Genomic DNA, 72,089 nt, shown 5'->3' on the forward strand with positions numbered 1-72,089 from the left:
TCTAGACACCCCCGGCATGGGGATGCCCAATAAACAGGAGAACAGGTGATGAGGTTGTCACGGGTGACACTACCGTTCTGGTACCCCCCAGCATGAACATCGGCGGGGAAATAATTGAGCCACAGACAATGATAGAGCACCGCAGGACCACAGGAACGGTCAGGGCCTGGAGTAACTTCAGCAGTACACAAGGCACAGATTACAATTATCAGAAGTGCAGGAATTAGATAAGCTAGAGCAACTCCACAAGGCAGACCAAGACTTCAGGACGCCTGTGTGTGACTAAATAAAGATGCATACCTCCACTCAGCAGGACCCAGGCTGCAGGACGCTGGAGTATGAACAATCAAAGTAGAGAACCTCCACCTGGCGGTCCCAGACTACAGGACGCTCGGATGTGTAACAATTAGAAATGAGTACCTCTGCACTAGGCCTTGGAAGAATGCGCTCACTTACTGCTCACTCTCTCTTCATAGAAGCAGGCACTCTGGGAAATCTCTCCTCCTCTTCAACATGCGAGGGCTGAAGGTGCCCTTATGTGCCTCTGTGCTTTGCTCTATCAGATGGAACTCAAGATGGATACCGATGAAAGCCCTTTCCCGCTCTCAAGCATTCACATTTATACCTTCACTCATACCACATGACAGGACATGAATTGATACATTGACAGTCAGCTCACACTTTGCAGTCATTAACCCATCATTTGCTGCAGCTGTGCAATACACATAACAGAATGACAAGACACTTTTGCACAGAGCATCTACATAAGACATACACTGGGCCAGGAAAGCATACACGGAACCACTACACCTGCATAATAGTATTAGCAGACGCAGATGAAGCATATAAAGCAGACCCATGCTTATCTTTCTCAATTACAGAGCAATAATAATAATAATCTTTATTTGTAAAGCGCCAACTTAAGCCCCATTTAGATGGGACGAATATCAGGCAAACGATGCCCGACGCTCGTACTCGCAGCAGGAAGGCTGCAGGAGATTTCTCTCCTCGCTCTCCCCCGCCCCTCTCCATTGACTTAAAGGGGTTGTCTCACGGCAGCAAGTGGAGTTATACACTTCTGTATGGCCATATTAATGCACTTTGTAATATGCATCGTGCATTAAATATGAGCCATAGAGAAGTTATTCACTTACCTGCTCCGTTGCTGGCGTCCCTGTCTCTATGGATCCGTCTAATTCTGATGTTTTCTTGCTTTTTTAGACGCGCTTGCGCTGTGCAGTCTTCTCCCCTTCTGCTCTGTCCGGCATGAGCGGCGTTCTAGCTCCGCCCCTTCTACGCGTCATAGCGTAGCTCCGCCCCGTCACGTGTGCCGATTCCAGCCAATCAGGAGGCTGGAATCGGCAATGGACCACACAGAGCCCACGGTGCACCATGGGAAAGGACCCGCGGTGCATCGTGGGTGAAGATCCCGGCGGCCATCTTGGTGAAGGAAGAAGAAGGAAGACGTCGCAGAGCGGGGATTCGGGTAAGTAATATGTTTGTTTTTTTAACACATCCTTTGGGTGTGTCCTGCGCCGAACGGGGGGCCTATGGAAAAAAAAAAAAACCGTTTCGGCGCAAGACAACCCCTTTAACATAGCGGCCGTTCAATACTGAACGGCTGCTATTTACACTGAAGGCTCATCGTTCAGCTCATCGTCCATTGTTTCTTCAGCATAAACGATGGACGATGAACTGAACGCTGATCGCTCAGTGTAAATAGCAGCTGTTCAGTACTGAACAACTGCTATTTACACTGAGCGATCAGCGTTAAGTCAACGGAGAGGGGCGGGGGAGAGTGAGAAATCTCCTGCAGCCTTCCCGCCCCCTGCTGGCCGCTCTGTGAGGAAGCCAGCTCTACTAGCTCCCGTGTGACAGCACAGGATCAAGGACTTGCGGGGCCGAGTGTCGGGCATCGTTTGCCTGACATTCGTCCCGTGTAAATGAACCCTTATTCCGCAGCGCTTTCAAGAATGGGAGAACACAGACAATACAACAATTGCATGTGATATTCAATAAGTTTGAAACAAACGGGGTGGGGGTGATACAGGAGGTATGGGGGGGGGGGTGGAGATAAGGCACGGGGGAACACAGGCAGTACGGGAATTACATGTGGAAATCAGTTATTAGGAGGTAAACGGGGTGGGGTGGTAAGGAGGTACAGGGGTAGAGGTCCTATGCAATAAGCAGGGTGGAAGGTGTGGGGAGCCGTGGCGAGGGGCAAGGGGACTACGTCAGAGTGAGAAAACATATTAAAAGTCCATCAGAGCAGGCAAGTACAACTGTAGACGTTTCATGAGCTTTTCTTACCAGGGTTACATGTGGAGTTAAATTAGCAAATTCCACCAGCCTGTTTGCCACATTGTAAGGCCGGCAGCATGTGTATAGGTCGGATACTGCATGCAGGAGCCCGCAGCAGAATCTGACCCTGACAGCAGCCAGTGTCTGCGCGTACCTGTCTTTCTTCTTTTCTCTGTACTGTGGATGGTCGTGGTGGGTCGCCGTCAGACATGCGCAGTATAGATTTTTTTAACGCTTATCTTTCCCGCGTTGTTGCTATGTGATGACGCATAATCCGCGACCTGTCTGCAATGTGAATTACGGACGGGCTGCGGGTCAAGCGGTTTCCATTGACTTTAATGGAAGCCGTCCATGAGGACACCACATGAAAATAGAGCATGCTGAGAGTTTTCCTCCGCTTGCAGAAACCGCAATTAATTTCCACGCGTGTGCAGCAAGAATTGATTTCCCATAGCATGATATGCACGGCATTTGCTGTGGATCCATGGTGCAGATGCCGACCACAGATTCTGCAATGCACATCTGTTCGTGTGCAGGTGGCCTCAAGTGATCAGAATGGTCAAACCATTCCGTGCATTCCGAACAATATTCATTATTGCCTCTATTGTTGCACAGGCAGCCTCACGGTGCAAAGTATTCGCAGTAGCATTCACAGATTCCTGCGCCTAGGCTCCATCCTAAAGTGCACATGCACCAACGGCTTCTTTCCTCCTCATCATCGCAACTTGGTTATACAACACACAAGCCTCAGCTATCACTGCTCCCCTCAATAGGAACCGGGTGCAGCTAAACCAAAGGCCCAGAGACCAGCCAGGCAGCCAACACAGCGGGGTTAAAGACATTGGCTCAGGACAAAAACAAGCTAGTATAGGTGGGAGCTCTCCTGGTGCGTCTTCACCGTTACATCACCGTTGGCCCCACCTCAGATGGCCATGGCAGCACAAAAATAAAAAGTTATGGCTCTTGGAAGGGGAAGATGAAAAAAGCAAATGGAAATTGGCTTCAAGGGGTTAAAGAACTGTGAGCTTTGTGTATGTAATATTTAGAGATGGCTTTTTTAGTGCACAAGAATCCGCTCTTTTCTCACTGTAGACGAGCTGAAAACGCTTATTGTTGCCCTCATCCACTCACGGCTCGATTATTGCAACTTGGACGCCTCTGCCCTGTGCCGGTCACTGCACTGGCTGCCTGTTAAATACAGAATTCAATTTAAACTTACCATCTTAATCCACAAAGCCCTCCACAGCACAGCGCCCCCCTATATTGTATCCCTCATCTCAATCCATCACCCAGCCCGGGCTCTCCGCTCTGCAAACGAAACTAGAGCGCACTCCTCTAATTCGAACTTCTCATTCCCACCTCCATGACTTCTCCAGAGCAGCCAAAGGCTACCCGGGCAATCCAGGACTCGAAAAACTTCAGGCGTGCTCTTAAAACGCACCTCTTCAGGGAGGCATACCGCATTCCCTAAACAAACCCCTCTGTACTCCGTCTGATAACATGCTCCCTGACCTACTGACTGCAATCCCTGCTAGCCGTCATAAACTGCTCCTGCAGTCATACCGATTCTGCCATCACACGGCTAAATGTCTGATTATTGTCTGTATATAACATCCCTCACTCTCCACCGCACGATACTGGTCACACCTCCAGCCATTTTACCTTCTGTATCACCCCATTACTTGTAGTATGTAAGCACGATTGTAACCGTGGTTCTGTAATTTTTCTACTTTTGTCTTTCTGTATTCCCCCTGTCTATGTAAGCGCTGCGGAATATGTTGGCGCTATACAAATAAAGATTATTATTAGTGCACAATGTATATATCAAGTAAAGAAGCACAGCTGGAATAGTTTTTATTGAACACATCGGTGCAGATAACAAGTCTACATCATTCTAAATGTATGTAAAGACCTATCAGTCACTCCAACTACGTAAGAAGTCTGTAAATTTGGTCTAGAAAGGCCTCAAATCCGGCATCCTTAGGAATACGGGCGGCCAATGATCCCTGAAAAAGAGAAGGGGGGGGGGGATTACATTGTGACAGTGAAGAGTCAGCAGGATACAGACATTGGAAGTACAATTAGGTTCTGGTTTATCAAGGCGTTTCTGACAGTTTTCTTGTGCTCAATGGTCACAAATTTTGGTGCAACATTTTTAGATTTTTACACCAAACTTGCCACTTTTCGAAAAGGTGGGTGTGGCTTCCTACAGTCCAATGTACTTGCATTCCAAACAGGGGAGGAACAGAAGCGCTACAGATAAGAGCTATATAAATCTAAGTGAACGTGCGAACTGAGTGTGCGCGGCTGTACTCTAACTGCTCTGTGTTGTAAGTGTGTTGTCTTACGTGTGTCACTTAGAATTAGTGGCTTTGGTTTCAGGGACTTTGGAAAAGTAACTTATTTAATTACTGATTATTTAAAATTTTTGCATATACATTTTTTTTCATCTATCGGTACGATCCCCATTTAGAATGAGCTCCATGGCTGACAGTGACGTCCAGGGTACATCTTGTGCCGTGTATGCGGTCCTTGACCAGCTGGCTGCATACTGCTGTAGGAGATGTGAGCGTGTTACACATTTGGAAGCCCAGATCCTGGATCTAAATGAGTCGCCTGTAACACTGAGATCCATTAGCACCATAGAAAGGAGTTTGCTGTTCACTGAGCCCTGCAGACACTTGCTGGGGTAGATGTGGGGTGAATGATATCCAGGCTAGTCCTGAACTGACAGAACACAACAAGTTTACAAAGTTGGTGGATAAGGGAATGCCATTACAGGATTAGCACTGCTACATGCCCTCTGACCACCAGGGGGTGTATGCTCCAGTAAGAAGGGGAGCGCAGGGCAGGCTAGACAGGCCTTGGTGGGGGAAGACTCAATTATTAGGGGGACATACAGGGTAATCTACTACAAAGATGGGGATCATCAAATGGTGTGTTCTCTTCTTGGTGCTCGAGTTCGAAATATCACTGGAAGGGTTGGTGATTCACGGCCCGATATTGCGATTGCCCGTTTGGAGTTAGCATTAGTGTTTTTACTTTAAGTGTTAACTGCTTAATTAGAGCCATTTGCCCTTGATCTAAACACACAGCGCCTATAAAAATAGATGTAGTCTTGGGGTGGCATGGGTGTCAGGGCTGGCAGGAGCCATTTGATGGCGAAGTTGCGCTGCAGTAAAACATGGCAGTTAAGACAGGAACCAGGTAAGCTACATAAGCTATTGTAGCACACTGCATTTCAGTACAATTACTATTACTTCTGCTTGTTTTCTTGTTCAGCTTTCTGTTTGCCATCCATCCACAGCAGCCCCTGTCTCTTTCCCTCGCCCATGTACAGTTCACACAATCTTCACTTATGTAAACTGCCTCAAATCGTCTAACTCCACTGTGAAACATAATAGTTGCTCCTGTAAATCTCTCGAACATCTCCTCACCCTCTCTATCATCCGGCTACTAGTTGCAGGGAACTTCTCTTCTTACCCCAGCCCACCTTCTATTTCCACTAGCTATAACTGATCTGCCCACTAAGAAACCCCTAAATCATAGGCGTAGCATCAGGGGCATGGCGACCCGGCCCCTGCGCTCAGGGGGCCCCGAGGCCGCCCTCCGCCATCCATATATGCACATTTAGTGCATTATTGGCTGGCCGCTGCCTGCAGCACGGCTCCGATCACACTGCAGGCAGAACGGCCAGCCTAAGAGGAAGCAGGGGGAGGAGGAGAGAGGCAGTCACATGGGCCGGCAGGGACTGATCATGTGCTGCCCCTCCCTCCTGCTGAACGGAAGCTGCAATGTCTGCAACATGGAGGAGAAATGGTCCGGGTCCAAGGGTATGTGTATTTAAGTGTGTGTGTATCTATCTATCTCATATCTATCTATGTATCTTATATCTCATATCTATCTATCTCTCTATTTCATATCTATCTATCTCATATCCATCTATATATCTCATATCTCTCTATCTCATATCTATCTATCTATCTAATATCTACCGGTATCTATCTATCTCATATCTATCTATCTCATATCTATCTATCTCTCACATCTATTATCTATCTATCTATCTCATATCTATCTATCTATCTCATATCTATCTATCTATCTCATATCTATCTATCTATCTATCTATCTATCTATCTATCTATCTCATATCTCTCATATCTATCTATCTATCTATCTATCTATCTATCTATCTCATATCTATCTATCTATCCATCCCATATCTATCTATCCATCCCATATCTATCTATCCATCCATCCATCCATCCATCTCTCTATCTATCCATCGCTATCTATCGCTGGTACAAGGTATACATCTCCCTGGATTTACTGGATTTATTTTCACCCTTTAGGCCCCCTGTCCACGGGCGTTGCGAAGTCCCGCAGCAGATAGGCTGACTGCGGAGAATTGGGGCAATTCCCAGCATGCTGCGAATTGCCCGCTGCGAGCGGAGAATCGCAATGATTCTCTGCTCGTGGACAGGGGCCGGCATTTTCCATAGCAATGCTATGAAAAGCGTCGGCCGGCGTGATTTGCTGGCGGTAGCGTCCGTGGACAGGGGGCCTTACACACAATTAAAAAACGCATAAAAACCAGATGCAGTTTTTGATTCTGTCTGCAGCTCCTTAATACCGTACGCGGTCTTTAAATACTGCATGCAGGTTTTTTATGTGTTTCTCTTAATTGTGGTTTTAAGTACAACAAAAACATGAACCACCCTAAGGCCGCTCTCACACGTGTTCAGAAAACGCAGCTTGAAATCGTGGCATTTTTACCGGAATTTCAAGCAGCATTTTTGAACACAGGTTACAGCGTTTGACAGCGCTTTTTAACCCTTTGCAATCCAATTTTGTATTCAGGGTTTCCTAGGGGTTTTTCTCTTTCTGTCATTATACAATGGCGCCATCTGCTGGCTAGAGCCAGTAATGCGTATGTGACATGCTGGAGAGGCCCCCGACAACAGAGCGACCAGTAATCTACAGTAAGACTACCCTGCCGGACGTCTTCCAACATCGGAGCTCTACAGCCTTCAATCAGAATGTCTTTAGACGTCAGACAGTGGATTGGAAAGGGTTAATGCACCCCATCATTGTGATGGGTGAGGAGGTGAGTTAAAAACCCCGAAAAAGCACATAAATAGAATAGACAGCTCTTGAAAATCACGGTGTTAGGAACGCCGCATTCGAGTGCAGCTTTGAGTAACCCTGCGGTTAGTAGGGCGCTCGGGACACCGTGCTAATAGCAGTCAAAAGCAGTGTGAGTGAGAGCGACCTGCGGGACTACAAACAAATTTTCATGTAGTGCAGGAAATGTGTCGTGTTTGGAAAGATTATACCAAGGGGCAGATCATGTATGCAGCATGATCTAGGTATGGGTACGGGGGAGTGTGGGGTGGAGGCCCGGGGGGCCCTGAGCTGAACCTTTGCACCTGGACTCCTGAGCCTTTGGGTACGCCCTTGCCCTAAATCTTATTAATATTCGCTACATTCCTTCTTCTGTCTCCTGCTAAGTGAGCGCTCTGGCATGTCAGTTTCAGTGCGGCTTGGCCACAGCATGTGGCGAAATTTTTGCAAAATCTCGGGATTAGGAGCCGACATTCTGCACAGCAATTCTGCGGCAATTCCGTCCCGTGTGAACGAAGCCTAAAGGGAGCGTATGGTCAGAAAATAACCTATTGTTCAAATCCCGTCTTTGTGAAACTTTTTTTTTTAAATAGCGTTTGGTCAAATTTTTCAGTCACCATCTATATTTTAATACTGAAATCTGAAAGCTGCCGATACAAGATCACTTCCTGCTTATGGGATTCATAAATCCCGCCTCCAGGAAGTGATGGCTCTGATTGGTTCTTCGAGTGCTGTTCAGCCAATCAATGCAGCGCTTGATGAACCAATCACAGCCATCACATTGGCTGAGCAGCGCTCCAAAAAAACAGTCAGAGACATCGCTTCCTGGATGCAGGATTTATGAATCCTGTAGCCAAAAAGTGATCTTGTATTGGCCGCCAAGGACTGCGCGAACCGCGCCGGAGCTCAGGAGAGCAGCGGAAGGGACCTCGACCGAGCCTGCTAGGTAATGTATTCCTTTTTTTTTCATTGTATGTAATGCCGCTAGGGCTTATATTTCAAGCCTTCCCAAAAATCCTGAAAAATCAGGCTAGGGCTTATTTTCGGGGAAACATGGTAGCTGCCATGGCATACTGATGGGTATTTTCATCTTAGCTATGATTCACTAAAACGGGAATTCCCCTTAATTGCAGCCAATTTACTGATTCAGTCCATAGTCCACTGGTCCGTAGGCTGGAGAGTGTGAGCTCCTGTTGGGTGGTTATTAGTGCACACCTTTAGTTACATTGTACAGTTACAGGGACAGACATGTGTAGCACAGTAAATGAAGGCCAATACGAGAATGGGGCGCAGTAGTGATTGTTGAGAAGTGAGCTAGTTTAGTGAGACCAGTGGATGGCATGCGTGCATTATACAATATTACGTGTGTTGGTAGTTGTATTTTAGATGGTGGACATGATGAAACTGAAGTTACATGATGTGTGTGGTGACGTGGATGTAGAGGATCTGATATGGATTCTTACCTTTATTTTGTCTAAGAAGGTATTCTCTTCATTCCATATGTCCTGTAATGTAATCTGGTCAGGTGCTCCTTTATAGAACTCGACCAGCAGAGCCTGTGAAAGATGAAGAGTGACTGGAAGAACACTTCTGCTTTGTCGTACGGAGCACTAGCAGCACTTCTGGAATACTTGACACAATATCAATTCTACAAATGCCATGACTAACTGTGAAGCACTTTTCAGTATCTGTCTGTAAGTCAATGATGTCCGTACGGCACTGTCAGGGATTTAGTACTTTTCTTGTTCTTCCAAAGTGCATTAGAGAATTAAAAGCCAACATCTGTTCTTACTGCCCTCAGCATCAACGACATAAAACCAATCAGCTGAGCTCTAGGACCTTCAACCAGAAGGCCACCCTAACTACCATTATGTCTACCAGTACTGTTGGAACACAACGCTCTTTAAAACTGTATTAAGCATTCTGCACAGGGCCCGCTTCAATATTGATGAGCTATCCTTCAGTTCCAGTATCAGAGCTCAGGGGGTTCAACTCCCCTTTCATTTCTTACGAGTGCTTTAAGAAGTGAAAGCTGCTCTATGCTGTTTTGGTACCTATGATGGAACCACCAAACAGAATCCCACAACGTAGTGGAAAACGTTGCAGATTGAAGTCTTAGCGCTACATCCACCCAAAAGTGTAATGTTAAATGTTTCAGAGCACAGACGAGAGGGGCAGCTTGTTGGTCAGCAAAGTAGGACGTATGTGCTCCAAAGAGCCCAGCACTGTCCAGGAATACAACTAACTCTTTATTTCATCCATTAAAAGCATGTTGGCAAACATCAGGTTCCATGATAGGCTTACATGTTTCAAGCAGCAACCCTGATCTTGGTCATAGCCTGAGCACATACAAACATACAAATTAACCCTATCAAGCCTTATTGCCATCCATGAAAATTGACACATTTTTCATGCATTTTTGCTTTTTCCATGTGCATGAAAAAAAAGAAAGGTGGCCCAATCGATGTAATTTAAAGAACTTCCATTGTAATCAATAGGTGCGTAAAAATATGGAACTTGTGTGCCATGCAAGTGTGATCCTGTTTTGTTTTTCTTTAACGCGCTTATAGACTTAATGGAGAGTTCTTCTTCTCAGACCAAAATAGTATTTTATGTTGTTTTTTTTATTCAGACTGTCCTTCCGAGTAAAAGAACATTTGTGAATAGAACCACTGAAATCAATGTTCTGTTTATCCAGGGAGCTCCGGCGTCATCCAGGAGCTGGCCAATATTAAAAGTCCACAACTTTGTTCATAACTGTATTAAAAGAATGGCAACCACCACTCCACAGACCTGCTGACGCCTTTCTGACACATACCCGCAAATGAAGCCCAAGTATCGTATTTAAATACTTTAATTACAAACACATGACCTGATTGGATGGTCACATGATAACAAGACATGTGGAGTGCTGGTTGGTTGACATTCTTTTAAAACAGTTATGAAACAAAGTTGTGGACTTTTAATATCGTCAAGCCCCTGGATGACGCTGGACCTCCTTGTAAATACTGTGGATCTGTGCGGCGATCGTCTGAGGACTTGAACGGGGTGAGCTGGATCTTTTTAGCGTACATATGTGCGTCCTATTTCTGGGCAAATTCCTATTAGAAATCGGTTCACACTCGCTTGGTAAAAACACTCCTGTGAATAAGCCCTATTTTTTTAAAGCTTTATTGTATTTTGCAGTAGTAATAAATAAAGCTATGAAACAGATCAGTGTCGTCATTTGTCACAGCGGATACTACCAATATGTAGTAATTTGGTTAAAGAGAATAAAACATATAACCAAAAAACGGCCTGCTTATATACATGAACCATGAAAAGCAGACCGGTGAGGTCATTAGCATACATGGCAGGTGTAGCACCAAGGCAAGAGAAGTGACCCTCCATCACACACATACTCACCCCATTCGTACACCTGATACACTCCCATATAACCTCCCACCATACCTTGTGTAAATACGGGGCAGGACTTCTAGGATGTAGTGGCATCAAGGACCACCAAGGTCCACCTTGTCAAGTCTGTATGGGATATATTTTGCTGGCACAAAACAGTAATAACCTGAAAAAAGATTTTGCCATCTGTCCACTGAACCAACATTACTGACAGCAGAGCATCACATCAAGGTGTAGAGAATAATACAGATATCAAGAAGGTGGAACAAAACTGCCAATAACATTCTTTGACTGGTTCAGGGTTTTTAAATATGTTTGTACATACTCAATCAGTAGGCTGTGACTAAACGTGGAGTTACTGCTTGAAACGCGTAAGCTTACTATTAAACCAGATGCCTGTCAACATGTTTTTAATGGTTAAAGTTAAAAGTTAATGTACATTCATGAACACTGCTGGCCTTTTTTGGAGGATACACACCCCAAGTGTCCAGCGCTGTTGAGAAGAAGCTGCTTCTAGTGTGCTCTATTTGGGCTGACCTGCAAAGTAGCAAGACTCCCTTCTCTGCCCTTGTACAAAAAGAGGGGCTAAGGTAGTAGACATGTGTGGCTGCCACCACTGGACACATTAGATGGATGTTCTGTGAGGAAATCAAACACCAGGGGATGCTATAAGAAGGATGGAACAACCATAGCTTATCCCACTTCATTACAATTGAATAAAATATGTTTTGCGTTATCTAACAGAGATATGTAATATTGAATCCTACGACAAACCCTTTAACCGCTATCACCTAACGCAATGCTACCCTGTTTTCTGACAAGCGATGGGAAGAGGGGGACAACATGTGGGACACATTTACAGTATTTACATTTTGCACAGAGAAATAAGTATTTGATCCCTCTGGCAAACAAGACTTAATACTTGGTGGCAAACCCTTGTTGCCGAGCACAGCAGTCAGACGTTCTTTGTAGTTGATCATGAGGTTTGCGCACGTCAGAAGGAGGTCCGCTCCTCTTTGCAGATCATCTCTAAATCATTAAGATTTCGAGGTTGTCACTTGGCAACTCTGATCTTCAGCTCCCTCCATAAGTTTTCTATGAGATTAAGGTCTGGAGACTGGCTAGGCCACTCCATGACTTTATTGGGCTTCTTTTTGAGCCACTCCTTTGTTGCCTTGGCTGTATGTTTTGGGTCATTGTTGTACTGGAAGACCCAGCCATGACCCATTGTTATTGTCCTGGTGGAGGGAAGGAGTTTGTCACTCAGGATTATATGGTACATGGCTCCATCCATTCTCCCATTAATGCGGTGAAGTAGTCCAGCACCCTTAGCAGAGAAACACCCCCAAAACATAATGTTTCTACCTCCATGCTTGACAGTGGGGACGGTGTTCTTTGGGTCATAGGCAGCATTTCTCTTCCTCCAAACACAGCGAGTTGAGTTAATGCCAAAGAGCTCAATTTTTGTCTCATCTGATCACGGCACCTTCTCCCAATCACTCTCAGAATCATCCAACCTTCAGACGGGCTGCATATCTGAAGGATTTTAATCCATTATTGGGTTACCAATGGATCTTCTTTGTGACTGTGGTCCCAGCTGCCTTGAGATCATTAACAAGTTCCCCCAGTGTAGTTTTAGGCTGATCTCTCACCTTCCTCATGGTCCAGGATACCCCACGAGGAGAAATTTTGCATGGAGCCCCAGATCAATGCCGATTGACAGTCATTTTGTATGTCTTCCATTTTCTTCCTATTGCACCAACAGTTGTCTCCTTCTCACCCAGCGTCTTACTTCTGGTTTTGTAGCCCATTCCAGCCTTGTGCAAGTCTATGATCTTGTCCCTGACATCCTTAGAAAGCTCTTTGGTCTTGCCCACGTTGTAGAGGATAGAGTCTGACTGATTAATTGAGTCTGTGGACAAGAGTCTTTTATACAGGTGACCATTTAAGTCAGCTGTCTTTAATGCAGGTAACAAGTTGATTAGGAGCGTCTAACTGGTCTGGAGGAGCCTGAACTCTTAATGTTTGGTAGGGGAGCAAATACTTATTTCCCTGTGCAAAATGCAAATAAATATATATAATTTAGACAATGTGATTTTCTGGATTTACCGAATCAGCAGGGGATCAAATACTTATATTCTTCACTGTATTTTAAGCCGTTTCCTATACCGAGGAGGCAGTTTAAGTATTCCACTCCTGTCCCTGGGAAATATGGCAAATCTGTACTCAAATGGCTGATTCACCTAATAAGTGTTTATTTGTCTCAGGCAGCCGGGAATCTGGATTTTTAACCTTTAGCAAGTGAATTTAAATGTATATGTAATAAAAGTTATATTTTAGGGAACTTGGTATGGGGGTACCGGTGCTCAGGAAAGATGTTACGGTATTGGAGGGGGTTCAAAGAAAAGCGACTAAGCTAGTACATGGAATGACGGGACTGGAATACCCAGAGAGGCTATCCAAATTGGGATTATTTACTCTAGAAAAAAGAAGGTTAAGGGGCGACCAAATAGCCATGTATAAATAAGTACATGAGGGGACGACACATGGATCTCTGTCATGATCTGTTTATACCCAGGACTACGATGATAACAAGAGGGCATCCGCTACGCTTAGAAGAAAGCAGGTTTCATCACCAACATAGAAAAGGTTTCTTTACTGTTAGAGCAGTTAGACTGTGGAACTCTCTGCCTGAGGATGTGGTGATGGCAGGATCCATAGAGGAGTTTAAGAGGGGACTTGATGTCTTTCTGGAGAGGAAGGACATTATAGGTTATAAATCTTAGGTTAATTGTTATCCGTGTATACAGGCAGGTAGGAACTATTAGGGGTTGATCCAGGGAACAGTCTGATTGCCATTAGGGAGTCGGGAAGGAATTTTTTCCCCAAAAGGGCTAATTGTCTTCTGCTCTTGGTTTTTTTTTTTGCCTTCCTCTGGATCAACAAAACAGGAGGCTAACAGGCTGGACTAGATGGACATTGTCTTCATTCAGCCTTACGAACTATGTTACTATGGTTAATGCCTTTGTCACTTGCTTTCGCTTTAAAGGGGTTGTCCCGCGCCGAAACGGGTTTTTTTTTTTTTTCAATCCCCCCCCCGTTCGGCGCGAGACAACCCCGATGCAGGGACGTACAGAAAGCTTACCGGAGCGCTTACCTTAATCCCCGCGCTCCGGTGACTTCTATACTTACCTGTGAAGATGGCCGCCGGAATCCTCTTCCTCCGTGGACCGCAGCTCTTCTGTGCGGTCCATTGCCGATTCCAGCCTCCTGATTGGCTGGAATCGGCACGTGACGGGGCGGAGCTACACAGAGCCTGCATTCTGCACGAGCGGCTCCATTGAAGAGAGCAGAAGACCAGGACTGCGCAAGCGCGGCTAATTTGGCCATCGGAGGGCGAAAATTAGTCGGCTCCATGGAGACGAGGACGCTAGCAACGGAGCAGGTAAGTGAAAAACTTTTTATAACTTCTGTATGGCTCATAATTAATGCACAATGTATATTACAAAGTGCATTAATATGGCCATACAGAAGTGTATAGACCCACTTGCTGCCGCGGGACAACCCCTTTAAGTCATTTATGTCACTTTTTCTGATCAGTTGTATCTGAGCTCATCTGATTGTCCTCTAACATAAAATAGTATAAATAATAAACTAGAAGCGGTTTCCCAGGCTCCAGTACTTTTTTTGCTTATGATGCACGTGTCCATTTTACTATCTACCACAAGGTAACCTTTGCGATATTTCATATGTTGCTACTTTGCAAACTCTTTTAAGCCTAATTTCTGGTCATAACTAGAATAAAAAGATACATTCTAAACATTTCAATGTCTAAGAAATAACTGCGACCCTGATCCTTTACCATGTCATGCAAGATGTCATTGGTTAGAAAGTTGTCCTGTATATATGTCACTTCAACCTCCATGGGAATTCCATAATCATGCGGACGGTGCTGAAAGGCAAGATTTCAGAATGTATAAAAAGCACTACAAGTAACCGAGAAAACAGTGAATGTGAACCATCAGGCTGATAACTGACCTCTGCTGGAGGCATCACCCAGAATGGACAAATTGTAGACTGGGCTCCATGGTTTCCACGGAAGTATGGGCCTAAATGAAAGGAAGGACACGGCTATCAGAAGAACACAAATCGTTAAATGGGATGGAGGTGAGGCAAATGGGGGAGACTTCTCACCACATATTAATCCCAAACACGGCTGGAAGCTGTTGTCTGAGCCCTGCAGTTTAAGCTGATAATCCATCTGGGACTCAATGTCCTGCAAGGATGGCAGTGCGGGACTATAGGGATGACTGTGATACCAACCAACCAACGACAGACCCCGCAGGAAGAGACTGTGATAGATCTGATGGGAAAAAAGAACTATACTGAAGAAAAAGAGCATGGGAATGCGAAAAACGAGGTGATGTAGAAGACTGGAAATGTATACATTAATTATAAAAGACTCTTACAGGTGTCCTTACAGGGATATTCCGGGCACAGACTAAAGGCCCATTTACACCAGCCGATGATTGCTGATCGGCGATCGTTTTAGCCCATTGTGCACTTTTTGGGCACTGCTATCTGATCGTTAAATTCAAGCTAACCTAAAAATCGTCCTTCAGCCTTATCAGCAGTTCTTCAAGAGGGGGGGGGGGGCAAAGGATCTGAATGCAGATAAGAGCCCTACAGCTATTAACAGCTATTAACTGCCTTCAGTGAAGGCTTCATTTGCACACTTAATTGGTACTTCAGTAGCTGAGTAGCTACTTAAAGGGGTTGTCCCGCGCCGAAACGGGTTTTTTTTTTTTTTTAACCCCCCCCCCCCCGTTCGGCGCTAGACAACCCCGATGCAGGGGTTAAAAAAACAACCCGCACAGCGCTTACCTGAATCCCGGCGGTCCGGCGTCTTCATACTCACCTGCTGAAGATGGCCGCCGGGATCCTCTGTCTCCGTGGACCGCAGGGCTTCTGTGCGGTCCATTGCCGATTCCAGCCTCCTGATTGGCTGGAATCGCCACGTGACGGGGCGGAGCTACACGGAGCTACACGGAGCCCCATTGAAGAAAGCAGAAGACCCGGACTGCGCAAGCGCGGCTAATTTGGCCATCGGAGGGCGAAAATTAGTCGGCTCCATGGGAACGAGGACGCTAGCAACGGAGCAGGTAAGTGAAAAACTTTTTATAACTTCTGTATGGCTCATAATTAATGCACAATGTACATTACAAAGTGCATTATTATGGCCATACAGAAGTGTATAGACCCACTTGCTGCCGCGGGACAACCCCTTTAATAGTTTATGCAAGATGATCCCTCAAAACTGTCACTCAAACTGTCCTTTGAGCGATCATCTGCTGCTGTAAATGGGCCTTTACATTTCAAAATCTAATGTACCCCCAAAAATAAGACAGTGTGCCTCTTTTGCGGCAAAAATTAATATAAGACAGTGTCTTATTTTCAGGGAAACTCGGTACTTAGCTGTACCTCTAGATTTCGGCATTTTCAGAATTGCCGTTTTGTGCCTGGAAAACCCCTTTAAGGAGATTGACCACTTTATAGGAAGTTTTCCTAAAAGGCCATAAGCTGTTCAAATTGTGGCACATACAACTAAAACTGTCTTTATACCTCATTGCAGCTCTGCAGTTGAATGACCCCCGGCTGCCCATGTATGGACTATGGAAACACTGAAAACTGGTAGTCTCTGCGTCCACAGAATGTACGACGGTAGTAGTTTTACCCATCTGACTGCTTTGGCGGCGTCTGCTCCTGCACAAGCACCGACATGTCCAGGGCATGCGCAGATACAGGTAACACAATCACTTGTATCCGCACATCCAGGGGTCGCACTCAGTTACCGCACAGAAGGGGACTCCGCCAAACTCCAAAAACTGTTGCCGTAACAAAACAGATCTGCTTGTGGAAACTCAGGAACATAGAAGCAGCATCGCTGACCTCACTCCTGAATCAGAAGGACAGCGCCCCCCGGAGACGGTGGTCCCAATAAAGAAAGAAAATAGCTGAACTAATTATCCACAGAAGTATCACGTGATGGACGGTTTCCATTGACTACAATGAATGCCGGCCGCTGAGTTTTCCCGCGACAATTAGAGCATGCCGCGTTTTCTTTCACACTGCGGAATTCAATAGATCCTAATAGCTGCAGGATAACGCCGCAGATTTCCACCGCGTGAAATGCAGCAGAAATCTGTCCGTGGGCATTAACCCTAAGACTAGTAGGCAGCCTCAGGGCTTATCTACATGAGCGTATATCGGCCAGCATTTTCACGGACGGCTGATATACACTTCCATCTGAGCAGTCGCCCCTTACCCTCCCCCTCACTGGCTCCCTGCCTCTCTCCTCCACTCCGGCGTTTGCAATGGGAGAGGGCGGGATGGGGTGGAGCTAAGCTCCGCTCTTTCCCGCCCACTCCTATTGCTGGCTATAAACAAGGAGCGAGGAGGGGGTGCAAGCTTAGCTCCGCCCCATCCCACCCACTCCCATTGCAAACCGCTCGGAGGAGAGTAGAGAGGTAGAGAGTCGGTGAGGGGGAGGGAAGGGGAGGACCTGCTCAGATAGAAGCGTATGCCGGCCGGCCGTGAAAAGGTTTGCCGATATATGCTCCTGGGAATAAGCCCTTAGCCTGTGGTGGTGCACTGCGTTATCAAAACAATGCTGCCCCCAGGTGTATATTTTATGCAACTACACACTATGCCTTACATTCACTTATCACCCTCAGGGTGGACCATGCAAAAGTATCCCAGCACCACACTATTATGAAAGCTGTCTAAAAGAAAGCCTGTCTCTGTTGCCCCTAGTAACCAATCACAGCTCAGCTTTTATTTCTTATATTTCTTAGGTAAAATGAAAGCTGTGTTGTGATTGGTTGCTAAAGGCAACAAAGATCTTCTTTTAGACAGCTTTCCTAAGAGAATGTAGTGCCGGCCATAATTTCCGCGGCCCCCTGAACAAGAAACTTCATTGGAATGTTGTTTACTGGGAAATATTTTAATTAGATGCGCCAAGAATGAATAAAAAGTCTGCGGAGATTCTGATAAAATCCACCAGTGTTTACAAAAGTAGGCCAATGGGGCGACACACAAAGAGACCTCCGACACGGCCGGCCCGGGGACTTCATGCATGCAAAATAGCCAACGCCTTTCATTATCACTACTATCCTAATTGCACTCAACCTTCTGGAGCCTGGATATATATATACACTACCGTTCAAAAGTTTGGGGTCACATTGAAATGTCCTTATTTTTGAAGGAAAAGCACTGTACTTTTCAATGAAGATAACTTTAAACTAGTCCTAACCTTAAACAAATGCACTCTATACATTGCTAATGTGGTAAATGACTATTCTAGCTGCAAATGTCTGGTTTTTTGTGCAATATCTACAAAGGTGAATAGAGGCCCATTTCCAGCAACTATCACTCCAGTGTTCTAATGGTACAATGTGTTTGCTCATTGGCTCAGAAGGCTAATTGATGATTAGAAAACCCTTGTGCAATCATGTTCACACATCTGAAAACAGTCTAGCTCGTTACAGAAGCTACAAAACTGACCTTCCTGTGAGCAGATTGAGTTTCTGGAGCATCACATTTGTGGGGTCAATTAAACGCTCAAAATGGCCAGAAAAAGAGAACTTTCATCTGAAACTCGACAGTCTATTCTTGTTCTTAGAAATGAAGGCTATTCCATGCGAGAAATTGCTAAGAAATTGAAGATTTCCTACAACGGTGTGTACTACTCCCTTCAGAGGACAGCACAAACAGGCTCTAACCAGAGTAGAAAAAGAAATGGGAGGCCGCGTTGCACAACTAAGCAAGAAGATAAGCACATTAGAGTCTCTAGTTTGAGAAACAGACGGCTCACAGGTACCCAACTGGCATCTTCATTAAATAGTACCCGCAAAACACCAGTGTAAACATCTACAGTGAAGAGGCGGCTGCGGGATTTTGGGCTTCAGGGCAGAGTGGCAAAGAAAAAGCCATATCTGAGACTGGCCAATAAAAGAAAAAGATTAAGATGGGCAAAAGAACACAGACATTGGACAGAGGAAGACTGGAAAAAAGTGTTGTGGACGGATGAATCCAAGTTTGAGGTGTTTGGATCACAAAGAAGAACGTTTGTGAGACGCAGAACAAATGAAAAGATGCTGGAAGAATGCCTGACGCCATCTGTTAAGCATGGTGGAGGTAATGTGATGGTCTGGGGTTGCTTTGGTGCTGGTAAGGTGGGAGATTTGTACAGGGTAAAAGGGATTCTGAATAAGGAAGGCTATCACTCCATTTGGCAACGCCATGCCATACCCAGTGGACAGCGCTTGATTGGAACCAATTTCATCCTCCAACAGGACAATGACCCTAAACACACCTCCAAATTGTGCAAGAACTATTTACAGCAGAAGCAGGCAGCTGGTATTCTATCGGTAATGGAGTGGCCAGCGCAGTCACCAGATCTGAACCCCATTGAGCTGTTGTGGGAGCAGCTTGACCGTATGGTACGCCAGAAGTGCCCATCCAACCAATCCAACTTGTGGGAGATGCTTCTAGAAGCGTGGGGGGCAATTTCACAAGCTTACCTCAACAAATTAACAGCTAGAATGTCAAAGGTGTGCAATGCTGTAATTGCTGCAAAAGGAGGATTCTTTGACGAAAGCAAAGTTTGATGTAAAAACAATGTTATTTCACATACAAATCATTATTTCTAACCTTGTCAATGTCTTGGCTCTATTGTCTATTCATTTCACAACGCATGGTGGTGAATAAGTGTGACTTTTCATGGAAAACACAAAATTGTTTGGGTGACCCGGTAGTGTATATATATATATATATATGTATATAGACTGCAGTTGTATGTTAAAGAAGCATTGTACTGAGCGCTCCTTCCATAAGGATGCCTCCACCAAAGCCATATATTATAAAGGATAGTTTAATGTAAAGGCTGGATAGTTTAACTGAAGCTATGTCTGGAATCAGGGGCGTAAGTAAAGGCTCAGGGGCCCTGATGCAAAAGGTGAGCTGGGCCACCCCACTATCTGTATCTGTACCCGTACCCATACCTAAACCATGCTGCACAGAGACATAACTTGAAGCTTCTGGGCCCCAATGCAAAACCTGTAACAGGGCGCCCAACTATAATGCTTTATTCATAGTGCTGGGCTCCCTATATGGAGAAGAGAGGCCTTATGGGCCCCCTAAGGCTCCTGGGCCCGGGTGCAAACGCATCCCCTGCACCCTCTATAGTTAGGCCCCTGTCTGGAATATAGTTTTGCTTCTACAGATTGGTCTGCTGTAAAAAATCTGCAGCCAATTTGTCTCGTGAGACGACACCCTTAACCTTCCCTTGGTGTCCCTTTGAATGCTTGTGTCTGTGTAACCAAACAATGCCCAAACTGGGTCATGAGCAACATAGATAATAAGGTGAGTTGTGGTAAAAGACATATTTAGCACCACCTATAGAGGGCGGTAATGACTTGCCTCAGCTCCAGTAATCTGCAGACCTGTATATTCCCATGTGGTATCCCACATGCAGTGATGTAGGAACAGTAGGGAATTTGTAAGGCTATCTCCACAAAACAAGTGGGAGACTGGAGTATACAAGTGCTTCAGGATGAAAGGTTAGTGCGATGTAATTGCCATTTGTCCGGGTAGTCGGCAGATTGGAATATCTTACAATTTGACATATGATGTTTTAAATTATTGAATCCAAGTAGCCAAATTCAAGTTTGTGGGTTCCGGTCTGAGTTTGTGAGATAAGAGACAACTAGCTTTACATAACTTTTTACTTGTAATTAGGGGAAAGAAGAGCTGGAGATATGTGGGTATTTGAGCTGTAGCTCAGGGATGGTTGACATACGCCCTTCCATAGAGTCCGGTAAACACGACCCCCTTGAAAGTGAGTGTGATGTAATAAAGTCCGTTTAGAGGAGCGTGTAGGATGAAAATGATGTTGCTTAACGAGACCTTTAAGGTAGACATTTTCAGCGTGTCTGAACCAATGTCTTAAGAAAGAGAGTCAAGAGGCAAGTTCAATATAAGTCACTCCATGGATGTGTCCCTGTATATGCATGTGTTGTGTATCAAAAGCTTTGCCACCCCCATTAAGGTGATATCAACCCCCTAGGAGAAGTTGCGGGAATCGAAAGAAACTTTCTCTGTGATTGTAACGTTGATATAAGTGATTACAATATCAGAGCAAAAGCTTCATTTATTGTGGAGAACCGACCCCTTGTAGGGAGGCTCTAGTACCCGGTTTTACCGCCTCTAGCTTGGATACAGGATGTGATACAGGAGGGCATGGAGGCTCTAGCACCCTGTTGTACCGCCTCCAGCTTAGATACAGGATGTGATACAGGAGGGCATGGAGGCTCTAGTACCCGGTTGTACCGCCTCTAGCTTAGATGCAAGATGTGATACAGGAGGGCATGGAGGCTCTAGTACCATGTTGTAGCGCCTCTCGCTTGGATACAAGATGTGATACAGGAGGGCATGGAGGCTCTAGTACCCGGTTGTACCGCCTCTAGCTTGGATGCAAGATGTGATACAGGAGGGCATGGAGGCTCTAGTATCCTGTTGTACCACCTCTAGCTTGGATACAAGATGTTATACGGAGGGCATGGAGGCTCTAGTACCCTGTTGTACCACCTCTAGCTTGGATACAAGATGTGATACGGACAGGCATGGAGGCTCTAGTACCCTGTTGTACCGCCTCTAGCTTGGATACAAGGTGTGATACAGGAGGGCATGGAGGCTCTAGTACCCTGTTGTACCACCTCTAGCTTGGATACAAGATGTGATACGGGGAGCATGGAGGCTCTACTATCCTGAGACTAAGTGGATTTGGAAATATGATTCATGAGCATACACAATGGATTGAGTGATGTGACCCATAAGCACTGGACACAATTAATATGTGTTGAAAAATCTCAAATGGAGTTTATATATTCTGTATTCATCTTTTAATCCCAACATAAGGGAATACGTCTACTTCCTGATGATCCGCGTAACCAGCGGAGAAACGCGCTGAAGTTCTGAAGTTCTATAAAGTTGAATATGAAATACAGAAACTGTCCTTCATGAAATAAGAGTGGTGTGCATGAACATACTTACCTCATCACTCTGTAATCAGCGGACCCCTATCAATAATTTCTGAGGTACGGACGAATATAATATACGTTGGTCCAAAGGACAGAGACAGAGGGCCCATTGGTCCGCTTTCCCTGAGTGATTACTTTGAGTAAAGGGATAACATTGTTACCACATAGTCCCAAAGGGCTGTAATTTAGTGTTGCTGGGCCCCATACGTGGTTGAATTTTAATAGAATTATAATAAAATTTAGTTTTAATAATAGTCTATTACTGGGAAAGGCTTCAATTGTAAGAATAGACTACTGCCTCTGTGATTTTATGTACTCCAAAAGAAACTACAAGACATCCTGCAAAAAACGAGTCCTCACACAACTAGGTCAATGGAAAAATAAAGTTAGGATTGTCCGAAAATGGCAGCAGGAAATAATTAGATTTTTTTCCAAAGATATTGTCTTTTTTAAATTGTAAAGCAAAAAAATATATATATGCCTTGTCATCATACGGGCCCACAGAATAATGTTACCATCTCATTTTTGCTGCAGTATGTATTCCATAAAAACAAGACCCGCCCAAAAATGGAGAAATTGCATTTTTTTCCAGTTTCACTCCACTTAGACATTTTCAACGTTTTTTTAGTACATAACATGGAACATTAAAAATACTATTTGTCTCGCAAAAAACAGCAATCCCTCATACAGCACACGGATGGATAAATAAAGAAGTTAGGATTTTTTGTAAGTGGGGAGAAATAACAAATTTTTTTAAAAAAAAGGCCACGTCCTAAAGGGGTTAAGCCTAACATTGCATCTGGATTAGAGATGAGCGAGCATACTCGCTAAGGGCAATTGCTCGATCAAGCATTGTCCTTAGCGAGTACCTGCCCGCTCGGGAGCAAAGATTCGGCTGCCAGCGGTGGGCGGGGAGCGGCGGGGAGGAACAGAGGGGAGATCTCTCTCTCCCTCTCTCCCCCCCGCTCTCCCCTGCTCATGGCCGCAACTCAACTGTCACCCGCCCCGGCAGCCGAACCTTTTCTTCCGAGCGGGGACAACTGTCACCCGCCCCGGCAGCCGAACCTTTTCTTCCGAGCGGGGAGATACTCGCTAAGGACAATGCTCGCTTATCTCTAATCTGGATACATTTTAGGTGATGTAAGATGACACATTTCTCCTATCTCAGATCTTTCCTTCCCAATCAAATTTCCCCAAACATCACCTCTTCTTCTACTGCTGCAGCGATCTCCGTATCCTTCAGGCGGGAGCGACAGGGAAAGGCACGCAACACAGTCAGCACTGCAGGAAGACTTCCAGTTAGTTCCAGCACAATACGTAATGGAAACAATTACCGATAAATGAAGTACTGAGAGCAGAAGAATACTTACACTGGCTGTTCGTGTCCCAGCGACCCCCCAGGTAGCCCACCACTTCACTGCGGGTCAAGTGGCTGTGAAAATCCTAGTATGAGAAGAATATATTATTTGGGGTTTATTAACACCATTGTGTTTTAAAAGGTTCAAAGTTGGCTTAAAACTCACCAAGAGCAGGAGAGTATTACTGGAGATGGATACATGAAAAGGCTGGAACTTATTCAATGCCATAAAAGAGGTAAGTTGAACCAAGGTATGTGGGTCCCTAAAACAGAAATGGAAGATTATCATAATTATTTCCTAGTGGTTCAAGAGAAAAACAGTAATTGTAACATCAGTTCTCAGACCTCTCTGTAGGTTCACGCCTTTTCCCCCCCCTTCCTATTGGGCAGAATAGCGCCCCCGCAGTGCCGTACATGTGAACATAAACTGCAGTTTGAGCATTCTGCAGGACTCAACAAGGGAGAAACACAGATTTTGCTAGCTTGGGGTTCAGATGCCATGTCCCTTGAGTCTGAAGCACCAGTACAATGGAAAGCACCAAGATGTGACCCCATTTAGGAAACATACAAATGGCAAAAGTAAAACAATAAAATGAATTTCTACCCTTAAGGGTCCGTGACTTGAGGGAGGGTCTCATCTGCACCCAGCAGCCCATTTTCATTCAAGAAAGGGTGTAATAAGGTCTTGGTTGGCTTCTGGGATTACTGAATAGGGTCCATTAGGGTGCAAACATACAGAGTTTTTATTTATAGAGAAAACAATAAACACCTAAACAGGCGACACGTTTCAGAGCAGGCCTCTCCTTTATCAAATACATGGATTTCTGTAGGAGCCAACAAAGACCTTATTATACCGCTTGCTTGGATGAAAAGGGCGGTCTGGGCGCAGATCAGACCCTCCCTTAAGTACCCGCTGTTTGAACCTTACTCCAGACTCATCTTGATGGACCCTTTGAGCGCAGGGATTCATTTTATTGTTTTGCCATTTGTCTACTTGCTGCATTAAGACCTCTGGGAGTATCTTGGGTTTGTTCCTGTTGCGCTCTACCTCTGTGGATGTCTCTTTGATGGAGTGTCACGTCTACTTTGCCTACGTCTGCAGGGCCCATAGGTGTAATGGTCTGCCTTTCAGATAAGGTCGGCCACATCAAGTGAGTCCCTTCAGGTTTATCTTGTTGCACTCTTCCATTCCAGAGGCGCTGTCCTTCTTTTAACTATTTGTCTTTCCCATTTAGGAAGCTCCGCCCCTTGGGGTAATCATCAGGGCATGATGGGATGAACAAAAACAGCAATTCTGCAGGTTTTTTTTTTTTAAGGCGATGACTGTGCTGACAAATAATGTGATAATTTCACAGTATGGGCTGTTATGAGTATAGTGACGCTAATTTCATAGTGGATTTTTTGTGTTTTTCCCATAATAAATTGTTTTATTGGTACAATGGCAATTTTGCATGTTCTATTTTTATTTTTATTATACTTGAAAACAATTTTTCTCGTTCATGTCATTAGGAACAAAGCTTAGACTGTGGGTATAGCTACTGCCACTAGGAGGCGGACTCTAAACAGAAAAAGTGTTAGTTACTACCACCAGCTACACCCCTCCTGCAGGCACCAAGTTAACCAGTTTTATCTTTGTGTCTGTCGGAGGTAAATCCCTCTGTTACCAGTCTGTGGACCTTTTTCTACAACTACCTTTGGGAATACTGGGCAGACACTAGATTCTCTCTGTTACCCCACCAAGGAGAGTAATAGCATGGAGCCAGCCACCCTGTAGCATGCCCGAGTCTCAGAAGAAAATAAGTTTGACTGTGACCCGCTAGCTATAGCATGCCCCCTCCAACGAGAGCACGTCCTCCCATTACAAAGTATAGCCGAGCACTGGGGCCATTGCAGCTGGACTTTAGGAGTCACATCTACAGATGGGTGAGTATACTTCACCATGAGGTAAGCATTCTCTCACTCCTCACTCCTAACCTCTCTCTCTCGTCCACTGGATGGGAGTTGGCCCACCTCTCTTGCTAGGACCCCACAGCCATGAGCTTAAAAAGAAACCTGCTTCACAGGAGGCATGCTGCTACATTAGTCACCTGATTGGTAGCTACCCTTAAAGCGGTGGGCTCACAGGTTCTCTCCAACCTATCATGGTGTCCTGCAAGGAGGAGGTACTTCCTGAGGAATCCTCCATACTCTGTTCTGGGCGTCCTTTTCCTGTGCTACCATTGGCTCCCGCACTTCCCAGGGCTTAAGTCCACTCATAGCTCCTTTTCTCTTTCCTACTGATCTTAGCATCATCTCTTCTCCTCTGTTGAGACATGTGGTAGCTCTCCTTCTCACAGTAGCGAGGCCTGGAACCACCAGCACAGGATAGGGTAAGCTCTGCCTGGCGGCTAGCTCCTTTTTATCTGTGTCCCTTCTGCACCACCCATAGCAACAAGCGAAATAGACCCTAGCAATGTGTCTAACCCCAGGACAGAATGCTCCATACAGGCTACAGCCAGAGTCACACACCAAATTTTCATGAACTACTCTGCACTGACTGCCTCCTATCAAAACAGGCTGCCAGCGATCTGCCTACTGGCCACCTCCCAGCTACAGCCATGTCAGCCGCTGAACCAGAATGGGTGCACTCTCTGTCTTGTCCAAACTATCCTCTTTTAGTTGATAGTTTGATAATTGCTGTGGAGGACACCCTACAGGTGAAAGATACAGATACAGAAGCATCCACAGGGGAAGTCTCTTTCAGTAGTCCAAAATTTTCCCTAAGGTCTTTCCTTCAAGCCACGAGGAATTTGAAGACATCCTGATCAGAGAATGGAATCTCGCTGACAAGCGTTTCACTAAATCAAAGTGCTTGGATATTAATGTACCCCTTTACGGAAGGGTTGATAAAGAAATAGGCACCATCTCCAGTGATAGACATCCAGTGTCACGCATGGCAAAATACACTACTCAACCTATAGCGGATGCCTTTTTTACAAATGCCCGTGATAATTAGCTGGAACTGCTGGCAAAAACGTCCTTGGAGGCGGTAGTCTTGGCCCTACAACCTCTCTTTGCTTCTGAGCAGACCAAGACATTGCGCAGCGGCATTCTCTTCCCTGAAAGAACTCACAGATATTGCGCAGCAAATCAGCCAGGCAGGCATATAGCTCTATGAGGCCTCCCTCGATGCGGCCAAACTAGAGGCTCGGGCCTCAGTGACCTCCATAGCAACACAAAGGGCCTTGTGGCTAAAATCCTGGGATTATGATGCAGCGTCTAAAGGGTCTTTAACTGGACTTCCCTTTGTAGGTTCCAGCCTCTTTGGCACTTGACTAGAGGAAATTATTTCAAATGCCATTTGTGGTAAGAGCTCCAACTTACCTCAGTCTAGTCGAACAAGATCTACTCAGAAGAAGTTCCTTCGGTTTCGTTTCCTTTGGTTTCGTTCCTTTCAGCGCTCCAGTCCGCATACTGTGGATGCCAAGAAAACCACACAGGATCACAGAAAGAAACCTTCCTTCAGACCCCAACCCTCCTGGTGTCCCCATCCACAGGCTCCCAAGGACTTCACAAAATTCTCCAAATAAAAACCGAGGATGACTTTCCTGATATTCCATGATATTCTGGTTTTCCCACATCTCCGATGTCTGGGTCTGGAAGGTCATCTCCTCAGGGTATGCCATAAAGTTTGTCAACCGCCATCAGAAGCATTTCTTCAGGTTCAGACTTCCAACATCTCCTTCAAGGGTCAACAATTTGAATCAACCAATATGCCAGCTACTCACCCAGTCTGTCATTGTCCCAGTTTCACTTGCGGAGCATTTCACAGGGTTTTATTCTAACCTTTTTGTTGTTCCCAAGAAAGATAGCTCCATACACCCCGTTCTATACTTGAAAAAACTGGATCAATATGTGAAAGTTCGGTATTTCCGCAAGGAGTCCCTAAAGGCAGTGATCGCAACCATGAAACAAAGCGAATTCCTGTTGTCCATTGACATCAAGGATGCATACCTCTATTTGCCCATCTGCAGAGCATCAGCGTTTTTTTGTGCTTCACTGCAAGTTTGTGGCTCTCCTATTTGAGTTGGCCACAGTTCCGTGGGTGTTCACGAGAGTCCTGGCTGCTGTGATGGCTCCTCTGTACTCCAGGGGCACTATTCCCTATCTCAACGACATCCTAGTAAAGGGACCTTACCACTTGTCCGCTCTGGAGAGTCTCTACATAACCCTAGACACTGTATTGTTTTCCACACTAGGATAATCAACTCCTCCAAATCCTTTCTCTTCCCATCTCATTGTTTGGAATTTCTGGGCCTGCTCTTCGACCCAATAAGTACCATCACAGAAACTTCAGTTACTTTCGGCACAGGTGCACTCCTTGCAAATTCAGACTCCAATCCCCATTTCACATTATATGAAAGTCCTGGAGTTAATGGTCTCTTTGTTCCAGGAGATCCTATTTAGTCAATTTCACCCCGACCTCTCCAGTGGATAATCCTCTCTCATTGGGCCAAATCCCCACACTCGCAGGATCGTAGAATCCGACTTCTCTGGACGCTTTGTCACTTCCTCAACTGGTAACTGGAATCCCCTCTAGTTCACCAGGGATGATCCTTTCTGACACTACAGTGGTTGGTACTGAGCACAGACGCCAGTCTCCTCGGATGTAGGAGGAATGTTAAACAACTTCACAGCACAGGGGACATGGACAATACAGGAGTCATGCCTCCTGATAAATGTGTTGGAGCTTCTGCTACACTACTGTCACCCTGCTATTTTACGCGATAGCTGTCAGGGATCCCAGGCTGTGTCCAGATGGATAACATGATGACAGTCTTGTACATAAATCATCAAGGTGGAACCTGCAGCTCAGCAGTCATCGAGAAAGCAGAAAAAACTCCCAGCATTGGCAGAAACACACCTCCCAGCGATCTTGACGGTCCACATACCAGGTGTGGACAACTGGATAGCGGACTTCCTAAGCACAGAGAAAGTCGACCCAGGAGTTGGGAACTCTATCCTGAGGTCTTTCAAGACCCATGCCAGAGATGGGTCGCCTGGACGTTGACACAATGGCATCCAGAATCAATTGCAAGATTCCAAACTTCATGTCGAAGGATCCCCAGGCACAGGCGATGGACACTCTCATAATCGTGTGGACGGGCTTTAAGTTTCACTGCATATTTTCCCTGTTCCCACTGATTCCTCGTCTCCTCAAGAACAGCAAGGTACCAGTGGAACTTGTGGCTCCGGACTAGCCCTAACGTGCATGGAATGCAGATCTAGTTGACCTACTCGTCGACTCTCTGGGGTACCTTCCATTTTGAGATGATCTTCTATCGTAGGGAGCCCTTGCAGGGTTTTAGTAAACGTGTCATCAAGACTATAAAAAAAAAAACTAGGAAATCCTGCTCCTCCTCTTGGGTTTGCCATGGAATGTGGAAAGCTTTCTTCCTATGGTGAGAACAGCATAGTTTTCACCCAATGTGTTGTTCTCATTACTGACTGCTGTTTTTTTTCCAGGCAGATCCAGACATGGGCTTTGGCCTCAGATCCCTGAAAGGGCAGGTATGATCCCTGTCCATCCTTTTCCAGTTTCCTTTGGCGTTAAAAACAGCTGCCCGCACCTTCATACAGAGAATTGTGTAAGCCGCTCCTCCCTATCATTCTCCAGTTAAGCTTTGGGACCTTAGCTTGGTCCTAGATGCACTACAATCACGTCCCCTTCAAACCTACGTGAGACACCCCTAGCTCACCTTCTGGCATACAAGGAGGCATTTTTAGTGTCTGTCACCTCCATTCACTGAGTCTCAGAGCTTGCAGCCCTTTCAGCCAAGTTTCCCTTCACAGTATTACATCAGTACAAGGTGGTCCTCCATCCTGTGCCCTCCTTCCTACTGAAGGTGGTGTCATTCCACATCAATGAGGACATTGTTCTACCATCCTTCTGTCCTGCAGACTCTCATCTAAGGGCACATGCTCTCCATAAACTCGATTTAGTTCATGCTCTGAGAATCTATTTGGCTGAAACGTCTGCTTTCAGGCACTCTGACTCCCTTTTGCTGATTCTGGGCGGTCCTAGGAGGGGCCTTGCGGCTTATAAGGTGGTCATTTTACGTTGATCAGGTCAGCCGTGGTAGAGGCATACCATGCAAAGGGCAGAGATTCTCCCTTTCGCATTACTGCACATTCGACTGAGGCTGTGGGCAGCATGTAACAGCGCTTTCACCCTTCAGATCTACAAAGCAGCCACGTGGATCTCTTTACATACTTTTGCTAAATTTTACAAGGTTTACACTTTCACATTCGTTGACGGCTCTTTTAAATGGAACATTTTACAGACTGTCATATATAATTGGATGCATGACTTCTTCCATATTTTTCACACTCTCGGGGGACTGCCTTTGAACGTAGAATCATAGAATGGTAGAGTTGGAAGAGACCTCTAGGGTCATCGGGTCCAACCCCCTGCTCAACATAGGATCACTAAATCATCCCAGACAGATATCTGTCCAGCCTTTGTTTGACCACTTCCATTGAAGGAGAACTCCCCACCTCCCATGGCAACCTGTTCCACTCATTGATCGACTCACTGTCAGAAGGTTTTCTTCTAATATCTAATCTGTGTCTCTTCCCTTTCAGTTTCATCCCATTGCTTCTAGTCTTTCCTTGTGCAGATGAGAATAGGGCTGATCCCTCTACACTGTGACAGCCCTTCAGATATTTGTAGACAGCTATTAAGTCTCCTCTCAGCCTTCTTTTATGCAAGCTAAACATTCCCAGATCCTTTAACTGTTCTTGATAGGACATGATTTGCAGACCGCTCACCATCTTGGTAACTCTTCTCTGAACTTGCTCCAGTTTGTCTGTCTTTTTTAAAGTGGGGTGCCCAGAACTGGACATAGTATTCCATATAAGGTCTGACTAAGGAAGAGTAGAGGGGGATAATGACCTCACGTGATCTAGACTCTATGCTTCTATTAATACATCCCAGAATTGTGTTTGCCTTTTTGGCTGCTGCATCACATTGTTGACTCATGTTTAGTCTATGATCTATTAGTATACCCAAGTCTTTTTCACATGTGCTGTTGCTTAGCCCAATTCCTCCCATTCTGTATGTGCTTTTTTCACTTTTCTTACCCAGATGTAGGACTTTTCACTTCTCCTTGTTAAATACCATTCTGTTAGTCACCGTTTAAGCTTTTCTAGATCTTTTTGAATACCCTCTCTCTCTTCCCTAGTGGTAGCTATCCCTCCTAGCTTTGTGTCGTCTGTAAATTTGATCAGTTTCCCACTAATTCCCTCCTCCAGATCATTTATAAAAATGTTGAACAACACTGGGCCTAGAACAGAGCCTTGTGGTACCCCACTTGATACATTCTTCCACTTGGATGTGCAGCCACTCTAAGTACGATCACTCAGCCAGTTGTGAATCCACCTAACAGTTGCCTTGTCAATCCCAGATTTGGTCATCTTTTCAATAAGTATGGTCTGAGATACTTTGTCAAATGCTTTACTAAAGTCAAGATATACTATATCCGCTGTATTTCCCTGATCAACCCAATTGGTGATTCTGTCATAGAAGGAAATTAGATTCATCTGGCATGATTTGTTAGTTACAAACCCATGCTGGCTCTGGTTGATTACTCCATTCTCATCCAAGTACTTGCATACATGCTATTTAATAATTTGTTCAAAAATCTTTCCCGGTATAGAATGCCAGGCTCACAGGCCTGTAGTTTCCTGGATCCACCTTCTTCGCTTTTTTGAAGATAGGGACAACATTTGCCCTTTTCCAATCTTCTGGGATTTCTCCTGTTCTCCGGGAAATTTCAAAGATTATGGCAAGTGGTTCAGCAATTACCTCCACTGCTTCCTTTAGTATGCTAGGATGTAATTCATCTGGACCTTGAGACTTGAATTCATTTAAGTTAGCTAAGTGTTCCCTCACCATCTCTCTGCTTATAGATAGCCTGCATTCTTTTATTCCCCCAATAGCACAAGGAAGATCAGTTGATGTTACATCTACTTTCAGAGAAAAAACAGATACAAAATAGTGCAAAATAGGAATTTAAAAGTTCGGCCTGCTCAACATCATTCTTAACCAATTCACCATTTTCATCTTGTAAGCATCCAATAGCATCTTTGACTTTTCTTTTGCTTTTGACATACCACGAAAATCCTTTTTTATTGATTTTGGCCTCTGTTGCAATCGTCAATTCATTATTAGCTTTAGCTTTTCTGACACTTGCCCTACAGTTCTGCAGACCCCATTATATTCTTCTTTAGATGTTCCCCCCTCGTTTCATTTGATAAACATATTTTTCTTCCTTTTTAACATGTGTACAAGTTCTGTATTCATCCCTCCTGGTCTCTTTAAATGCTTCCCATTCTTCCTTCTTTTAGGGATTGTTAACGATTGTGCTTTGAGAATCTCATTTCGCAATATTTCCCAACCTTCCTGGACATTTCTGTCCTTAAGAACATCCAGTCATTGGATTCTTCCTCCCCTCTTTCTGAGTCCATTAAAATCTGCCTTTCTGAAATCCAACCTTGAGGTCTGAGTCTTCTCAGGTCTTCCTCCCCTTGTTATTCAGCATCCAAGGATATCATGATCACCGCCTCCTAAGGTCCCAGCCACCCTTACTTCCTCAACCATTTCCTCCCTGTTGGTAAGAAGTAGGTCCAAGATAGCAGATCCCCTTGTTTTCTCACCTACCTTTGGGAAGATAAAGTTGTCACCAAGAGCGGATAAGAATCTGTTGGATCCATTACTTTTACCTGAGAGAGATTCCCAACAAATGTCTGGATGGGTAAAATCTCCCATGATCACTATGTTGGGCTTCTTTGAGAGCTTGGCCATCTGATGTAGACAGAGTTCCTCCATACCTTCTGCTTGTCCAGGCGGCCTATAGTAAATTTTATTTTATCTTGTTCATATGCCTAACAAATAGGGCATATGAACAAGAGCTGCCATATTGGCAGAACCCTTTTAAGGAACAGACATTTTTCAGTCTTTTGTTGTGGGCACAGGATGAGCCATACATTTCAGATAGATGCAGGTCCCACTTCTGGGGCCCGCACATATCTCCACGACAGAGGTCTTTCAACCCACCTGCTAAGGTGGCAGATGGCCACCACATCCAAGCAGAGAGTTAATGGAGAGGCGAGTGCAACAGTCTCCATTCACTTCCATGGGAGTCAAAACGCAGCTGTTTCTGTGACCCCCAAAGAAGTTAATGGAGAGAAATGTGCACATACACGGCCACCTCTCCATTCATTCTCTGACTGGTGGGATGAGGGGCTGGCAGATCACTGATCTGTAAACAGAAGCACCTATCAGACATTTATGGCATATCCTGTGATTATACTATAAATGTCCCAGATGGAACTTGTACTTTTCTTGTACTGTACCTTGCTGAATCCCGACTGCCTAGTGTGGAAAATTTTACAGGTGTCCGACTTTCAACTTGGCTGCACCGAAGGTCTGCAAGAAGGATTCTCGTATAAGAAAACCAATGTGTGCATACATAATAAGCAATGAGATGTACATTTTAAAAGCGTTTAGACTTAAAAAAAACATCGCTACCTTCTATGTCAAGCGCTGAGCAGGGAGCATTTACACGAAATGAGAAGCCAGCGAACCAGTTATAGTTTAAACAGCGATAAACAACCGCCAACAAATAGTGAGCAATTTTATCATTTTTACACTAAACGATTCGTCCATTTGAATGAATTTTGAGCAATAATTGTTCGGTGTCAATGGGCTATTAGTACATGCATTTCTAGAACAATGTGCTTACGTATTATACAAATACCATATTATGTAGACCCTGCCAAACAATACAACAGTGCAAGGCTTGTTGTCTGGATGGAGCAGAGACTTCGTGGCTGATATACAGTAGATCTACGTAACAAACAGCCCCTACATATGTGCAGATCCTTGTAAGCCAGTACTATATAGCAGTGCCTACACACGGCTCTCATTGCAGACTGTAGTGCCAATACTGGAGCATTAGGCCTTTCTCACTCAGACATTTGCGAGCGCTGTCAGAGGCTCCCATTGTTTTTAGTAGAGCCTCTCACACAGCCCCAGACAGACGCTCAATCGCGCTTTCCGGGGCCGCCATTTTCGAGCGGAGTCTGTTGTCTTTTTGAGCGTTTAGCGCTCCTCATCAATCACGAGGACTGCTAGGAGCCAGTGTAAATGAAAGTAAGACGCGGCAAAGTGCCTGTGTGAGGGAGGCCTTAGACGTGCCGTCCGTGGGAGCAGATATTCATGCTCACTGCATCATGTACGGCAGGAATGTGATTAAATATCTCTTAGGATGGGCTATTTTCATATGAATGAAGCTTTTGTAAGATATCTGCGTATTATCTGGAGGTACAGTCAGTGTCTGAGAAGAATAATAACTCACACGTTCAATAAGTACTGTAAAAGGGCCACTCTGGTGTTTGCCTTTAGATACGTATATACATGTGAACTAGTATTAACTTAGTTTATATTCTATCTGAAACTCCTGGCCTCTTTCTCCTCACATGGTCATGTGATCTCAATTCTGACCATCTCAAATCTACTTGAGGTTATGCGGTTTTAAACTAGTCAATTTCACAGTCTATGTGATGCTGTTGCATGAATCCTGCCATAGAAACTGCCTAGAAGGGGACACAGATACTTCTATCACAGTTACCGGTGATGATCACACCACTCCTGCCACACAGTTATAATAGAGGAGATCACAGCTGATCCTCCTGACTGTATACTTATGGTATGTAGCTTAGTTAAAAGAAAAAGGTAATGATAATTTAACTGTCCTCCCAGCAGGCAGAAATGGTACAACCTGTAGCTAATGCAAAATAGGATAGATGTGAAAGTGAAACCCCAAAATCTCATTATCTAGATGATGTCTGATAAGCACCAGACAGGGGGCTGCACTGCATGGAAGTGGCTGAAATGCATCGAGGAAACCTCCAGAGTATGACAGGCAATTGGATGAGGTAGGCAGGGATGGAAAAATGTGTTTTCACTGAAGTGGCTCGTTGTTTTTGTGTAAAATCACACTACATGTTAACCCTTTGCAATCCAATTTTGGATTCAGGGTTTCCTAGGGGGCTTTCTCTTTCTGCCATTTTCCAATTGCGCCATCTGCTGGCTAGAGCCAGTACTGCAGTATGTGACATGCCGGAGAGGCCCCCGACAACAGACCGGCAGTAATATACAGTAAGAATATCCTGCCGGATGTCTTTCGATATTGGAGCTGTACAGGCATCAATCAGAATGTTGGAAGAAGTCAGACAGTGGATTGGAAAGGGTTAATATGTGAACGTTATGTCATTATGTAATATATATTATTATCAGTAAGTAGCAACTTCATCACCTTTGAACAATCTAGTCTTTTTCCTGCCTGCAAGCTCTGAAAAGATCTTAAAAAAACACATCAGTTCTTAAGATAAAATCTATCTAGTGTGCGGTGAATAGCAGACACCCCGTAATTATGTTGCTTTGTAGTAAGTTATTAACATTCCTAGCCTTTTTAGCTTACCTTGCTCTTTCTTGCTGCCATTTGGTTCCATGTTATATACCTTTCCACATCTAGAGTCCACATCTCCCTCTTCCTCAAGCAGATCATATTCTTCCCCTTCACTTAAGGGACTCTACAAGATGCATAAATGTTAACAACCGGACAGACCTTTTGTAAGGTGCGCATTAATAATTGGTAATAATTAGAGTCTTACTCCTTCAGTTATTGACCCATGAAGCTGGTTTTGTCTCAACCATGCAGTCTTGTACTGGTCTAATTTTTGTCCCTTGTACCGTACTGATGCCCATCCACAGCCAGACTTCTTAGCAGGATTGACTAGACGTTTGCAGTGAGTAGCCCAGGCACTGGGAGAGTTAAAGGCTTGACCACTCTCCTGCCAAATAATCTTTCCATCCACTAAAAGATCACCAAGAAACTTCCTTCCCTGAGAAAGAAAAAAATAAGGAAATATGATTTACGTCATACGGCCAATGGATCCACTCGTTTGACAGTCTCCCAAAAAGGATCAAAGTAAGAAAAAGGAAGAGGTCCAAATTCTAAACATCCAATATTTCATCTTTTATCTCTTCCTACATAAAAATATTGCAAACAAGATAAAAGACAAAATATTAGAGGAGACATAGAGACCTGAAGCCGTCCCCACATACTAAAGAGCTGCCAACCCTGCAGGAATCCAACCATCTGATGTGTATAGTTGTGTCCTGATAATTGTCCCATGTAAAAGGGCATTAAGCTGCTGTCAGTCACCGGCTTCTATACCCCTCGATGGCAGATATTGATGGAAAGGAGGGTTGCAATCCGTTTGTTCTCAGGGTATAGAAGCCGGTGACTGACAGCAGCGTAATGCCCTTTTACATGGGACAATTATCAGACCCCAACGTTCTTAGGAACACTTGTCCATCTAACAATCATGCCGTGTAAAAGAACTAATGATCAGCCTACTAACAAGCAAGCGCTCGTTCATCAGCTGCCCATCCACTACATTGATGCCCCCATCCTGTCCCTGTCACTGCACTGGTTGCCCTCACCCTGTCCCAGTCACTGCACTGATGCCACCATCCTGTCCCAGTCACTGCACTGATGCCCGCATCCTGTCCCAGTCACTACACTGGTTGCCCCCACCATCCCAGTCACCGCACTGATGCCCCCATCCTGTCCCAGTCACCACACTGATGCCCCCATCGTGTCCCAGTCACCGCACTGATGCCCCCATCCTGTCCCAGTCACCACACTGATGCCCCCATCGTGTCCCAGTCACCACAATGATGCCCCCATCGTGTCCCAGTCACCACACTGATGCCCCCATCCTGTCCCAGGCACCGCACTGATGCCCCCATCCTGTCCCAGTCACCCCACTGATGCCCACATCCTGCTCCAGTCACCACACTGATGCCCCCATCGTGTCCCAGTCATCGCACTAATACCCCCATCCTGTCCCAGTCACCGCACTGATGCCCCCATCCTGTTCCAGTCACTACACTGATGCCCCCTGCTGTTCCAGTCATTGCACCGGTTGCCCATCCACTACATAATACTATTTAAACTCATCACCATCATCCAGAAAGTTCTCCATCATGTTGCACCACCCTATATCTCTTCCCTCACCTCTGTCTACCACCCCACCCGTGCTCACTGTTCTGCTAATGATCTTAGACTAAGATCCTCCAATAATCCGAACCTCCCACTACTGTCTCTAAGATTTTTCCCGAGCTGCACCACTTCTCTGGAATGTGCTAGCCCATAGAATGAGGTTAATGACCAATACCCAATTTAAAGCATGCCCTAAAAACACATTGTTTTAGGGAGGCCTACCATACTCCCAAATCTAACCCAACTCTGTCTGCCCCCTTTACATTCTCTCTCAGACCCTGACCCCTTTATCGACCAGTAAGTCACCACAATCCAGGAACTCACAAGACATTTCATATATCACAGATACTAGCTAATCACCGGATCATGCAGATTTATGTATACGACCCTATTTAGAAGAAGACGGCTGGCCCATTGGACAGAACAAGCCCTTTTACCTTCCATGTGAGCTGGGATTATGCTAGATTGGTAAGGGAGTTTCCATACACTGAGTCTTTTGTAAATAAAACATCAGCGCAGAACCGGATCCAGGAGGAAGGAGAAGTAAAAATCCCAACCTTTATATTTCCTATTGCTATTGAACCCACTTCTGGCTTTGGCTAAAAGAAAATCGTGTGTCTGCGGAGTTCTTTTTCTTGCTCTAGGTATTGCATTTTTTTCATGTGTTTTGTCATAAACTTGTCTATTTACGGGGAAAGGGAAAGTAGAGGAAAGGGACTAGTTATTTGTATAGCACCAACGGATCTGTCCAATGACAGAATCAAAGGGTGCCGGACTATAATGGGGTTTGTCCGGCTCCCGTCATGCTCTTTGGCATTTACCAGACAGAATACCTATTTTGCTTGTGTTTTTGGGATGGATCTGCACAGGAGGTTCCGTATGGAGTCTGTGAACCCAGCCTAGAGGGAATCTCTGCGGTGGAGTTAGGCTTTACTTTGTTTTCTCGTCTCACCTGTTCCTCGTCTCTGCTGTAGACACTGATACTCGCCACTCTGGTTTGAATTTAATTGTTAATTGTTATGGTTAATTTACTGAGATCCCCAAGTGTTATAGCAGAGCAAAATCTGGGAAGACCTAACAATGTAAAGACTGAATGTGGCGCAGGAGGCCAGCGGGTAGTAAGCAGAGTGGCCCTTGGGAACAGGATCGAAGGGGAGACAATTGAAGGCTCCTCTGAAAAAAAAGTCATGTGTGCTCACTGTAACACCCCTTTCACACAAACGTTATTTTTACCCCCTAGTGACCAGCCTGTAGCCTTTTTACGTCCTGCCCAAGTGGGCTTTATTCCCTGAGGACGTAAAAACATGTGTCCTGCAGGGATTAAAGCCACGTGGGCTCTGGACGTGACAGCTTCATGCTGTCAGTGCCCGCACGTAGCCGACAGCATGGAGCTGTCATCCCGGGCTGTGGGGACACCCCTTCCCCCCCCCCCCCCCCAGCGCAATCACCGGTATCCATTAAAGTGAATAAAAGTAAAAAAACGTTAGACTTTCAGCTCCCCTCACGGAACACTTCCATGAGGGGGGGGCTGAAAAGGCTCACCAAAGTCCGGCTCGCTGCTCCCCGCTGATTCGGTCCGGAGCGGACCCTCCGCCATCTTCTGCGCATGCGCGCCAAAAGAAAAATGGCAGCGCATGCACGGAAGAGCGGATCAGCGCAGGAGATTTAAAATTTCCTGTCTCCCGGGACCACGGAGAGCAGTCCCGGGCCCCTGATCGCTGGTATCCAACAGATACCGGTGATCACGGAAAAGTAAAAAAAAGTTTAAAAAAGTAAATGTTTCAGTTGCCCTTATGGATCAGATCCATGAGGGCAGCTGAGAATACTCACCCCCCGTCCTCCACGATGACCCGCGGCGATATAGAGCCACCACGGCCTTCTGCGGATGCGCGCCAAAGGGAAAATAGCGGCGCATGCGCAGAAGCCCAGATCGCCCGGGAAATTTAAAATCTCCTGGAGAGGTCACCGGGGACCGCGGAGTGCGGTCCCGGGGCCCGTGATCGCCGGTATGCAACGGATACCGGCGATCACAAAAAAGTTTTTTAAAAAGTTTAAAAAGTGAAAGTTTCATCTCCCCTCATGGATCTGATCTATGAGGGGAGATGACAATGCTCCCCTAACGTCCCCCAAAGCCCCCCAAAGTACAGGGCATCACACTGATCTGCGCATGCGCCGGCAAAAATCGTTTAGGTGACTCGTTTAGGAGTCACCCATTAGTTCCTATGGTAGAAAAGAAAAGAAAAAAAGAATCGCCTCGTTCTCACATGTAAATTTAGTGCGATGTGGTTTGGTTTTTTTTTGCTATTGAAACATACATAAAAAAACCAAGAATGTAAAACTAAGCATGTGCAGCGATGCGACCGATGTCACACTCGCCCGTTACATGAGGCCTAAGGGCCTAAACACATGGTCGTGACTTTATCCCATTATGCGGTCATGAAAACGGGTCAGAATGAAACTATTGATTTCAATAATTTCGTTTTCACTTGCGGGATTCTCACACATTAATAACGGCGCGCGAGAAAGATAGGGCAGGATCTAACTTACCGTTTTTGCTTTTTTTTTACTTGCGTGCAATAGCACAGAGTTTGAATAGTCAAAAAAATTAAATAAACCAACGGCTCATGTGCAAATATGTTCGTTAGCGGCGAGCGTATTTGCGCATGCTCCCATGTGTTTAACCCCTTCACGACCAAGGACATAAGGGTACGTCCTGGAGCGTCGGGGTATGTATGAAGACCTCGCTTCATACAGCGCGGGCGTCGGCTGTTTATTACAGCTGACACCCACCGGCAATATCTGCAATCGGCTGCGCAGCCGATCGCGGCTATTAACCCTTTAAACCCAATTCTGACAGGGGCTTAAAAGAAAAGTTAAAAAAGGATCAATAAAGTTTTATGAATTGTAAAAAAAAAAAAAAAAAGGAATTAAAGTTTAAATCACCCCCCTTTTGCAATATCTATAGTTAAAAAATCACAAAATAAAAATACATATTTGGTATCGCCGCGTCCATAAAAGTCCGATCTATTAAAGTAGTGCATTATTTACCCCGCACGGTGAACGTCGTCCGAAAAAAAATAACGCCAGAAATGCACTTTTTCAGTTAACCTGTCTCCCAGAAAAAACGCAATAAAAAGCGATCAAAAATTCATATGTATTCGAAATCGGTACTAACGTAAACTACAGGACATCCCGCAAAAAATGAGCCCTCGCACAACTACGTCGACAGAAAAATAAAAAAGTTATTGCGCGCAAAAGATGGCGGCAGAAAATAATTTAAAGAAATTAAATGTCTTTGAAAAAAAAAAAAGAGGAGTATAGTAAAAAAACCTCTACAAGTTTGGTATTGTAGCAACCGTACTGACCCATAGAATAAAGTTATCAGGTCATTTTTGTTGCAGTTTGTGCGCCGTAATAACAAGACGCATTAAAAGATGGCGAAATGCTGGTTTTTTTGTTTTGTTTTTTTAAGTTTTTCAGTACATTATATGTAACAGTAAATGGCACCATTTAAAAGTACAACTCGTCCCACAAAAAACAAGCCTTTATGCAGCAAGCATACCAGCCTTTTTTGAAGGGGGAGAAAAAAACAAAACTGGAAAAAGAAAAAGGGGCCGCGTCATTAATGGGTTAAGCCCTAAATGTAAGTTTATATGCAGCAGATATGTGTGCACAGAATATGGCAGCAGATCTTCATACTTATATGTACAAGACCCGTATGATCTCACCAAGTAGAGTATAGATAGAACCCCTTGGCCGGGCTCTATCAGGCCGTCCTTCAGGAGTACCCGCAGGGTGATGCCCCTCTTCGTCAAAAAGCTGTTTGCCTTTCCAGAGTGATGTACTCTTCCAGAGCTCTCTGCCTCAGTATCTTCCAATTCCTCGTCATCTTCTTCCAGTCCATCTTCACCCCAAGCAGACTGTTCCTCCATCACTAAGGACAAGAAAACAGCATTCTAGTGAGTTCAGCAGTGTGAAGACCGCAGCAGAGACCGCAGCAGAGACCACAGCAGAGGCCACGGCAGAGACCACAGCAGAGGCCACAGCAGAGGCCAGGGCAGAGACCACGGCAGGGTAATGGCTACAGCAGTATAAAGATCACAGCAGTGTGAAGACCGCAGCTTAAGCCACGGCAGTATGAAGGCCGCAGCAGAGACCACAGCAGAGACTGCAGCAGTGTGAAGGCCGGGCCTCTCAGTGCCAGCAGAAAAGTCATTTCTGGAGCCGTTCTGCTTATCAGGACCACAATAGTTCTCCACTGAATACCTAGGTTTTTATGGCTCCACGTTTTGGGCCGTTCTCTTTAGGTAATGACAATGGCCAATTCTGACTTGTTCTGTTTTTTGCCCCCTCAAAATAGGAGTGGATTGCAGAAGATGCCAAGTACACGGCCGACGGCGTAGATTTACTGAAGAGCTGTAGGGAGGCAGAGCTCTTCAAGACAAGCGCCTTCGGCTGCCTGAATGTCCACAGCAGAATGTGCCCTTTTGGAATCCCACATTCTAAGGCCGCTCCCAAATGAGCGTATTTTACCTCGCTTATCGTAGCGTTTAAAACCCGCTAAAAATGCCTCCATTGATTTCAGTGGGGCTCCTCAGATCAGCGTTCAAGTGCGGCGCTTCTCTAACGCTGTCTGTTCTATTGTAGTACGCTCCAGCAATTTTTTTCTGCGCAGAACTGCTGACAGAGTCCCTTTTAATGAGGTCCCAAAACTGAGCAGGTATCATTTTCAAGGTTTATGTAGGGAAAAAAATCCAAATTGTCTTCTTTTCTAATTAAACATAATTCGTTTAACCCGATCAATGACTGCGGCATCTGGCCAGTCTCCGCCATGACAGCCCCTTCGCGGTGACAGGCAAAGTGCTCATTGTCTATATAATCAATTATCTAAGCCCTTCACAGTTATAGACACCTAAAGTAATAATCTTTATTGAGCAACTTGTTACAAATTAGAGGGCTCCCATTGACAGACTAGGTAGACCAGAGGATATCTACCACCAAGGCCGGAGGCTCTGCTCATCTCTGACATCTAAGACTGCTAGCTAGGTGCCTACTATAAGAATATATATAGAACCTTACGTAGCCGCTGGTCACGACCACTATAGCACCAGCCCTCCAGGCAAGGTCTGATTGCTGTTTCAGCAATATCATTTATAGACCATAGTGTTAACTTTGGCGCTGATCAGCTATAAATATCAATGAGCCAGCTCAGCTAACAATGTGGCCACTTCTCTGTGCATCAGAATTGGCTACCTTCTACCTAGTTCAGTTTACGAACTTATGCAAGATCCACTATCTAGTAGCGACTTTGCTAATACTGATGCTATGCGAAAGGTTCATGATAAAATATCCAAAATCTGACATGGAAATGCATCCAACCTTGCATCACCCTATAAACAAGTTATCTCAAAACTGGTATTATTGTATCTTGACGCCACCAGGAAGTAGTGCTGGAGAGCACAGTGACAGCCCGGCTTACGCCCCCTGTACCTAATTGGCTGATGAGATTACTCCCCTGCAGGTCCTGGAAGGCGAGTATTCATCTAGTATTCATCTGCTGTCCCGGGTCCTGGCCCACACTTGTCCTCCCTGAAGCTGCCGTCAGTATTCCAGGCTCCCCGGCCACCGCTGCTGCTCTGTGTTCCCCTCGCGTTCCCAACTGCTACAGCTCCATAGTGTCACCAGCCGTCCGCTGATGCAGTGTGTTTTCCCCCGCCTGCTGCTGTAAATTCCCCTGCCGTTCCCTGCTGTAGCTGCTGCACAGGGTCCCCGGGCGGACGCTGGTGCTCTGTGTTTTCCCCAGCTGTTCAGCGCTCCTCCTGGACGCTGTGCCTGCCTCCCCGGTCCCACTTGCACCTGTAAGTTCCCATGGCCTTCCCTGCTGCAGCTGCTCCACAGGGTCCCCGGCTACTGCTGCTGCTATTCTCTAATCCCCCACCGCTCACTGCTGGTACTGCTCTACGCTGTTACTGGCTCCCCGGGCCCGCTGATGCTGTCTATTGCCGTGTCGTTCGCCGCTGCTGATGCTGCACAGCCTTCCCGAGCCCCGTTGCTACTGTGTCTTCCCCAGGCGTTCAGCGATGGTGGTGCTGCATGCTGTCGAAGGCTCCCTGGACCCACAGCTGCTGCTGTAAGTTGGCGTTGTGTTCCCCCCAGCTGCTGCTCCACAGGCTACCAGGGCCCCGCTGCTGCTGCATATAAGGCGAACCGCACAATTATCTCTAACAGTAAGCCTCCAAGGCACTTAAAAACACTAAACACACTGCTGCTAAGACCTTACACCAGTCCGCCTATCCGGATCTAGGGGTGTGAGAGGGGCGTTCCTCCTGTTAAACTCCTAGCTTCCGGTGGCGTCAAGATACAACAATACCCTCAGAACCTTGCATCACCTTTTGATTTATTCAAGCAAGAACCATAGATTACTTGCTCTTGAACTTACATTTGTGATTAGGAGGTATATAGTTACTGCACCAGGCTTGTTCCATCTGATATTCAGAGAGATACTAGTATATACCGGCATATAGCGGAAGGACTTAATTGATATATTAAGTCCTGCACTCTCACCGATTAGGAATATTTACCCCTGTGCAGGCTTTAGACTGGTGCGGGTTAATTTAACCCACTAATTTCCGCTCTCTCATAATCAGTTGTGGTTCAGCAAGCCAGAGACCATCACCTCTCCTCCTGAATTGGGGTTCCATTAATCACAAACCGGTGGAATCAGAGTTTTGTGTGTCTTTGTAGTTTTGTGTTAGTCTGTTAACGATAGCCCTCAACTTTTTAACAAGTTGTTCAATAAAGATTATTATTTTAAGTGTCTCTAACTGTGAAGGGCTTGGTTACTATGGGCTCCTACTGCTAGACGCAGCCAAGACGCAGCGACCGTAGTAACCCCTAAGAGCACTCATTGAGGCCCCAGCGGTCTCCCGTCACCCCACCGACCGCTTACATTCACACTTGGCCGATTTCTATTGCAGAAAAAAAATTGACACCAAACGATGTGGATTTTTTCCGCAACAGAAAGTCTGCAATCTGCAAGAAGTCCACTGGCTGTTAACGTGCCCGCAGGGAATGTCAGTGGGTGGACTGTAGGGGACTTCATATGAATCTACCCCTAAAATCTACAGGATCCACGTGAGAAATCCATCCTGTCAGCGTGCAGACCCCACCAGGATCCGTGTAAGAAATCTGTCCTGTTGGTAAACAGAATCCACTGGGATCCACATGAGAATTCTTCCTGTGGGCAGGCAGAATCCCTTGGGATCCGCATAAGGAATCCGTCCTGTCAGTGGACTGAATCAACTGGGATCCGCATGAGATATCTGTCTTGTCGGCAGACAGAATACACTGGGATCCGTGTAAGAATCCGTCCTGTCGGTGGGCAGAATCCACTGGGATCCGCATGAGTTATATGTCCTGTCGAGGGACAGAATCCACTGTGATCCACATGAGAATCCGTCCTAACAGTGGGAAGAATCCACTGGGATCCGCATGAGGAATCCGTCCTATCGGTGGACACAATACACTGTGATCCGTGTGAGGAATCTATCCTGTCAGTGGGCAGAATCCACCGGAATCCGCGTGAGAATCTATCCTGTCGGTCGGCAGGATCCACTGGGATCCGCATGAGGAATCCGCCCTGTGACATAGTAACATAGTATGTTAGGCTGAATGAAGACTGAAATCCATCTAGTTCAGCCTGTTTTAACTCCCCTTCCTCCTTGTTGGTCCAGAAGAAGGCAAAAAAAAAAACTAAGCAACCATTTAGCTCATTTGGAGGAAACAAATTCCTTCTTGACTGGCAGCCAGAGTATTCCTGGGTCAACATTGGAGATCATCAACCCCGCTGGTCACCTAATGTCTATATCCAGTAATATCATAGCGTTCTAGAAAGATATCTAGCCCCCTCTTAAACTCCTCTATGGATTTTGCCATCCCCACTTCCTCAGGCAGAGAGTTCCACAGTCTCATCGCTTCTGCAGTAAAGAACCCCCTTCTGTGTTGGTGATGAAACCTGCTTTCTTCTAGATATAGCGGATGCCCTCTTGTTACCGTCGCAGTCCGGGGTATAAACAGATCATGGCAGAGATCCTTGTATTGTCCCCTCATGTATTTATACATGGTTATTTGGTCGCCCCTTAGCTGTCTTTTTTCCAGGGTGAATAATCCCAGTTTTGGTGCCTACCTGGGTATTCTAGTCCTCCCATTCATTTATTCTTTTAGTTGCCCTTCTTTGAACCGCCTCAAGCACTGTGACATCTTTCCTGAGCACCGGTGACCAGAACTGCACACAGTATTCCATGTGGGGCCTGACAAGTGCCTTATATAGTGGGGGGATAATGTTCTCATCCCTCGCCCCTATACCTCTTTTAATGCACCCCAAGACTTTATTTGCCTTTGCAGCAGCTGACTGGCATTGGTTGCTCCAGTTAAGCCTACAGCCCACTAGTACCCCCAGGTCTTTTTCCATATCACTTTTCCCTAGCAGTACCCCATTTAGTTTATATTGGTGACATCCGTTTCTCCCACCCATGTGCAGAACCTTACATTTATCAATGTTGAACTTCATTTATCATTTTTCTGCCCAAGCCCCCAGCTTATATAGGTCCGTTTGTAGCCGTACATTGTCCTCTGTTGTATTAGGTGAACAGAATCCACTGGTATGCCCCCAGGGGAATCCGTCCTGTCGACGGGCAGAATCCACTGGAATCCCAGAATTCACCAGAATCCACATGAAGAATCCATCCTGTCGGCGGACAGAATATACTGGGATTTGCATGAGCAAACAGTCCCGTTGGCGGACAGAATATACAGGGATTCAATTGAGAATCTGTCCTGTTGGTGGGCAGAATCCACTGGGATCAGCATGAGGAATCCGTCCTATCAGTGGACAGAATCCGCATGAGAAATCCATTCTGTCGGCAGGCAGATTCCATCAGGATCCGCGTGAGGAATCAGTCCTGTCGGCAGGCAGATTCCACCGGGATCCGCATGAGGAATCCGTCCTGTCAGCAGGCAGATTCCACCATGATCCGCATGAGGAATCCATCCTGTCGGTGGTCAGAATCCACTGAGATCCGCAAGAGGAATCCGTCCTGTCGGTGGACAGAATCCACTGGGATCCGCAAGAGGAATCCCTCTTGTTGGCAGAAAGAATCCACTGGGATCCCCATGAGGAATTCTTCCTTTCGGCAGGCAGAATATACTGGGATCCACATGAGAAATCTGTCCTGTCAGTGGACAGAATCCACCGGGATCCGATGGAGAATCCGTCATGTTGACGGGCAGAATCCACTGGGATTCGCGTGAGGAATCCATCCGGTCAGCAGACAGAATCCACTGGGATCCGCGTGAGGTATCCGTTCAGTCGGCAAGCAGAATCCACCGGGGTCTGCATGAGAAATCCGTCCTGTCGCCGGACAGAACATACTGGGATCTGCGTGAAAATCTGTCCTCTCGACGGGCAGAATCCACTAATATCCGCATGAGGAATCTGTCCTGACGGCGGACAGAATAAACTGGGATCCACATGATAAATCCGTCCTGTCTACGGATAGAATCCATGGGGATCCGCATGGGGAATCCATCCTGTCGGCAGGCAGAATCCACCGGGATCTGCGTGAGAAATCCGTCCTGTCCACGGGCTGAATATACTGGGATTCGTGTGAGGAATCCGTCCTGTTAGCAGGCAGAATCCACTGGGATCCACATGAGGAATCCGTCCTGTCAGCGGACAGAATCCACTGGGATCCACGAGGAATCTGTCCTGTCTGCGGATAGAATCCACAGGGATCCGCATGAGAATCCATCCTGTCGGCAAGCAGAATCCACTGGGATTCGCATGAGGAATCTGTCCTGTCAGCAGGCAGAATCCACCGGGATCTGCGTGAGAAATCCGTCCTGCCCACGTGCAGAATCCAATGGGATTCGTGTGAGGAATCCGTCCTGCCAGCAGACAGAATCCAATGGGATCCGCGTGAGGTATCCGTTCAGTCGGCAGGCAGAATCCACTGGGGTCTGCATGAGGAATCCGTCCTGTCGCCGGACAGAATATACTGGGATCTGCATGAGAATCTGCCCTGTCGACGGGCAGAATCCACTAGGATCTGCATGAGGAATCTGTCCTGACAGCAGACAGAATACACTGGGATCCGTGTGAGGAATCCGTCCTGTTAGCGGACAGAATCTACCTGGATCCGCAGGAGGAATCCGTCGTGTCGGCGGACAGAATATACTGGGATCTGCATGAGAATCTGTCCTGTCGACAGGCAGAATCCACTGGGACTCGCATGAGGAATCCGTCCTGTTGTTGGACAGAATATACTGGGATCCACGTGAGAAGCTGTCCTGTCAACGGGCAGAAACCACTAGGATCGGCATGAGGAATCCTTCCCGTCGGCGGACAGAATACACTGGGATACGCATGAGTAATCAGTCCTGTTGGCGGACAGTATCCACTGGGATCCGCGTGAGGAATCTGTCCAGTCAGCAGGCAGAATCCACTGGGATCCACATGAGTAATCAGTCCTGTTGTCGGACAGAATATACTGGGATCCGTGTGAGAATCTGTCCTGTCTGCGGGAAGAATCCACCGGGATCCGCATGAGGAATCCGTCCTGTCAGCGTACAGAATCCACTGGGATCCACATGAGGAATCCGTCCTGTCGGTGGACAGATTCCACCGGGATCCACATGAGAAATTCGTCCTGTCAGTGGACAGAATACTCTGGATCCACACGGGGAATCAGTCCTGTCAGCAGGCAGAATCCACTGGGATCCACATGAGGAATCAGTCCTGTCAGCAGACAGAATCTACTGGGATCCACATGACGAATCCATCCTGGCGGTAGGCAGAATCCACCGGGATCTGCGTGAGAAATCCGTCCTGTCCACGGGCTGAATATACTGGGATTCGTGTGAGGAATCCGTCCTGTTAGCAGACAGAATACACTGGGATCCGTGTGAGGAATCCGTCCTGTTAGCGGACAGAATCTACCTGGATCCGCAGGAGGAATCCGTCGTGTCGGCGGACAGAATATACTGGGATCTGCATGAGAATCTGTCCTGTCGACAGGCAGAATCCACTGGGATCCGCGTGACGAATCCGTCCTGTCGGCAGGCAGAATCCACTGGGATGCGCGTGAGGAATCCATCCTGTCGGCGGACAGAATCCACCAGGATCCACAAGAGGAATCTGTCCTGTCAGCGGACAGAGTCCACTGGGATCCACATGAGGAATCCGTCCTGTCGGCAGGCAGAATCCACTGGGATCCGCATGAGGAATCCGTCCTGTCAGCGGACAGAATCCACTGGGATCCGCATGAGGAATCCGTCCTGTCAGCGGACAGAATCCACTGGGATCCGCATGAGGAATCCGTCCTGTCGGCAGGCAGAATCCACTGGGATCCACATGAGGAATCCGTCCTGTCGGCAGGCAGAATCCATACGCCGAATTATGATGTGTGAAATGTTGTTTCTGTGCGTTTCGGCATCCAGAAGTGACCTGAACGCCGAGGAGGAGGGAATGAATGTGACACAAGCGGGACGGCCATACCGGAGCTCTACACGGCGGGGACCTCGGCAGCGGCGCTCTCCATTACCGGGCTGCTGGCGGACGCGTCTCCCGGGCACCGCGGCAGCCGCACAGGTGACTTCACTGCACACAAAGGAGCAGCCGCGCACGAGCCAAGGAGACAAAGGCGGCCGCATCACAGCCCGCAGCCCGCCCATTGGTCCGTCCTGCCGGCGGGGAGGCTGCATTCCTTCACTGAGCTGAGGGGAGACCTTCCGTGAGAAGATGTCCCCAGTCACACCTGCCCGGTCCCCAGGTACTAGACCCGTAGTGTAGCCATGCATCTCCCTCACACACCGCCACTGCTGGCTGAGGGGAGACGGGTCCTTCCGTGGGCTGCGGCCATCCTCAGGTGGGGAGAAGATGTCCCCAACGTACTGGACACACCGCCACTGCTGGCTGAGGGGAGACGAATGTGACGGGATCTACAGGATCTAGTGTGAACAAACCGCAGTGTGACAGGATCTAGTGTGAACAAACCGCAATGTGACAGGATCTAGTGTGAACGCCACATGTGACAAGATCTAGTCTGAACACAGAATGCAACAGGATCTAGTGTAAGCACTGAATGTGACAGGATCTAGTGTGAACACCTAATGTGACAGGATCTAGTGTGAACACTGAATGTGACAGGATCTAGTGTGAACAAACCGCAGTGTGACAGGATCTAGTGTGAACAAACCGCAATGTGACAGGATCTAGTGTGAACACCTAATGTGACAGGATCTAGTGTGACCACTGAATGTGACAGGATCTAGTGTGAACAAACCGCAGTGTGACAGGATCTAGTGTGAACAAACCGCAATGTGACAGGATCTAGTGTGAACACCTAATGTGACAGGATCTAGTGTGACCACTGAATGTGACAGGATCTAGTGTGAACAAACCGCAATGTGACAGGATCTAGTGTGAACACCTAATGTGACAGGATCTAGTGTGAACACCTAATGTGACAGGATCTAGTGTGACCACTGAATGTGACAGGATCTAGTGTGAACAAACCGCAATGTGACAGGATCTAGTGTGACCACTGAATGTGACAGGATCTAGTGTGAACAAACCGCAATGTGACAGGATCTAGTGTGAAGACAGAATGTGACAGGATCTACAGGATCTAGTGTGAACAAACCGCAATGTGACAGGATCTAGTGTGAACGCCACATGTGACAAGATCTAGTCTGAACACAGAATGCAACAGGATCTAGTGTAAGCACTGAATGTGACAGGATCTAGTGTAAACACCGAATGTGACAGGATCTAATATGAATGTCCAATGTGACAGGCAAAATCACGATTGCCTGTGTGGAGCCAGCCTGAATCTGACAGCATCTAAGTTGAACCCCGGATGTGACAGGATCTAATGTAAACACACACCAAATGTGATGGGATCTAGTGTAAAAAACACTGGCTGTGACAGGATCTAATCTAAAAACACACCAAATGTGACAGGATCTAGTGTAAAAAAACGCTGGAAGTGACAGGAATAAAGTGTATACACTAAATGTTACAGGATGTAGTGTGAGCACCAAATGTGACAGGATCTAGTAAGAACACTGAATTTGCAGGATCTAGTGTGAACACAGAATGTGACAGGATCTAGTGTGAACGTAGAATGGGACAAGATCTAGTGGGAAAGCGCGAATGTGACAGGATCTAATGTGACCACCGAATGACAGGATCTAGTGTAAACACTGAATGTGACAGGATTAGAGATGAGCGAGCGTACTCGCTAAGGCAAACTACTCGAGCAAGTAGTGCCTTATTAGAGTATCTGCCCGCTCGTCTCTAAAGATTTGGGGAGCGGCGGGAAGCGGTGGGGAGAGCGGGGAGGAACGGGGGGGGGGGGGGGAGATGTCTCTCTCACTCTCTCTCCCCCTGCTCCTCCCTGCTCACACCCGCAACTCACCGCTCACCCCCGCCGGCACCCGAATCTTTAGAGACGAGCGGGCAGGTACTCATATAAGGCACTACTCGCTCGAGTATACTCGCTCATCTCTAGACAGGATGTAGTGTGAAAACTGAATGTGACAAATCATAGAATGGTAGAGTTGGAAGGGGCCTGCAGGGTCATCGGGTCCTCCAGGGTCATCGGGTCCAACCCCCTGCTCAGTGCAGGATCACTAAATCATCCCAGACAGATGTCTGTCCAGCCTTTGTTTGAACACTTCTATTGAAGGAGAACTCCCCACCTCCCGTGGCAACCTGTTCCACTCATTGATCCCCTCACTGTCTAATATCTAATCTGTGTCTTCTCCCTTTCAGTTTCATCCCATTGCTTCTATTCTTTCCTTGTGCAGATGAGAATAGGGCTGATCCCTCTGCACTGTGACGGCCCTTCAGATATTTGTAGACAGCTATTAAGTCTCCTCTCAGCCTTCTTTTCTGCAAGCTAAACATTCCCAGATCCTTTAACTGTTCTTGATAGGACATGATTTGCAGACCGCTCACCATCATGGTAACTCTTCTCTGAACTTGCTCCAGTTTGTCTATGTCTTTTTTAAAGTGAGGTGCCCGGAACTGGACATAGTATTCCATATGAGGTCTGACTAAGGAAGAGTAGAGGGGATAATGACCTCACGTGATCTAGACTCTATGCTTCTATTAATACATCCCAGAATTGTGTTTGCCTGTTTGGCTGCTGCATCACATTGTTGACTCATGTTCAGTCTATGATCTATTAGTATACCCAAGTCTTTTTCACATGTGCTGCTTAGCCCAATTCCTCCCATTCTGTATGTGCTTTTTTCACTTTTCTTACCCAGATGTAGGACTTTTCACTTCTCCTTGTTAAATACCATTCTGTTAGTCACCGTTTAAGCTTTTCTAGATCTTTTTGAATACCCTCTCTCTCTTCTCTAGTGTTAGCTATCCTTCCTAGCTTTGTGTCGTCGGTAAATTTGATCAGTTTCCCACCAATTCCCTCCTCCAGATCATTTATAAAAATGTTGAACAACACTGGGCCCAGAACAGAGCCTTGTGGTACCCCACTTGATCCATTCTTCCACTTGGATGTGCAGCCATTTATGTCCACTCTTTGAGTACGATCACTCAGCCAGTTGTGAATCCACCTAACAGTTGATTCTGTCATAGAAAGAAATTAGTTTCATCTGGCTTGACTTGTTTGTTACAAACCCATGCTGGCTCTGGTTAATTACTTCATTCTCATCCAAGTACTTGCATACATGCTGCTTAATAATTTGTTCAAAGATCTTTCCCAGTATAGAAGTCAGGCTCACAGGCCTGTAGTTTCCTGGATCCACCTTCTTCCCTTTTTGAAGATAGGGACAACATTTGCCTTTCTCCAATTCTTCTGGCAATATTTTTGTTCCCAAGTTTTCAAAGATTCCGGCAAGTGGTTCAGCAATTACCTCTGCTGCTTCCTTTAGTATCCTAGGATGTAATTCATCTGGACCTTGAGACTTGAATTCATTCAAGTTAGCTAAGTGTTCCCTCACCATCTCTCTACTTATAGATAGTCTGGATTCTTTTATTCTCCCAATAGCACACGGAAGATCAGTTGATGTTACATCTACTTTTTGAGAGAAAACCGATACAAAATAGGAATTTAAAAGTTCAGCCTTCTCACCATCATTCTTAACCAATTCACCATTTTCATCTTGTAAGCATCCAATAGCATCTTTGACTTTTCTTTTGCTTTTGACATACCACGAAAATCCTTTTTTATTGCTTTTGGCCTCTCTTACAAGCCTCAATTCATTATTAGCTTCTCTGACACTTGCCCTACAGTTTCTGCAGACCGCATTATATTCTTCTTTAGATATTCCCCCTTATTTCCATTTGATAAACATATTTTCTTCCTCTTTAACATGTGTACAAGTTCTGTATTCATCCATCCGGGTCTCTTTAAATGCTTCCCATTCTTCCTTCTTTTAGGGATTGGTAACGATTGTGCTTTGAGAATCTCATTTCACAATATTTCCCAACCTTCTTGAACATTTCTGTCCTTAAGAACATCCAGCCATTGGATTCTTCCTCTCCTCTTTCTGAGATCATTGAAATCTGCCTTTCTGAAATCCTGCTTGCATTAAGTGGAAAACCCATTGATTTCAGTAGGTTCATTCTCACTTCTTTTTTGTGCCTGTTGTTTTCATGGGTGCAAAAACGTAGGATCTGACCTATCTTTTTGCATTTTGTGCACTAAAGACCTCCATAGAGGTCTATGGGAGGTGTGCAAACACGCAAATCTGTCCACGCAGTTATGCGCTAAACGGAGTGCATACCCGCGATCTTCAGCAACTCGTTAGGCAAATTAGCCTTTTAAATCAGGGCGGGGTGATTCCGGCAGCTGTGTGAATTAGCAGTGCGTATGCAAACGCACTCCATATTTGTGCAGGCCCGAGCAAAAAAAACCACTCAGTCACTGTGCAATAAAATTGTGCATGAGCGAGCTTATTCCATTACACGCTCATCTGTGGACGGCCTTATCCAGACTACGGAGGAGTGCAGTACTCATGCCTGGCAAATCCTGTACACACCGCCCGGTATCATCTTCATGGGGTTTGTGATTGTTGAAGTATTAGCTAAACTTATTTATATTTGCAATAAACATGTGACTACCTAGCAGAACCGCATGCAAACAGCTGGGGGCGCTCAGCACAGCGCTGCCGGCTCTAACAGAATCCACTTGTACAAAGACATATTCCTCTAGAGCACACATGTCAAACACAAGGCCCGCGGGCCGAATGCAGCCCGCTACCTCACTTTATGTGGCCCGCCGGCCGCGCTTCAAACTTAACCGGAGACAGCATTGTTTTTATTTGTGCACGTAGAAAACAGTAGGACAGACCCGCTGAAATGGTGCGCAAATCCGCAGTGAATCCATGGGTTTCAGCCTTATTTAGACGAACGTGTTTACGCACGCATTTCCGCACATTAAAAAGTCGCACGTGTAACGTGACTGTGCAAAGCATTTGATTTCAAGGGCTTCACTCAGACGGACGTGTTTTTGCCGCGCAAAATATGAGTGGAAGAATAAATAGGACCTGCTGTATCTTTCTCGGATGCATCTTTCATAGACTTCTATGGCAGCAGCAAAAAAGGGAGGGGAGGGAGTTACCTTCCGTACAACACTAGGAAAGAGGATAGCCGGCCCTAATTAGGCATTTAATTGCCATTCCAAGGATTTCTTCCGATCATTGCTTGCCATCGCTTACATGCGCGCTGCAGCGCCCGGTGTGAACGGCTTAAAAAATGTCAATAATGATCATTAATGGTCAAGCTTGTTAAATATTCATTCATGTGAATATACGTTCCATAGGGGCGACTGCATATACACATACGCCCGTGTGGAGACCTTAAACACAATGGCGTGATAATCACAATCACATAACAAGACAAAACGAAACCAGTGATTTCAGTGGTTTAGTTTCCACCAGCAGGATTCTCACCCGTTAATTGTACGGGTGAGAAAAAAATATGTATTACCTACGTGCAGGAAAGATAGAGCAGGACCTATGGCTTTGGCGCAGTTTTTCCTGCATAGTATTTCAGGATTGGGTGGGCATGGACATAGCTTAGAATATGTTGTGGCACGCTGCATGAAATGCATGGGTTCATAAATCTGTCGGTCTCTGGTTGCCACTCCCGACAAGCCCCACCCACTTTTCAAAAAGCGATGGGGCCAGTGCAGACAGAAGGAAAGTCGCAAATGTCTGCTTGCGAAAAAATGAGCAGCCTGGGTAAAATCAGGTCTGAGGGACAGTGACAAACATCTTCGCAAAGTCCGAAAACACAAGTGCCCCTTTGTCCACCTTCATTCACCTTGTTATAAAACAAGTCAGGTTAGTTTAACGACTTCTGTCCTTTGTAGAACCATGCTGGCTCTCAGATACAATACTAGATTTTGTTGCACAGTCCTTTACATAACAAGGCCCTCAGACATTTTTCCCACAATGGATATTAAGCTTAAGCCAGTTTCACATCTGCGTTGGATCCTACGGATATTCTGTCACAGATCCGGCTCAAAATGCCAGAAGAAAAAGCGCTGCATGAGCTGGACGAAAAGTGGATAGACCCCATTGTAGTCAATGGAGTACATTCGGCGCTGTGCGGTTCCATTTAGAGACGGCACTCTTCGGCCACAGGGATTCCTGCTCCTCGAAACCCCAAATCAGGTGTGAAATCCCCTTTACTAGTTTTTAATTACAGAGGGAAGATCTAAAGTCCTTTTTGAAAATTGCCTTGCACCAGTCCCATGGCACTCTACTATAGTAGAGAATCTCTACATATTAGGCCTCTTTCACACAGGTGATGCATTTTTTCGACCGACCGCATTGCAACCGAAAAACGCATGAATAGGTAAGGGCCCTGTCCAAATTGCGGCTAATATTTGCATTTTCTCTTCCATTCACACGGCCGGGTGTGGCGTCTATATGCCTTAGCCTGGAATTCCTTCAGCTGGCATAAATCAGTTAAATAGAGCCAGCTGACATGTTTTAGCAGCGCTGGCCGCTGCTAAACTCCATCCCCCTCCCTTTGCTGGCAGCTCCCACAGAAGCCTATGGGAGACGCAGGCTGATCACAGCTGAATGATAGGGCAAGATCTTTTCTGGCTGCGTCAGTTTTTACTGATCTGTTCGGCTCTATCAATGGAGGTCAGGGATATGGAAAGCAAACATTTGTAGCAGGTATGTGAAGGCAGAGGGTCACAAAAAGTAGCAGAGGACTTGTGGGGGACAGGGACTTGGATGACAAAAGGTGGTGGTGGCTGTGTTAGGGCAGAGGGACGCACAAGGTGGTTGGCTTACTGTGGGCAATGGAAAACAGAAGGTAGCAGTGGCTCATTTGGAGAACAGAATATGGCAAAGGCTCTGTGAGGGAAGAGGAGAGATATACAAAAATGGGGTAGGAATTCAGTGGCGGAAATAAGGTAATGGATGAATACAGCACTGATCGGCTCTGATTGGCTGGTGCTCGATCCAATCACAGCGCTTGCTTTGCTGGAGGCGGGGTCTTCAAAGCCCCGTCACCAGAAAGAAGAGGATATCTCAGCGTAGAGGACACGGCAGCTTGCCGCAGCGCCGGGGACCATCGCGAGGGACACAGACGCTGCTGGCCAGGTGAGTATTGATGGTTTTTTTCATGTACTTTAGCTAGGGCTTATTTTCGGGGGTAGGTTTATATTTCAAGCCTCCCCTGAAAACCAGGGTGGGGCTTACTTTCAGGGCAGGTCTTACTTTCAGGAAACAAACGGTAGTACTAGCGATAGAAGACTAGGTCGGTCAGGAGGAGCAGGAGGCTCTTGGTCCACCCGCAGCGTGATCGTATTGGGCAGTTCTACTCTTTTTACGAGGACTTTAAGCACCATTGAGACAAGGTGATCGCCTTCAGACGTTCAGTTCGATAAGCCTATGGCGGAGGTAGCTTCTGGTACTACCCACAGACATACCAACATGCGTTGGTGTGTCTCCCCTGAGAAAAGACTTCTGGTCACTCTGTGGTAAGAACAACTTCCTGGTGTCGTCCAAATGTGAAATTTGGCACAACCATTCTTTTGGTCCTAAATAGGAAAAGTATAGGGGTAACAACTCGATTATTCAATGCTAAATACAAAAGTAAGTGCACTCCTATGTAATGTACCCAATCTAATTGTATAATTTCTCAGTGTCGTACAAACTTGAAATTTGCCACAACCATTCTTCACATACTAATAGAAAAAGTAAAAGGTTGCAACTTCAATATTCAATTCTAAGCATGAAAAACTGTGAAAATCCGTGATACATAACATAGTTTTTTTCTCAGAAAATATAAAGCCTAGGGAAATTATTTGTGTACTGAGGAGAATCTACCTCACCTCTGTGTGTATACTGAGGAGAATCTACCTCACCTCTGTATGTATATACTGAGGAGAATCTACCTCACCTCTGTGTATATACTGAGGAGAATCTACCTCCCCTCTATGTGTATATACTGAGGATAATCTACCTCACCTCTATGTATATACTGAGGAGAATCTACCTCACCTCTGTGTGTATATACTGAGGATAATCTACCTCACCTCTGTGTATATACTGAGGAGAATCTACCTCCCCTCTATGTGTATATACTGAGGAGAATCTACCTCACCTCTGTATATATATACTAAGAAGAATATACTGAAAGGCTGTAAAGTATAGAAGTGGCCATTGACTGCAGGGATGGAGCATACCTTTAAGGCTAATAAGGGTCTGCAACCTCCAGTCTGCGGTTAAATTTGAATAAACGGGCGTTACCTTTAAGGGTATAAAGTGAGGAGAGTGGGAGGGGGCACATTCTGCAGAGGGACATCGGTACATGCAGTCTGAGAATAATCTAACGCTCCTCTATGTATATACATATTTTATTCCTCGGTTCCTCTGAAGTAACCATGACTCCATAAAATTTTCTGTAAGAACAACAGGTAAACACCTGTACCAAATTAACTCAAGCAAAGACGGTTATATCAGCTAGTGTTTGTTAAGGGTATGTGGTCTTTTCCACACTACAGTCTTGCATATTTGGTCTATAGATGCAGAAGCTTGCTCTTCCCAAGAATCAGACATTGCCCTGGTGGAGTGGGCTCTGAATCCCTCTGGAGCTCGTTTGTAAATCGCCTTATAAGCCTCTGTGATGGCAGAACGGATCCACCTGAAAACATAACTCTTAGCCACTTTCCTTCCTTTGTTATCTCCCAGGACCTGCAGAAACAAATTTTTATCCTTTCTCCACTGTTTTGTGGACTTAATATACTGCAGAACAGCCCTTCTGACCTCCAAACAATGGAAGGACCGTTCCTTATCATTCTTCAGATTGTTACAGAACCAAGGGACTATTATGTCCTGGGATCTGTGAAATTGAGATACCACCTTTGGTAGGAAGGAGGGGTGTAACCTGAAAGCGATCTTATTTCCCATGTCTCTGAAAAAAGGTGTTTGGACTGACAACACCTGGAGCTCATAACTCTACATGCTGTAGTAATGGCTACCAGAAAAACGGTTTTAAAGGTTAAATACCTAATCAATATAGAATCTATAGGTTCAAAAGTAGGCCCGGATAGTGCCGAAAGAACCCAGTTCATGTTCAAAGTAGGAACTAGATTAAAGACTAGTCTTTAGTCTATTTGCTGCCTTTAAAAACCTAGCGACTCAACTCACCTCTGATAACCTAGCATCATAAAAAACACTAAGCACTGCCACCTGAACCCTAAGAGTACTAGGTGAGAGACCCAGAACCAATCCTTCTTGCAAGAACTCCAAGATTACCACTGAATCTGGTGGTGCAAAATTCAAATGCCTATTCTTGCACAAGGAAGAAAATTTTTTCCAGACTTTGTCGTATCCTACTACTAACTAACAACGTATCCACTACTTTCCCACGAAAAACCCTTGCCTAATAAGATGGATTTTTCTAGCAGCCACACTGCCAGATGCAGCCCCACCACACCCTGAAACCTTAGGGGACCTTGCATCAGAGATCTTTGTGGGGTGGAAGCAGTATGGTATCTCTGATGCTTAGACATCTTAGCAGGGGGAACCAACTCCCTTTGGGCCAAAACGGTGCAACACCCCAGAGGGGTGACCCTGGGCACCTGGGTAACGTAAAGAGCTGGGAAGGATAAGTGCTGTCTCGTCAGGGTGGCACTTATCAGGCTCTGGTCCCTGAGGGATGACATGTAGCCAAGGCCAGAGCAGGATCGCAGGCCAGCTTGGACACTCCTTTGTCAGGAATTGTAAATAAAGGGAATGAGGGGCGTTGTAGTAGTATGTATCACTCGTGACGCCACTGTTCCCACACACCGTTATTCTATGCGGCGGAGTAATAAACACTGAGACTTGTGTGTAGTGCCTCGGGTCCCTAGGAACCGCTAGGGCCCGATATAACTTTTACTTGGATATTGAACTTAAATAACCGGTAATACAGGTACAATTCACTTTTGGTAGAAACTGGCTAAAGCTTAGAGGTAGGGGGGATAAATATTGACCTATAGTCCACGTTATCTATATATCACCAGTCCTGGATTGGAAGCACTCCGGAGGAGGAAGGGGGTTAGGGGTTACTCCGCATACACTCTGGCAAACATAATTATTCAGGAAGGCTTAGCCAATGTACACCCTGCACAGCTGAAGTGTGGGTGTTTCATTAGAGTACCTCTGTGTGGTGATCTAATGATGGACGGCCACACAGGAAAAGCCTGTGGTGTGAACGGGTACCTGTTTTAGAAACTGGGGTTACTCTTTCTCTCTGTTGCTGGGACTCACTCCTCTCACATCCACACTCCAAGCGCTCTCAATATCTCTCATTTATCACCTAACTTGTACCACATGACAAGACAAACTGATACATTTACAGGCATGCAATGATTTTATTAAATTTAACCCTTCATATGCTGCAGCTGTGCAACACACATACAGAAAATGACATGACAGCTTTGCACAGCGCATCAACATGAGACAAAACATGTATGACATTTATGGAGGGGACCAGGATGGTGTTCTGGGCCCCTACAACGGTACTACCAAAATTACAGTGCAATTTTCATGCCTGATTTTTTGCAACACCCTAGGGATTAAAGGGGTTGTCTCGCGGCGAAAGCAATTTTTTTTTTATTTTTTAAATGGACCCCTGCATTCTGCCCTGTGAAAAAGAAAGCATGTGTTAGTTTTTAACAAGCACATTGCACTTACCTGCATCAGCGTTCTGCAGCTTCTTCATTTCTTCTTTTAAAGATGGCGCCGCTGGTCTTCTCCCACGGTGCACCGCGGGTCTTCCCATGGTGCACCGTGGAGTTTCTTCTTCTGTCTTTCGTGTTCCACTGCCGATACAGCCACCTCATTGGCTGATCGGCACCACGTGACGGAGGCGGAGCTACGATGACGACGCGGTGACCAGCTCTCCGGCACGAGCGGCCCCATTCACCAGGCAGAAGACCGCACAGCGCAAGCGCGTCTAAAAAAGCAAGAAGCCAGCGAAATTAGACGGAGCCATGGAGACGGGGACGCTAGCAACGGAGCAGGTAAGTGAATAACTTCTGTATGGCTCATATTTGATGCACGATGTATATTACAAAGTGCATTATTATGGCCACACAGAAGTGTATAACCCCACTTGCTGCCGCGGGACAACCCCTTTAAGGGAATCTAAGGAAAGGCATAAACCAGTCCCTGTCTCCAATCTTGCACTAGCACATCTATGCCTCTTGGATGGTCTTTGGGGTTGAGGGAGAAAAATGGCTTTACTTTCCGCTTTTTTTTTTTGGTGGTGAACAGATCTATCTGAGGAAGCCCCTACTTGAGCACTGTATCCTGGAAGGCCTCTTGTGACCATTCCCCCAGATCCAAACGTTGGTGACTGAGGAAATCCACCATAATGTTTTGAACACCCCTCAAGTGGGTTGCTGATACCAACTGAATATGTTGTTCCGCTCAGTGAAACATTTTCTAAGCTAAGCTCTGCAGGGATGCATGTCTGGTCCCCCCTTGATGTCGAACATATGCCACAGCCGTGACATTGTCCGATAAATCTTTAAATGCTTTCCTTCGATTAAACTCTAGGATTTCTGAAGAATTTTCAGATTGCCATAGATCTCTGAAATTTGATGATTGTTCCCTGATTTCCGGAAACCAGGTTCCCTGGAAGTATGTATTGTCTACCTAGGCCCCACAACCTGGAGCGCTGGTGCGGCGTCCAAACGGAAGGCAAGCCATTGCGGAAGAGACCACTTCGGTTCTCAAGATGGTTGTCACGGGTGGCTCTGCAATCTCTCCCCGTCAATGGCGGAATGTGGTTAAGTTCGGTCGTGTGCACTGCAAAAAGAACATGCAGATGTAAACAATGGTAATTAGTCCTAACGGTGTTGTCACGTGACGCTAGTACCTCTTTTCAAGTAAACTGTTGCACGTAGTTAAAAAAGAGTTTCCACGGACAAAGATCGTTTTCAAACCGGAGGTACATGGTTTTTCTTGACTCACATAATCCAACTTTGACTTTCCAAGAATAAAGTAGGTTGACAGTCTCAGACATAACACTTCTGGCAGGCTTCCTTCTGATTCAATTCTGTTACATTCGTTTTCCAAGGAGGCACTTTTCTTCCGGAAATCTAGGTGTCTTCAGTCTGTTATCTGATAGACGATCCCCGGGGTTACACTCCTGACACTGTGAGTTAACACAAAACTCTGCTTTTCCTTACTTGCTAGTTACTTCTTCCAACTTGTCATAGCAGGTACCATTACTCTGAGCTTCAGTCCCGAAGGGGACATATCCCATAGCAAAAACAAGCTTCAGCCTCCCGCGGACACATCCTCCTCCACCGACTACATCTCTGCACTCCCACTCTACCCTCGACTCTGCCTCCCCCTTCTCCGAAACTTCCACGCACAACAACAAGTTGGGGAAGACAGATGTGCCACTACAAAGCTTGTTAGCACCAACATAGAACACACAGATACACAAATGACAAATACGAGACAGACACATACCAACCAAAGACACGCCAAATCTGGGCCACTACACTAGCATCCGTTGTGATCAGCACCACTGGGTTCAGGAACTAGTCTATGCCCCTCTCTAAGTTGGTCTTCGATAACCTCCAGAGGAGCGAACTTTTCGCCGTGTTTGTTATTACTGCTTTTTTGTCCAAAGAGGTCTGTCTTTTGTCCCACACGGACAGCACACACCTTTGGAGCGTTCTTGAATGGTGTTGGGCTCATGCCACCGCCGAAATACAAGCTGTCAGTTTTCCTAACAGTGACATGGCCGCCCTGATGGTACAAGGTCTTTGCCTCAGAAATTGCGAGACTCGCATGATGAGATCCTGTTTCCGTACTACGGGTAGAAATGACCGCTGACGTACTGAGTCCATTGTGATGCCTAGAAACTTTTTCTGCTCACTGGGTTCTGTGTTTGACTTCTCCTAGTTTATTAGCCAGCCTAGATGCTGTAGCAAATGGATGGTAATAGTGACATGGGATAATAGCAAATTCCTGTTGTCGGCTACTATGAGGATGTCGTCTAAATAAGGGATTGTAATTGACCTTTCTCTTAGGATAACAACCAGCTCCACCATCACTTCAAGGAGCTGAAGATATCCTGAAAGGAAGGCACCTGTATTGGAAGTGCATTACCTTTCCACCTAGAATTACCGTGAATATGAGACACTTCTGAGCTTCGGGGTGAATGAGAATATGAAAATATGTGCCCTTCAGGTCTATGGTTGCCGTGAAGGCACCCCTCTTGATCAACCTCACCGCTGAGCTCACAGTCTCCATTCTGAATCGCCTGTATCTGATGAATCTGTTCAGAGGCTTTTGATTCACTATTAACCTGGTTTCCCTGTTAGTTTTTTTTAATTAAAAAAAAAAAGCCAGGAATAATGACCCTTTTGCTGATCCCAGGGTACTGGTATTCTCGCCCTGAGCTTTATTAAAGGAGATGTCCCGCGCCGAAACGGGTTTTTTTTTTTTTCAACCCCCCCCCCGTTCGGCGCGAGACAACCCCGATGCAGGGGTTAAAAAAACCACCCGCACAGCGCTTACCTGAATCCCGGCGGTCCGGCGTCTTCATACTCACCTGCTGAAGATGGCCGCCGGGATCTTCTACCTTCGTGGACCGCAGCTCTTCTGTGCGGTCCACTGCCGATTCCAGCCTCCTGATTGGCTGGAATCGGCACGTGACGGGGCGGAGCTACATGGAGCTACACGGAGCCCCATAGAGAACAGCAGAAGACCCGGACTGCGCAAGCGCGGCTAATTTGGCCATCGGAGGCCAAAAATTAGTCGGCTCCATGGAGACGAGGACGCCAGCAACGGAGCAGGTAAGTATAAAACTTTTTATAACTTCTGTATGGCTCATAATTAATGCACAATGTACATTACAAAGTGCATTATTATGGCCATACAGAAGTGTATAGACCCACTTGCTGCCTCGGGACATCTCCTTTAAGTCTCTGACTCCATGATGTAGAAGGGACATCTGAGGAGGAAGGCCTGTAGTGGTCTGAAGAGACTGTGGGGATTAAGACATCCAAAGAGAAACTAACCGTGAAAAGGCAGAGATCATAACCTGCCCTTAGAGACCGTGTCCCCAGACCATGTCTTTAGCCAGAGTTCTCTTCTGGCAGAATTGAATAAAGCTGCAGATCTTTCTGCCAGCTTCACAGTCTCAGCGGCGGAATCTGCCAAAATACTTTCAGAAAGCCCCTGGCTGCCATGAGACCTGCACGGCTCCATGCGATATCATCTCGGGGGGGCGTACAGGACCCCCAAACATCGTTCAGGGCATTTAAAGGGTTAATAGCGGTGATCAGCCATGCAGCTGATTGCAGCTATTACCCACGGGTGTCAGTTGTAATAAACAGCTGACGTCCGTGTTGTATGAAGAGGGGTTGCCCCGCGATCTCTCTTCACCTCGCCATACTGTGCACATCTCCAGCCCCTCTACCTTCTGTATCACCCCATTACTTGTAGTATGTAAGCTCGTTGGAGCAGGACCCTCACCCCTATTGTTTCCATCAACTGATTACTATATGTAACCGTGGTTCTGTAATGTTTGTATTTTGTCCTTCTGTATTCCCTCCTGTCTATGTAAGCGCTGCGGAATATGTTGGCGCTATACAAATAAAGATTATTATTATTATTATTATCTTCATACATACCCCGACGCTGCAGGACGTAAATGTACATCCTAGATCGTTAAGGGGTTAAAGGGGTTGTCCCGCGGCAGCAAGTGGGTCTATACACTTCTGTATGGCCATATTAATGTACTTTGTAATGTACATTGTGCATTAATTATGAGCCATACAGAAGTTATAAAAAGTTTTTTACTTACCTGCTCCGTTGCTGGCGTCCTCGTTCCCATGGAGCCGACTAATTTTTGCCCTCCGATGGCCAAATTAGCCGCGCTTGCGCAGTCCGGGTCTTCTGCTCTCTTCAATGGAGCCGCTCGTGCAGAATGCCGGCTCCGTGTAGCTCCGCCCCGTCACGTGCCGATTCCAGCCAATCAGGAGGCTGGAATCGGCAATGGACCGCACAGAAGAGCTGCGGTCCACGGAGGGAGCAGACCCCGGCGGCCATCTTCAGCAGGTAAGTATGAAGACGCTGGACCACCGGGATTCAGGTAAGCGCTGAGCGGTTTGTTTTTTTAACCCCTGCATCGGGGTTGTCTCGCGCCGAACGGGGGGGGGGGGGGTTAAAAAAAAAACAAACCCCGTTTCGGCGCGGGACAACCCCTTTAATGTTAAAACAGACGTGTAGATATGTTTAAACTAGCATGTGTTTCTATATGTTTTTTAATGTAGCGCATACATGAAATAAAGCCTTACAGGTTTCAGTTTATAGTTGGGATTTTCATGTATGTTTAATATGTTAAAAATGTACATTAAAAAACTTATAGCAATATATGCTTGAAAATGATCAGTTCATCTTAGGGAATGAGGCCATCTTCCTACCATCTTGGGAAGGAAGGTAAATCATGGAAATCTATCCACCTAGTCCATGCAGAGTAAAAACCCATAGATTCTTCGCCAAGAGTTTTTTGATAACATCTACGTTCTTCCATGTATTTCAGGCAGTCCGTGGCCTTCACCCAAGATATTCTTGGAACTACACTGATCTGTTTCCAATATCTAGGAATAATCTGGCGCATAGCCATTATGAAGAATCTCAATATGCCTTTCCTAGACTTGGAAACCGAGCTCAGGAACATGGATAAGAGTGCAATTCCCAGAGTAATAAGAATTGGGGAACCACACAGAGCTTCATGTAGCCTAGAAGTATCCTCCTATAACAGAACAGTGGACACTCTTGCCATATATGTAGCATCGAGCCCATGGATGAGGAGCATCTCCAACATTGGTCTGAGATTGGTCGGACACATACTTGATATAGAGATTTTAAAGGTTAATGTGTGGGATTTGAACCATAACTCTTCAGAAAAGGGTCTACTTAACTCCTTTTCCCAGGACCTAATCCAACTGGGTTCAAAATCCATCACCTGTTTGTTTAGTAGCAATCCGTAGGTCGAGGAGACCACATGTGTAGGACGCCCTGTGGACAGACACTTTTTACTTACAGTATTCCAATATTTTTTTAATTGAAATTATGACATGTTGCATCTCTTTTGTACTCAACCAACTTGAGTGCAATACACAGTTTCAATAAACTTATGTATGTAAGTCATTACAGTCATCTTGTATGTTATAACTGGGTGAACAGGCTGTTAACTCCCACTCCACATCCCTTCCTCCCTGTTATGACATTACCGGTTCCTAGTGTTAAGGTAGTTAAATATTGTTTTTCCTTATCCTCTTAAGGGGTGACTATTTCCCTAATCTGCGGGGTTGCCTATTATTGTGTCATCCTACTGTAGTAGTTTATCCATGGTGGCCAAGAACCTTCATAATTGGGTATTCCGTGTTCAGACACCCTGTCTATAATATTTTGAGGGGAGGGTGGCTCTGTGGTCTTCTAACTCCTTGCTATGGCCAATTTGGCTGTTAGTAAAAGATGGATCACTATGCGGACAGACATATTTTTTCAAAAGGAGTAAGTTCAGCAGTCAAGTTAGATGCAGGTATAAATTTGTTTATGTAACTGCATAAGGCCGCATGCACACGGCCGGGTCGGACCTCGCAGCGGGATGCAACCCGTGCAACGGCATTCACCTTATACTCACCCGCCCGGCGTCTTCTCTCTCTGCACTGCGCTGTGCCGGCTGGCGCACAGCCAGCGCATGACCAGTGACGTTTCTGTGCGGGTTGTCTGCATAGGATTGCATTATCTTATGCATTCCTATGGCAGCATGCATGGGCGGAAATTCTGCGGGAAATCCTGCCGTGGAATTTTCGCCCATGTGCAGGAGGCCTGACTGAAATATTGACGCCAAGATCCTATTGGAGCACTAGACTCAGAAAGAGTTTGTATATCTGACGGCCTCATCACGTATCTTGGTGAGATCCACTGGTGGAAGGAATGAGAGGTATGTATGTGACAGTGTAGAGGGGAACTAAGGGCTTCCCACCAGGGAACCAGGTATTGAGATATAATTTTGCAGCAATGTTCTGGTGTAGATATGTTTTATATAGTTTTGCGTAATAAGAGTGAGACTCCTCATAGATCCCCTCAGGGGAATACACCAGACACTTAGTGGAGAATTAATGGAAAAAATATAGGCTTATAAGGAACGGGGATGTAATGCTCTAGCCAACCATCTCCCGCATTTGTCGCCATATTTGTAGTATCCTGCTTTCATCCTATCTCTCAGGTATAACATTTTTTTTGATCAAGAAGTAGCAGGATTTCATGTCGGATGGAAGATATCTCAGCCACTACAGCATCAGAAGAATGTGATTTGTTAGCTGTCTCCAATTCGCTTACAGTCTGCAACAGCTTGGAAAGCTGCTTCCCACTGAATGGGGGCAGATGTGGAGTCTGATTGGTGATCTGTTATGAAGTTGTTGATGGTTTTCCTGATGTCCAACACACAGACGGTGTCCATTAATAAATTAGCATTTAGGCGCCAATTAGGGCCCCTGTTCTCCTGATTCTTATATCCAAGAGAGCCATAAACAGGCGTATGGTCGGACCACAAGAAAACATCGAGAGAGCATCTTGGGTCACCATCTCGGAGATCATGTGAAATAAAGATGTAATCTAACCTACTATAACAGTTATGTGCCAAGGAGTGAAAACTATAGTTTTTAGTGTTGGGGTGGAGAATTTGCCATAAATCTATCAATTTTAGACTTACCAGGGTCCTCCTCAGTTCATGGAAGAAACAGAAGATCGAAGAGCGGTCAAACATGAGATTAATATCTCCACCCTGTATGATACCAGAACCCTCGGCAAACACAGCTAGTTTCTGGAGAGCTCTGTTTTCTAAATTAATCAGCCCTTGATTAGGGAAATACAGATTAGCAATCCTATACATATGGCCAGATATCAGGATCTATAGAAAATATATCTTCCCTCTTTGTCAATAAGCAAAGCTATAAGTGTAGGATTAAAGGATTTGTGGAAAGCTATTGATCCTCCACAAGCTTTACGGCTTGGGTGGGGAGCATGATCCCATATGTTATAGTATTTACTGTTACATCTAGGAACACCAGAAAACACAAAATGAGTCATCTGAAACATCAGAATTTTTGTGAAATCTATATAGGATTTGGCTATCTTTTTCAGTTTTTTTAAGACCACTGGCATTATATGTACAGAATGTCAGGGATACCATCTCATCCTAAGTAGTGGACTACAAAGTCAGCACCAAAGCCAGAAGTGTGCAATCAGAAAGAGGAGAGCGGAAAAGATAGAGAAGAAAGGGGAGGACTAAGAAAGGGGTAAATAGTAGAACAAAAATAACAAAGTCCTGAGTTGCAGGAGAGCAACCCCATTTCAAAACTAACACGTCACTACAACACTGTATGTTGTAAACCCTAAATGGGGGAAGGGAGAGGTAGATATGGTAACTAGCACGGTTAAACTGTAATTATACGGTAGTCCCAGGGGGGACCCACCCCACCAAACTGGAACCATCACCAATAGTCCCGTGTAACTTTGTAACCGTTGGACAGTCATATCTGGAGTTGAACTTATAACCAATTTAGAACCACACTTCAATTCGGCATCAGGAATATTGACCCCGCACAGAAGCAAACAACAAGCATAACATAAGAGTCCTTGTAGGGGCTGGGATATATATCTTTAGGTGGACAAGGTATGGGTCCCTTTGGTGATTCGTCTCGCTGTGGATCTGATGGTGTGCCATTTCTCTTTAGGTATAATGAAAACAAAGGTTTGGTACCGTGAGCAAAATGTGATTGTTCCCAGCAAGAGAAACCACATAATCTTGTAGATATGATACCTTTTTTAAGCCTGAAGAAGAACCCTGCGTTGGTTCGGAAGCTCGCTGTTATTACATCATGTATTTTTGTTAGCTATTAAAAGGTATCATATCTACAAGATTACGTGGTTTCTCTTGCTGGGAACAATCACATTTCTCTCTGGGTGGCGTGGGAAGAGGCTTCGGCCAATCCAGTAGTGTGATCAAGGGTAGCTCAAATGTGTCTAAAATTTTAGGGAGATCTCTCAAGCCCCTAAATATAATTGCTCTGCCATCTTGTTTGACCCTGAGCTGGAAGGCGTATCACCATCTAAAATGTATTTCCTTCTCCTTTAAGGCCACAAGAAGCAGACAGAGTGCCCTTCAGAGCTAGAGAGTCCTTCTGGCTGGTGAGTGTAATGTCACATGGGCGTCTTAAGGTTTGGGACCTAAGGACCTAGGAATCCTGTCTATCTCCACAGGTTTCCCCATGGGACATTGCAATAATTCACTCTGGTTATACTGGTTCTACCTCCTCACTTAGCCCCCTCATGCCCATATTGTTGCATTTGTGACAGTTTTCAATATTGTCCAAACATATATATCTGGCTCAGGTGTTCTTGTAGGATAGCATGATGGTCGTTGATATATGCAGATATCTGATCTAGAAGGCCCCGGCCTCTGACAGATGGTGTCCTACGTGCTGCACCTCTTTCTGCAGAGATTCTAATACGTGCTTGTTAGGAGATTCAAGCTGGGTAGACAGGCCATGCAGTTGCCTTTTAGTGGGGATGGCCCTTAAGTGAGCCTGCAGTGTCCCATAGGGAGACCCCGGACACCTGACATACGTGGGGAGCTGGGAGGGTAAAGTGATGGCTTGTCACGGCAGCACTTACCAAACTCCTTTCTCGGAGGGATACATGCAGCCAAGGCCAGAGTATTGCTGCAGGCCACCGTAGACACCCCTAAGATAGGGAATGCCAATAACACAGAAAAAATGGGGGTTGTAATTGTCACGGGTGACGCCACCTTTCTTACACACGGGAATGATCTTTGGCGGAGAATAAATACAAATAGAGGCGGTCTTTGAGTACCTTGGGTCCCAAGGAACGGTTTGGGCCCGGCCTAAACTTTTAATGCAAGCTTGAACAAAATACACAAGGCTGTTCACATTAAGATTTTACAGTGCAGGCAAATGACTTTCCAACATAATAAAGATTACTTCTCTTGCAGTACCTCCACCCCGACTCAGAGATGCGTGGGTCTGACAATTAAAGGGTGTACCTCTACACGGTGATCCTGACTCTGAACGGCCGTGTAGGAAAACTAGACAGCGAAATAGTACCTCTGCACTGGCCTTGTCTGAAGAATTACTTACAATTGCTCTCTCACTATTGGGGATTCACTCCACTCACATCCAGAATACAGACACTACGGGATATCTCTCTTTTGCTTCCATTTTCACCACAACGAAGCTGTAAGCGCTTCCATGTGGCTCTGTGTTAGGTGGAACTCCGGTAGTAGACAAGAAGGAAGACCTCTTCCCACTCTCAATCACTCCTATTTATATCTTCTCTCATACCACAAGACATGACAGACTTAATACATTTACATGCAGATTTAGATTTTATTAAAGTTAACCTCTCAAGCGCCGCAGCTGGTCAACACACACACTGGATATGACAAGACAGGTTTTGCACAGTGCATCCACATAAGACAAACATGTATGACATTTATAGAGGGGACCAGGATGATGTACTGGGCCACTACAAGCCCTCCAGTCCTGGTACTCCTCCATGGCTGAGGAATAAGTGGGATTCCCCTTTCTTAATGGTGGTGAGAGGCTGGAGGAGGGAGACACGGCATATCTGAAGTATGCTGGAGCGGCGGTGAGCGTGAAGAGCTCGACAAGCCCCGCTTACCACCTTCCCCAGGAGGACAACAAAGCTCCTTGTTCTCGCTCCCTCCTGGCTGGGAACTCGAGGTAGAAGCCCCTCGCTGTGATGCTGAGCCCATGTGGATTATGGCCGCCAAAGGGATTTTGGGAGATTGTGCTGTGCTGCTGGAGTTGAGCGGTGAAATAATACACTATGGATCCTGAGACATCCTCCTCAATGACTGCTGGGGCAGAGGGTCTCTTTCGTCGCCCCATCTGCTTCAGTAGGTGCTGGAAATTGCCTTGAAGATCTCTTAATAAGTTGGGGTGTGCAGGAGCGCCGCGAATATGTGCCTTATCTTGCCATCTGCTAAGCCACGCCCCATTCCTCTAGGTATTTACAAGCTACACATTAAACGGAGAGCCATACGTTTCTACATGTCAGTTGTAACATTAACCCCTTAGTGACGGCCCCATTGCCTTTTTACGTCTTAGCTAAGTGGGCTTTAATCCTAAAGGGCGTAAAAACATACATCCTCTTTGGATTAAAGCCCTCTTAGCTGAGGACGTGACAGTTCCATGCTGTCGGTGCTCGCAGGTAGCCGACAGCATGGAGCTATCATCCTGAGCAGCGGGCAGTCCCCCCCGGCAATGCGATCGGCGCTATCCAATGGATAGCGACGATCGCAATGAAGTGAAAAAAAAGTTAAAGATTCAGCTGCCCTGATGGATCGGATTCATCAGGACAGCTAAAATTACTTACCCGCCTTGTCCATGGTGTCCCGTGGTGAAGGGGTCCTCCGGGACCCGTCGCCGCTGTTCTGTGCTTGCGCGCCACACGAATGACGTCACGTGCATGCACAGAAGATCGGGAGCCCCAGTAAATTTAAAATCTCCTGGCTCCTGAAGGTAGCCGGGAACCAGGAGATATCCTGGGGACCGCAGTGAGAGGTCCCCGGGCCCATGATCACAAAAATTTTTTTAAAAAGTTGAAAAAAAGTTAACTTCACCTCCCCTCATAGATCGAATCCACGAGGGGAGGTGAAAATACTCACCCCGGGTCCTCCGCAATGTCCCGGTCTTCTGGGACCTAAAGTCCCCTTCTGCGCATGCGCGCCCGATGTAAGTCATCGGACATGTGCACAGAGGGGCTTAGGCCCCAGGAAATTTAAAATCCCTCTGCTCCTGGCTGCCTTGTGTAGCCAGGAGCAGAGGGATGTCACTGGAGACATGATCACTGTTATCCAATGGATAACAGTGATCATTTAAAGGGGATGTCTCACGGCAGCACATGGGGTTATACACTTCTGTATGGCCATATTAATGCACTTTGTAATGTACATCGTGCATTAAATATGAGCCATTCAGAAGTTATTCACTTACCTGCTCCGTTGCTAGCGTCCCCGTCGCCATGGATCCGTCTAATTCTGATGTCTTCTTGCTTTTTTAGACGCGCTTGCACTGTGCGGTCTTCTTCCTGGTGAATGGGGCCGCTCGTGCCGGTCCTCGTAGCTCCGCCCCGTCACGTGTGCCGATTCCAGCCAATCAGGAGGCTGAAATCAGCAATGGACCGCACAGAGCCCACGGTACACCATGGGAGAAGACCCGCGGTGCATCGTGAGTGAAGATCCCGGCGGCCATCTTGGTGAACGAAGAAGAGGGAAGAAGGAAGACGTCGCAGAGCGGGGATTTGGGTAAGTAATAAAATTTTTTTTTTTTTTTAACACATCCTTTGGGGTTGTCCTGCGCCGAACGGGGGGCCTATGGAAAAAAAAAAAAACGTTTCGGTGCGAGACAACCCCTTTAAAGAAAAAAAAGGTGTAAAAAGTAAAAAAAAAAGTTTAAAAAGCTTACGTTTCATCTCCCCTCACGGATATGATCCGTGAGGGAGGATGAAATTATATACCTAAGGCCCCCGGATTTATCGGCGAACCATACCCCAAATTCTGCGGACGCACCCGTTGCCAAAGCGGCAGACGCATGCACAAAAGCCATGGATTGGCTACAAAACTTAGATGAGAGCCTTGAGATTTCACTGGGGGCTGCGGTAAGCGGTTCCTGATCATGTGTTTGCCGTTATCCAATGGAAAATGGCGATCACGTAAAAGTTTTTTTTTTAAAGTTGAAGTTGCAACCGGCAGCAAAATGCTGGACACATGCGCAGAGCGGGGAGCCGAGGAAACCTAAAGTCTCCTTGCTCCCATCGACCAACGGTGGCTGAGAGCCTGGAGCGGTGAGCGGTCTCCGGTCACGTGATAAAAAGATAGCGATCTACCTTAGGCCGGTCTTACATGACCGGATAAGAATTACAGATTCCGCATGCGTCTGATCCGCGGTAATACGCAGATCAATCGCATTGGATTACACAATTCCGCTCACATTAGCGGGGTGGAATTATATAATCCACTCACAGAAAAGAGAACGCAGCAGGTTCTATTTTACAGCGGATATCAGCAGCATAGAGCCCATTGTGCTCCGTGGTCGTGGATATACCCGCAGCCCATACGCATCTACATCGTGTACCGCCTTCTGTTACCTGTGTCATCGCTAAACAACGGCGCGGGAAATAAAAACAAAAAAAAAGGTGTACTGCGCACGACTGCCTGTGTGAGTAGGCAGTTACGCGCAGTACATTACGTGTCCGTATGCAGCGCCATGGCCGGGCTCACAGCTGGGATCCGCTTCGGGCCTCCGCAAGCAGATTCCACTTACGGCCGTGTGAGCCCGGCGTTATTCAGACCGCTACCTGTAATACGTAATTTACAAGAAGCCCCGGGAACGCTCGCCTTCTTGCAGTTCCAGGAGCAGCTTGTGAGCGCCCTGTGTGAGACCGCCGCACCTCCGCAAGCTTACGGAGACTCACAGTGCGCCACTTTTTAGGCTGGGTTCACACTGGGCAGATTCTGGGCGGAAATCTCGCGGTTTGGCCACAGTGAAGAACCGCAAGATTTTTGCCGGGAATCCGCTGCTTCAAAACCCGCGGCACTTAGCCGCAGGTTTTGAAGCGGCCTGGCCGCTCGCTTCTCCGCTGCGGCCGGCTCTCCCATAGAAGAGAGCCTGGCCGCAGCAGAAGAAAAAAAAAGTGAACATGCTGCGGCCGGCGAATCCACAGTGCCGGCTTTGCCGCCACGGGTTTGCCGTCCCGTGTGGACGAAATTTCTGAGAAATCTCGTCCACATGGCTGGCTAAGCCCAGGATTAGCGGCCGCAGGCGGATTTGCTGCAGCAAAATTCCGGACAGAATTTCCGCAGCAAATCCGCCCAGTGTGAACCCAGCCTTGCACCCCATCCCTGCCACGGAGGTCAAGAAGCACCCCACAAAAAGCATGAAAGGAGGGGGGGATACCTGGTTTTATTGCCCGATGTACCCATCCTAACCAGGCCCCCGTCTTTGAAAAAAAAACACACAGTTTACATTATTACTTTATCTAAGAATTGGGGAAGGCCAAAAAGGGCGCAGA

General features: G+C 46.2%; 1 protein-coding gene across 3 annotated transcripts; it reads right to left on the reverse strand.

Annotated features, from left to right (window-relative positions):
- Positions 1–4,138: 4,138 nt before the first annotated feature.
- Positions 4,139–48,067, reverse strand: MPND (MPN domain containing). 3 transcript variants are annotated; one of them, XM_066574941.1, is made up of 14 exons: positions 47,950–48,067; positions 40,124–40,329; positions 34,999–35,229; positions 34,806–34,917; positions 32,677–32,749; positions 26,644–26,733; positions 23,447–23,543; positions 23,294–23,366; positions 23,128–23,204; positions 15,019–15,187; positions 14,863–14,933; positions 14,687–14,776; positions 8,892–8,984; positions 4,139–4,307 (listed from the first exon to the last, which is right to left on the reverse strand). In XM_066574941.1, the coding sequence occupies exons 2-14, from the start codon at positions 40,325–40,327 to the stop codon at positions 4,230–4,232; spliced, it is 1,458 nt and encodes a 485-aa protein (XP_066431038.1). In that variant the 5' UTR covers positions 40,328–40,329; positions 47,950–48,067; the 3' UTR covers positions 4,139–4,229. The 3 variants fall into 3 exon arrangements, with proteins under 3 accessions (XP_066431038.1, XP_066431039.1, XP_066431040.1); XM_066574942.1 differs by having other exon boundaries at positions 47,996–48,047; XM_066574943.1 differs by lacking the exon at positions 26,644–26,733.
- Between the last annotated feature and the right edge of the window lie 24,022 nt (positions 48,068–72,089).

This window comes from Eleutherodactylus coqui, chromosome 7 (assembly GCF_035609145.1).
Source record: "Eleutherodactylus coqui strain aEleCoq1 chromosome 7, aEleCoq1.hap1, whole genome shotgun sequence".
NCBI classification, from domain to species: Eukaryota; Metazoa; Chordata; class Amphibia; order Anura; family Eleutherodactylidae; genus Eleutherodactylus; species Eleutherodactylus coqui.

Bases quoted from the DNA above. Each gene is read 5' to 3' on its own strand.
- MPND (XM_066574941.1), bottom strand. From the start codon at position 40,327: ATGGAGGAACAGTCTGCTTGGGGTGAAGATGGACTGGAAGAAGATGAC. The intron at 35,230-40,123 runs GTGAGATCATAC...TTTCTTTCTCAG, and splicing joins TTCTATCTATACTCTACTTG to GGAAGGAAGTTTCTTGGTGA. The intron at 8,985-14,686 runs GTAAAGGATCAG...CATCTTTCACAG, and splicing joins ATGACATCTTGCATGACATG to GCTCTGCTGGTCGAGTTCTA.